The 60,948-nt window shown below is 45.5% G+C and overlaps 1 protein-coding gene and 1 pseudogene across 1 annotated transcript; both read right to left on the reverse strand.

Annotated features, from left to right (window-relative positions):
* Positions 1 to 2,942: 2,942 nt before the first annotated feature.
* Positions 2,943 to 3,866, reverse strand: LOC100968597 (olfactory receptor 7E24-like; annotated as a pseudogene).
* A 13,596-nt stretch (positions 3,867 to 17,462) lies between these two features.
* OTOP1 (otopetrin 1) lies at positions 17,463 to 56,016 on the reverse strand. The gene is made up of 6 exons (XM_063603680.1): positions 55,236 to 56,016; positions 41,574 to 41,710; positions 34,762 to 34,820; positions 31,131 to 31,259; positions 25,837 to 26,776; positions 17,463 to 17,633 (listed from the first exon to the last, which is right to left on the reverse strand). Exons 1-6 carry the CDS (start codon positions 55,636 to 55,638, stop codon positions 17,463 to 17,465), a joined length of 1,839 nt encoding a protein of 612 aa, XP_063459750.1. The 5' UTR covers positions 55,639 to 56,016.
* Between the last annotated feature and the right edge of the window lie 4,932 nt (positions 56,017 to 60,948).

The following is a 60,948-nucleotide window of genomic DNA, read 5'->3' on the forward strand; positions in this document are numbered from 1 at the left end:
AGGAAGATATGACACGCGATATCCCAGGGAGTAGAAACACCCCTGTGATACAGTTCTTAATATTCAGGGAGGAAGAGGATGATACTACATCCAATACAGACGGCTGTACACCCTCTGTACACCGAGGGTGTACACCCATCTGTGAAACAGTTCATAATCTCCAGAGGGGGAGATGATATTACTCACAATACTGTAAACAGGCTGTGAGTCCATCGCGGATCCTAAAAACCAGGGGGGCAAGAGGGGCTGGCTCTTACTCCCCGCATCGCGGGGGGTGCCTCACCCCCCTGCGATTTGCATCGTCATATCCAGGGGGCGAGGTGGGGGTGATATTACTAACCGAGTTTTCCTAGGATCCTTTCTATACTGCCACCCTCGGTTGACACCCTGGGACACTATCTTCCATATTCTAGCAAGATGCAGCTGCTAAAGTCGCAGAGGGTATACACCCTTCAATATTATTCGTAATTTTGTAGGGGATTGTTCAACCTGATGTCACAGGACTCTGTACACTGTGATGTTATTCCCAATATCCTAGCTTTAGCTTAATAATAATGTCATTTTGTGTGTCCACCTGGTGGTGTTATTCTCCTAAGTGGAGGTTGCTTTTATTGTCACACGGGGTATGTTCCTTTTGATATTAGTCATAATGTCCTAGAAGGATTTCACCCCTTATGTCACAGGGTTTGTGCACCTTGTCAAATTACTCATATTATCCTCATAAGATGTCACTCCTCATATCACAGAGGGTGTACACTCTGTGATATTGTCGTCATATTCTAGGGAAATGTTACTTTTAATGTCACAGAGGGTGCACACCTTGTGAAATTATTCGTTATAATTTTGTGGGGTGTTACCCCGAATGTCACACGGCGTGTATACACACTGATGTTACGTGCAATATACTATGGAAATGTTGCTCGTAATTCACAGGTCCTGTACACCCTTTAATATTCTTCTTATTCTTCTAGGAAAACTTTTCTGCTAATGTCACAGGGCTTGTAGACCTTGTCCTAAAATTCCTAATATCCTAGCGGGAGTTCACTGCTAATTTCACAATGCGTGTACACCCTTTGATATTATTCGTATTGTTCTGCATTGATGTCCCAATGCAGGTACATTCTCTGATCTTATTCGTTATATCCTCGGGGGATGTTACTTCCAATGTCACATGAGGTGTACTCCCTGTGTTCTATTTGGTAATATCCTAGGGCAATTTTACTTTTAATGACACAGGGGGTGTACACATTGTGATGTTATTTGTGATATTCTAGAAAGATGTTACTCCTAATGTTACAGGGCTGTACACCCTGTGATAGTATTCATAATTTCCCAGGGGTCTATTCTCCTAATGGAACAGACGATAACAGCCTGTGACATTATTCGTAATATTCTAGCGAGATGATGCTCCTCATGTCATAGGGGGTGTACACTCCATGTTATTATTCTTACCATTCTAGGGGGATGTTACTCCTAATGTCACAGGGATGTACACCCTGTGATATTATTCATAGTGTACCAGAGGGATATTAGCGCTAATGTCACGATGCGTGTACACCTTGTGATATTATCTGTCATATCCTAATGTCACAGGGGGTGTGTTCCATGTGATATTCTTCCTAACATCCTAGACGGATATTGCTCCTAACGTCACAGGGTGTGTACATCTTGTCATATCATTCACAATATCCTAAAACTACGCTATTCCTCAGGTCCCAGGGGGTGCTCACCCTGTGATATTTTTCACCATAGTTTTGTGGGATGTTACTCCTAAAGTCACACAGGGTGTACACAGAGTCACACAGTGATATGAGTTGTAATATTCTATAGACATGTTACTCGTAAATCACAGGGGCTGTACCTCCTGTGATATTATTTATAATATTCTAGGGGAATGTTGCTACTATTGTCACGGGGGTGTACACCCTGTGATATGACTCGTCATATCCCAGCGGGATGTTACTACTGATGCCCCAATGCCTGTACAGCCTGTGATATTATTTGTAATATCCTAAAGAGATGTTACTACTAAGGTCACAATGCATGTGCACCCTCTGATATGATTCGTTCTATCCTCGGGGGATGTTACTCCTAATGTCACACGGGGTGTACTCCCTGTCATATTATTCATAATATCCAAGGGGGATGTTATTTTTAATGTCAGCGGGGGTGACATTATGCGTTAAGAATGCGTATTCAACCCCTGTGATACTATTCCCAATATTCTAGGGGCATGCTCTTCCGAATGTCACATGGGGTGTACACCATGTGTGTACACCTGCTGTGATATTATTCATAATATCCTAGGGGAATGTTACTCCTGATGACGCAGGTGGTGTACACCATGTGTGTACCCCTTCTGTGTTATTATTCATAATATCCTGGGGGATGTTTCTTTTAATGTCACAAAGAGAGTATAAAATGTCACAGGAGGTGTACACGTTGTGATGTTATCTGTAATACCCTAGAAGGATGTTACTCGTAATATGTCACAGGGGTGTACATGCTTTGATGTTATTTATAATCTCATAGAGCGATATGACTTCAAATATCACAGTGGATGTTCACACATAGTGTATACCCTGTGATAGTATTCATAATATACTAGGGAGACACAACTCCTGATATCACAGTGCATGTACCCCGTGTGTGTACACCCTTGATATGAGTCGTAATATCCAGGGTAAATATTACTCCTCATATCACACAGTGTGCACAGCCTGTGATATTTTTCATCCTACTTTAGGGAGATATTGCTTCTAATATCACAGTGGGTGTACCCCACGTGTGTATACTCTGTGACAGTTTATTCTATATCCTAGGGAGGTATTACTCGTAATGTCACAGTGGGTGTTCACGCTGTGATATCATTCTTATTTGACCTTGCTGCCTTTTTTAACCCACCCTACGAAAGGAATAGAACAGATAAGAAGGTCTTGAGATTAGACCGTGCTGCCGTGCGGCTGCCGCAGGACACTTTTAATATCCCTGTTTCTCAGGCTGTAGATGAAGGGGTTCAGCATGGGAGTGACCATCTTGTACATCACTGAGGCCACTGCAGCCTTTCTCAGGGAAGATGACACATCTGAACTGAGGTACCCTCCAACGCCTTTTCCATAAAATCAGCAAAAAACTGACAGGTGAGACCCACAGGTGGAGAAGGTTTATACTTCCCACCTGATGATGAAACCCTCAGAATGGAGGAAACAATTTTACAGTAAGAGAAAAGGGTCCCCGAGATGGGAAGGAAACCAAATAGGGCAGCAGGGAAATACATGATGATGTTATTGGTGAAGGTGTCACAACATGCAAGATGGGGTAGTTGAGAAGGATCACAGAAGAAATTAGGAATTTCCACATCCTTGAAGCAGGTCGTTTGTAAGGCAATCATGTTGTGCAGCTGGGCATCTAAAAGACCGTGAAAAAAAAAAAAAGACAACAAAAGTAGGAAGCCACAGAAACACGGGTTCATGATGGCTGAACGATATAGAGGGTGACAGATGGCTACAAACCGGACATAGGCCATCACATTCAGGAGCATGTGTCTCTTCCATGCCTCCAAAAATGGCAAAGAGAGACATCTGAGTCAGGCAGCCTGCATAGGAGATGACTCTGCTGTGAGATTGGATGTCCACAATCATCTTGGGGACCGTGGTGGAGGTGAAACCGATGTGAGGCAAGGACAGGTTGGAGAGGAAGAAGTACATGGGGGTGTGGAGGTGGGAGTCAGGGCTGACGGCCATGATGATGAGCAGGTTCCCCAGCACCGTGACCAGGCACATGGACAGGAACAGCCCAGCAAGGACTGGCTGCAGTTCTGGATCCTCTGAGAGTTCGAGGAGGAGGAGTCGAGAGACATCCGTTACATTCTGTGGGTCTGTAGAGTTTGGACACCTTTTGCCTAGAAAAGACGGTTGAAAAATCGGAAACAAGTAAACCAACACCCAGCATTGTGTCTGCATTTTGTATAGAAGCAATTCACAAGTCATGTTTTCAGATTTCAGAGCAATCCACTCAGCAATATTTTGCAGTTCTGACAAACTCAATTGTCTTCTCATGCTTTCTTCATTGATTTCTGTGTTATTCACTTGCTGTACACACCTGCCTTAGAGACACTAGATTCAAGAATGTTCCAAGAACCAGATCATCATATCTAACAAATTCGTAATTGCTAGAAAATACAGCCTATCTTTTCCGAAGAAAAATATGTAATGAAACCATTCTCTTCACTTTAAGAAAATGGTTATCCTAATTAAAGGAAATTAAGAACTCAAATATTTTATTTGATTCAAAAAGATTGATACAAATTCCCTTGATGTAGAACATTTGTAAACACTGTATAACAGCTGAGACCATGCCATCTGGAAATGAAATGAAAGTTGATAGTTCCTAAGCAGAAAATAGTTCCACATGCCAGTTAGGTCCTAGTGATTTCGTCATTACGTTTTCTGACTTTTCTCTTTCAAGAGAGTAATTGCTTCCTCCAATCTGTGGGTCTTGTTTTAAAATTCATGGAAGCTCTAACTCCTGTCCTTAGCTTAGGTGGACTTGGAGTTCTCATCAGAAAGTTTGGCCGGACGCCGTGGCTCACGCCTGTGATCCCAGCACTTTGGGAGGCGGAAGAGGGCAGATCACGTGGTCAGGAGATCAAGACCATCCTGGCCAACATGGTGAAACCCTGCCTCTATTAAAAATACCAAAACGTCACCCGGTATGGTGGCGTGCGCCTGTAGTCCCAGCTACTCAGGAGGCTGAGGCAAGAGAATGGCTTGAACCTGGGAGGCAGAGGCTACAGTGAGCCGACATCATACCACTGCACTCCAGCCTGGGCAACAAGAGCAAAACTCCGTCTCAAAAAACAAACAACAAAAAGAATCAAGTAAGTCGAAGTCACACGGATGACAGCCAATTTTTGTGAACCAAGAAAGCGTCAATTCAATAATTCACATCGATTGTTACTTTTGCTATCTCCTATGTGCCAAGCAAGATATCGGCTCTGGGGAATCAGAAACAAAAGAGACTCACTTGTTCCTCACAATACTCAGTACTTACTGAGATAAGGACAAAATAAAATGTCCTGTCTGGAATGCAGGGATACCAGAACTTTGGCTTAGGGGATATTTCTGTTGAATTGTGTGGAGTTGAAGCTTAAAATATTAACTAATGTATCTAAAATTCACTTTGCCTTGACTTTATGCATCCATCACATAGAGATCACGCAGCGGGCACCCACGATCTGTTTAATCATCTCTCGCTTCCATTGGATCAACTAGAAATCAACTCAGATGAGAGTGCTGAGTCCAGGCTGGAGTGCAGTGCAGTGATCTCGGCTCACTGCAACCTCCGCATCCCAGGTTCAAGCTATTCTCTTGCCTCAGCCTGCCCAGTAGCTGAGATTACAGGCGCTCCCCACTACACCCAGCTCATTTTTTTCTGTTTTTAGTAGAGACGGGGTTTCATCATGTTGGCCAGGCTTGTCTTGAACACCTGACCTTGTGATTCGCCTGCCTCAGCCTCCCAAAGTGCTGGGATTACAGGCGTGAGCCACCGCGCCCAGCTTCAAAATGTTTTAAGCAGAGCTCAGAGGTCTTAACCACAGGCACATCGGAGGAGCATTTTTGAACTGGTTTCCAGCTTCCTCAATAGGAATGGAAGCCAAACTCCGAATTGATGACTCCTTTGAGGAAGTCGAGAGCTGTAAGGAAAGCCAGGAACAGGGGCAAGGGAGAGATGCGTCCCGAATGATCCTGTGCCAATTCTTTCTGGAATCTTTGACACAGTGATTGTGGCACCCACTGGTCTAGCTGTGGTCTCCAAGGAACCCCCAAAGGGAAGGGCACAGTGAGCAGGGGCATCGTCCTGAGTGACAAGGATTTGAGAGGGCAGGTTGGATGCAGGGAGAGGACTGGCCAAATGCCATGTGTCTGGCCTTAGACTGCCTGTTTCAAGTTGGATTTCACCCTTTTTGACTTCATGATCTGGTGCAAGTTCTATGAAAATGCGTTGCTCCTTTTCTTGTCTGTAAAATCATCATGAAATGTGCACTCATAACTGGGAGACTATGCAGATGAAATGAAACAAGCTGCATAGAGCACAGAGCTCAGAGCCTGTCCTTTAGGAAGCCCTCAGTTAAGGGTTCATGATGCCATGGTGTCTGTCATGATCCTCTATCCTCATCATCACCTTCATCATCTTTTTGTTGTTCTGAGGGAATAGTTTAGAGGGACTCATTCCCTGCTATCATGGGTGAGATGTCTATGAAAAGGACAACCAGTGGGAGAGGAAAGCAAAATTTTAAAGAAGATTTCTGAGAGAGACCCCCCACCACAACCAAGAACAGAATCTCCACACTCTGCTGAGCTAACAGTTTGCACATTGGTCTCCTCCCATCTGCCCACCACACTCTCCTGTTTGTCCTGAGGATGAGGAAACCAAACAAGGCTCCCGACCATCCCTCAGCACTCACTGAACCGCCCTTCCCCTCGGCTGGGCCATGACCACGGAGAACAGGTCCACTGTCCTCCCTGCGGGTGCACGTTGGAGGCTCAGACTCCATCCTCAAGGCTGGCAAGAAGACAGGGTGAGACAGAAGCCTCCTGATACAGGTGATGGGTGTGGAGCCCACAGTACTGGAACCTCACACTGCAGGGCTGGAGGCACAGACTGACTATTTACTATTCTATGGCCTGGGGGGCTCAAGGCACAGAGCTCCTCATTAGCCAAAGTCACCCATGTTCCCCAAACTCTAAGGATTTCCTCAATATTGCATGAAGAACAAGAGAAAAGTGAGTATCCATAGAAGCTTTGGGGTTCTTCCTCTCATCAGGAGAAAGCTTGTGTGGATTATTCGCTTCCTTCTTTTCTTTTTAAAGATCCAACTGCTTTCATTTTCAGCTTTTATGATGGGAAAATATACCACGTATAAATATTAAAAATTATAAATATATTTTATTTCATATAGAATGGCCAGTATCAACATTGACAATTTCCGCTATTTCTCAGTTTACAGTTTAATCACATTAAGTACATTCACATTGTTTAGCAACCATCGCTGCCATCATCTCCAGAACAGTTTTATCTTTCAAAATGGAAATCACACCCATTAACCAAACTCTCCGTTCCTCTCTCTTGCCCACCCCTGGGGGCCACCATTCTATTTAGCAACTCTGTGAGTTTAACTACTCTAGACCCTTGATATAAGTGGAATTATACTGTGTTTAATTTTTTTGTTGTTGCTGTTGTTTTGGAGACAGAGTCGTTCTCTGTCACCCAGGCTGGAGTGCAGTGGCCTGGTCTCGGCTCACTGCAACCTCCACATTGTGGGTTCAGGTGATTCTTGTGTCTCAGTCTCCCGAGTAGCTGGGATTACAGGCGTGCGCCACCACGCCTAGCTAATTTTTGTATTTTTAATAGAGATGAGCTTTCCCCATATTGGCCAGGCTGGTCTCGAAATCCTGACCTTAAGTGATCCGCCTGCCTCAGCCTCCCAAAGTGCTGGGGTTACAGGTGCGAGCCACTGAGCCTGGCTGTGTTTATCCTTTTGGGATTTATTTATTTCACTGACGATAATGTCTTCAAAGTTCATCCGTGTTGCAGCCTGTGTCAGAAGTGCCTGTCTGGTTTTTCGGGGTTTTTTTTGTTTGTTTGTTTGTTTTATTTTGTTTTGTTTTGTGCTTACATGGATTCTCACTCTGTCGCACAGGCTGGAGTGCAGTGGCACAATCTGGGCTCACTGCAACCTCCGCCTCCCGGGTTCAAGCGATTCTTGTGCCTCAGCCTCCCGAGTAGCGGGGACTATAGGCACACGCCACCACACTCGTCTAATTTTGTGCGTTTTCAGTAGAGACAGGGTTTCACCAAGATGGCCAGGCTGGTCTTGAATTCCTGACCTCAGGTCATCCACACACCTCGGTCTTCCAAGATGCTGGGATTCCAGGCGTGAGCCACCGCACCGGCCAGAAGTGCCTGCCTTTTGAAGGCCGAATAGTCTTCCATTGTATGAATGAACTGCAGTGTGCTTTTTCATTCATCTGTCCACGAACCCTTGGGTTGCTTCCACATTTTGGCTGTCGTGAATAATGCTGCTATGAATATGGCTGTACAGATATCTCTTCCACTCCTGGCTTCTAATTCTTTTTGGTAGGTACCCACAAGTGCATCTGTGAGATCATCTGATAATTCTGTTTCTACTTTTTCCAGTACACGCCATACTCTTTTCCCTGTTCCTTCACGATTTTGCATTCCCTCCAGTCATATTCGAGCATTCCTACTTCCCTCTAGTTTCACCAATGCTTGTTTGTTTATCATATCCTTCCTAACTTGTGGTATCACATTCTTGGTTTGATTTGTGCTCCCTATGATTAGGGATTTTGAACATCATTTTCGATGCTTATTGGCCATTGCTATATCTTCTTTAGGGACACGGCTACTCGAGTCTTCTGACCATGGTTAATGGGATGCTTTGGGTTTCTTGTTGTTTAGCTCTAACTGTTCTTTACATAGAATGGATATCAGCCTCTTTCCAGATAGATGATTTGCAAATACTTTTCCTAATCCGTGGGTTATCTTTTCAATCAATTCACAGTGTTTTTTGATGCACAAAAGTTCCTGTCATTTCGATGTAATCCAAGGAATCTAATTTTCTCTTGTTGCCTATGCTTTTGGTGTCAGATCCCAGAAAGCATTGCCCAATCTGATGTCATGAAAGTGTGGCCAATGTTTTCTTTTAGGCATAGTATACTTTTAGCGCTTGGGGTTAGGTCTTTGATCCAGTTTGTGTTAATTTTTGTACCTGGTGTGACATAGGGTCCACCTTCATTCTTCTGCATGTGGAAATCAAGTTTCTCCAACACCATTTCTTGAAAAGGCTGCTTTTCCACCAATGAACTTTCTTAGCACTCAGGTTAAAAGTCATTTGAACATATAGGTGAGAAGTTATTTCTGGGCTCCAAAACAAGCAAACAACGACAGATGACAGATAAGGATACAGCATGGGCCGGGCATGGTTGCTCACGCCTGTAATCCCAGCACTTTGGGAGGCCGAGGCGGGTGGATCACCTGAGGTCAGGAGTTCAAGACCAGCCTGACCAATAGGGCGAAACCCCCGTCTCTACTAGAAATACAACATTAGCTGGGCGTGCTGGGGCATGCCTGTAATCCCAGCTGCTCGGGAGGTGCAGGCAGGAGAATCGCTTGAACACAGGAGGCAGAGGTTGCGGTGAGCCAAGATTGCACCATTACACTCCAGCCTGGGCAACACGAATGAAACTCCATCTCAAAAAAAAAAAAAAAGAAAAGAAAGCACGATTTCAAGAACAGAAAGAGAATAGCTTACAAACCAGCATAATGAGAAAGTTAGGAAGCTTCTTACCAAAGCATCTGGAAATATGCAAGAAATTCTTGTGAACTAAAATTTTCATACTGTGCTATCAACCACTAGAACTCACTTATTCCATCCTTCTGTATTTTGGGACCCAATTATCCACTTCTCTTCATTCCCCATCCCACCCATTTTCTTCCTAGTGAAAAGCCTTTTCAAGTATAAAGGAAAACCACCTTTATACTTTCCGCCTTCTTGAGATTCCTTTTGTGTGTAGGTGTGTGATGGAGTCTCTTTCTGTTGCCCAGGTGGGAGTATACAGGCACAATCCGGGTTCACTGCAACTTCCACCTTCCGAGTTCAAGCACTTCTTGGGCCTCAGCCCTCTGAGTAGCTGAGACTACAGGCACGCGTCACCACGCCGGGTTAATTGTTTGTGTTTTCAGGAGATACAGGGTTTCATCATGTTGGCCAGGCGGGTCTTGAACTCCTGGCCTCAAGTGATCCGTGTGACTCGGCCTCCCAAAGTGCTGGGATTACAGGCCTGAACCACCACACCTGGCCAAGATTTTCTTGTTTGTTCCTACATATAAGTGAGGACATGAAATATTTGTCATTCTGTGCCTGGCTTGTTTCACTTACAATACACACCTGCAATCTCATCCATTTTGTCTGCAGTGGAGAGGATTTTAATCGTTTTTAGGCTGAATAATACTTCATTGTGTGTGTATACCACAGTTTCTTAATTGAAACCAATTTCTAAAAAGCAAATATTTTTAAAATGTCCCAGAATGTGAAACTTCAGGGATACTGTGCCCATTTTATTCTTTTCTATTTCCCATTTTATGTATATGCAAGTGTAAAACAAAGCAGCAATCAATGTGTGTCTAAATGTATAACTTCGACAAACGTAAAATGAAAATGCTAAGTGGTGGCTGGGCGCGGTCTCTCACGCCTGTAATCCCACCACTTTGGGAGGTGGAAGTGGGCAGATCACCTGAGGTCGGGAGTTCAAGACCAGCCTGACCAATATGGAGAAACACTGTCTCTAGTAAAGACACACACACACAAAAAAATTAGCCGGGCGTGGTAGCCCATGCCTGTAATCCCAGCTACTTGGAAGGCTGACACAGGAGAATCGCTTGAATACGGGAGGCAGAGGTTGCAGTGAGCCGAGATCATGCCATTGCACTCCAGCCTGGGAAACAAGAGTGAAACTCTGCCTCAACACACACAAAAAGAAAAAAGAAAAGAAAAAGAAAAAAATAGGAAATGCTAAATGGTAAGAAAAAACAGCATAATAAACGTTTGTATAGTGTTGATGGACAATGCATTTGAAGATCATATTTGAAGATATATTACTATTAACTTCTGTTCTTACTCATTGGAGCTTGATTCCTCTAAAAACTTCATCACTGGAACCACCTCTGGTGCTTAAAAAAACAAAAAAAAAAAAACAAAAAACAAACAAACAAAAAAAAACCCACATACTCACACACGTGCAAGGAAATCAGAATTTCATGTAATGAGACCCAGGCCTCATCGTTTGTAAGTTCCCCAGGTGATTTCACTCAAAGCCAAGATTGAGGATGGGTGACACGGATCTCTACACACAACCTGCCAAAACAGACTCTCTAGAAGCAGTTTATAAAGAAATTCCACGTGAACTCTGGGAGAGGATATGAATATGATGTACAGTATGTCCTCACTTAACATCTTTGAAAGTCTCTTGGAAACTTCACCTTTCAGCAAAATTCTGTATACTGAAACGTTTTTAGCAGGTGACCTGATTTGATTTACATTTTTTAGACATGTAGCTTCACTATCATGGTTATGGTGGTCCGTGTGTTACTAACATTGCTGAAACCACCATGCCAGAATTACCCTCCCATTTGTGGGTTACAACACTGTGCCCATCTCTCCCTCCCCAGAGTCCTCTTGGTGGCTACTCTTAGGAGGAACTAACATCGCCTACATTCCCCCATCACACCCAGCACAAGTGCCCTCCCAGCCAGCTGCCCCAGCCTCCCCCACCCAACTCAGTCCCACTCACACCCAGCATGCCAGGGACTCTCCCATCAGGGGAACACCCTGTAACCCCCAAGTTCCTCCAAAGCCTATTGAGAGGGACCAGAGTGCCCTGCAGGGAGTGGGTCCTGGTGGGTCCGGTGGAGGGAACGTCCTTGCTGAAACTGGCTGGGTCTTAGCCAGGAAGTGGTGACAGGTATCTCTCACATAACGCTACGGGAACCCAGAGCAGCCAATGGAGTCCAATCAGCACACCTTGCGCCCACCCATTCGTTTGGTACGTTGAGGCCACTGCCCACCTTCCAGGTACCCCGTCTCAAGCTTGCCCTGAAGTTCAGGGAAAGGCGCTGGCGCCCCCTGCTGGTTGCGCTCTCCCATAGCAGGGCTCACATTTTTGGAGAAAGAAACCAGCTGTTAGCAGCTTTCACTCTTCACCATGTTAAGCAAAGTGCAGCATTTTATAACTGGATGAAAAGCCAGATATTCTGTCAGCTGACTAGATTGTTCTGTACGCATATCCCTGAGCTATTGTTTGAAGGATATTTTTACTAAGTTGACTTTCTTCATAAGATGATATGACTAATGAAAAGGCAATGGAGTTTTTAAAACCGGCATCAGGAACCAAATGCTGCCACTGACCAGCTATGTACATGTGATCCAAAGGTTCCCTCTGTTCAAACAAAATAACAGTGCTTACCTAACCAGGTCATCTGTGAGCTGGGACTTCACAGGCAGGCGTGGAGGGAGATGGATGCGAGAAGGGCTTCGTTAGCTGAGAGGGTCGTGCAACTGGAAGGTAATAGCAAGCATTTTCCAGTTGGAACTTTTGGCCGACATTTGTGGTGGGGAGACAAACAGGTCTAATTTGCCCCCCACGCATGGGCAGGTAGGAAGATGCTGGTGGGTTTGGTTCGACAGTTTGGAGAATGTCTTGTGGAAGGGGTGTTTTTTTAATGCACACTCAGGCACCGTGGGAGCCTGTTGTCACCCTGGATATCTGGCTCCGTGCCCGTGCCCTTCCACTCTGCCTCGACAAGAGTCATGGCACCCAAAATAAATGAGTTCAAATCTGAGTTTCACAGGCTCAGGGAAGAACCCAAGCTACCAAATGCACAGGCCCCTCCTGTATACGGTTACAGCAGGTAAGGGAATAACTTACTCAGTGCAAGCTGCTACAACAAAATAGCACAAGCTGAGTGGCTAATCAACAACAGGCATTTATTTCTCACAGGTCTGGAGGCTGGAAGCCCAAGATCAGGGTGCCAGTGCTGGCATGGTCGGGTTCTGGTGAGGGCCCTCTTCCGGGTAACAGACAGCTGTCTTCTCATTTCATCCTCATATGACAGAAAAGAAGTGCACAAGCTCTCTGGCCCCCTCTTACAGGTGCTAATCCCATTCACAAGGGTCCTACCATCATGACCTCATTACCTCCCAAAGACCCCACCTCCAAATACCACCACATTGCCATTAAGCTTCAATATATGAATTTAAGGGGGAAACAAACATCCAGTCCATTGCAGATTGTCCTGATAATATGTGTGCCCGGGGCATTGTCCCCACAGCAAAGAGCGACATTGGAAGGCAAACCAATGTCAGGTTTCCTAATGTGCACAGAGTCATCCCTGGAAGAGTGAGTCCGGTGATCTTACCAGCTAATTGCATTGAGCTACCCCACCTTGGGGATTTACCTGCCAAGGAGAACAAAACACCACTGGCTTTGACACCCATCTCTCAACAATGATGGATGAATGCTGGAAATTTACCTGCTTGGGTAGCTCTGTCTAAGTTCATCTTCCTTGTATGGACTTTTTTTCTTGCTCTCAAATACTTGTATTATGAAATATCTCATTTAAAGTTTCTTTAAAATACATTAAAAGTATATTTAAAGAGTATGTTTTAAGAGTGCAGAGAAAACATAATGAATACCTCTTTGCTTAAGAAAAAATATTTCAGACACAGCATGAAATCAGTTGCTCGTTCCAAGCCCTTTCCCTTCTCACTACACTGAACTTGGCGTGCATTCTTTATTCAGGTGTGTTTGTAATCTTACTACATATGGACATATCCCCCAGCAATATCAGGGATTGTTTTGCTTGTTCCTAGACATCATATTAATGGTATCATACCAATTATATGCCTGCGCTACTTAATGTTTCATTCAACATTGTTTTGGGGGACTATCCATGTTGATACCTGAATTCTCTTGTGTTCATTTTTTCCTTTTGTGAAATAGTCCATCATGGAAATAGTCCCTGGTGTGCCTATCTGCACTCCTAATTGACAGGCATTTAGGCTGTTTTCCATTTTCCTAATTACAAGTGATGCTGAGTGAACATTCCTGAACACAGGTGTGAGGCTGTCTCTGGAGCACATGCCAAGGAACAGAATTCTTAGCTCATAAGGAATGTGTACCTCCAGCCTTAGTCAATATTGCCAATTGCTGTCCAATCTGATTTTATTCATTTACGCTCCCACTAGCAGTATATATGAGTCTTTCTTTCACTTCTTGCCAACTCTTGCCAGTCTAATGAATGGGAAGTGGTAACTCATTATTATTTCAATTTGTATTCCCTGTATTAATCCCTGAGACCTTAACACTTGTGTATTGCACATTCTGGTTCCTCTTTGGCAAATTGCCTTGGCATTAAGATAGTAAATTTTCCTTGCCACCTAGGCTGGTTGAATCACGATGCTTAATTACTTGGAGGTAAAAAGCACCTGGCTGAAATAGCCATCCCTGAGGCTGCCTGTTGAGGATAAGAGATGCTTCATCCATCTTTAGATCCTTTCTTGGAAACGCTGAGCCCAGCCAGCCATGCAGGCTTTTCCAAGCTCTGATGCTGCCATGTGTCCACAATAGCATCCCCACAACCTGGATCCATCATTCCCAGCATAATGATGGCTCCTTTTTTTCTCCTTGGCAGAGCCCAGAACCCACAGGTGAGGCCTCAGGGCTGTTCTAATGTGCTTAGAATGGGGGTAAAGGTAATGCCAACCAAAATGAGGAAACCGGTATTCCCACTCAGTCACTGCTGAGTCAGCATAAATCACTCCAGAGGACAGTTTGTCACTGACCTCAAAGACTCAATTACAAAGATGATCACCATAGCATTGTTTACAGTAGCACCAAAAAAAAGGAACCACCTAAATATCTCTAAATGTCCAACATCACGGTTTGAAAAAATAAGGAATTCTTCATCCTTCCATGGAATGTACTTTAAAGCCACCCAAAATCATACTGCACATGGATATACAATGTCAAGGAAACTTGCTCAGGAGTCCTAGCTTGGGGTCCATGGACTCCCAAGGAGATGCTTATCAAAGGGAATTGGCATCCCCTGAGATATTCATGAAAGTGCAGACTTCCGGGCCCCCCTCCAGACTGAATCTGCACTTCCATATTGGAGGGCAGGAATCCTACCAAGTTCCCCAGATGAGTCTCAGGCACACTAAAGCCAGAGCGTCGATGCCTGGGACCCAAAACAGGGAAGAAGCACTCTGGTGTATCAAGAGGAAAAAAGCAAGTTACATACAAACGCAGTATATAAAAAAACCACCCCCTTCATGTGGGTGTGGGTGTATGCGTACTTTTGAAAAAAAAAAATTATCGGCTGGGTGCAGTGGCTCACGTCTGTAATCCCAGCACTTTGGGAGGCCAAGGTGGGTGGATCACCTGAGGTCAGGAGTTCGAGGCCAGCCTGGCCAACATGGTGAAACCCTGTCTGTACTAAAAATACAAAAATTAGCTGGGCATGGTGGCAGGCATCTGTAATCCCAGTTACTCTGGAGGCTGAGGCAGGAGAATCTCTTGAACCCAGGAGGCAGTGGTTGCAGTGAGCCAAGATCGTGCCATTGCACTCCAGCCTGGGTGACAAGAGTGAAAGTCCTTCTCAAAAAAATAAAAATAAATATATATATATAATTTTTTTTAATTTTTATTTTTTAGAGACAGGGTCCTGCTGTGTCGCCCAAGCTAGAATGCAGTGGCACGATCTTGGCTCACTACCCAATCTCAAACTCCTGGGCTCAAGTGATCCTCTCCACTCAGCCTCATGAGTAGCTGGGACTACAGGCATACTCCACCGCAAATGGGTTTTTTGTTTTGTTTTGTTTTGTTTTGTTTTTTGTACGGACAGGGTCTCACTGTGTTTGTGTTCCCTGGCTGGTCTTAAACTCTTGGCCTCAAGCGATCCTTCCGCGTCAGCCTCCCAAAGTGTTGGGATTACAGGTGTGAGCCACCACGCCCAGCCTGTGTGCATGTACTAATAGCTACCTAGATAACAAAACTTAACAGCAGTTACCTCTAGATTACCTCAGCACCATTGACAATCAGCCCAAAGACTCTTTGTGGTGGGGCTGTCCTGTATGTTGTAGGGTGTTAGCCGTATCCATGGGTGCAGTAGTGTAACAATCAAAAATGTGTTTGGTAGCATGAAAGCGCAACTATAGTTAACAATAATTTATTGTATATTTTAGAGTAACAAACATAGTGAAATTAGGTTGTTCCTAACACAAAAAAAGATATATACTTTAGGGTATGAATATCTCAGTCACCCTGATTTGATTATTACTTATTATATGTTTATATCAAAATATCACATGTACCCTGTATGTATAAATATTATGCATAATTTAGATTTATTTTAATTTTAATAAAAAATAAATATTAAAAAATGTCCTCAGATATTGCTAAATGTCCCCTCAAGGAACAAGGTCCCCAGGTGGAGAACCGATTCTCTAGATGGGACATGTATAGATGATGTTTTCCTTTGTTTTTTAGTATATATGCCTATTTTTTAGTTTTTTCTAAAATAAGTGTACTTTAGTCATATTTTAAAAACTTTGTATTTATTACTGTCCCATTGCCTGCACTGTCTGAAAAAAATACACTCAAATGAAAACATATTCACATTAATACTTACAGTAAGAAAATTAATTTTATTATTATTTTAAAATAGCTATGGAAAAACTATACAAAGTCCTCCCAAATGTCAATATTCCTTAGGCACCTTTGAAATATTTGTAATCTTAATCTTTGGGCTAGGCATCCTAATTGTAATTTCATATCTTAAAGAAGCAATTCTAAATATAGGAAATGCTTCACAAATATGGTTGATTTTTCAGAGTTACTTATAAAAGCAAAAAGTTATAAACACTGTAAAACCAACCATAGGAAACTATGTTAATTAAGGTACATTCACTTGATAGACTATCATACAGCATTAAAATGATATTTATAAAGAATTTATAACAATATGGGGGCAAGGTTTATGCCATATTGTTAAGTGGGAAAATAACTGAATACAAAATCAAATATGTTACGTCATCATTCAAAGGTATAATAATGACAATAAAAAGAATCTCATCAACATGGTTGGAAGAAATACACCAAGATATTAAAAGTAATTGTTAATTGAACAATGGCATCATAGGTGACTTTTTCTCTCTACTTTTCTGAAATATCCAAATTTTTTACAATAAACATGTAAGTATTTACAGTGAAAGAGAGAACAGTGAAATTTCTTTTTAAAAATACTTGAAAATGATCACAAAAATGTGTCAACATTTCAGGTAAGAAATATATTTTTATATTGGTCTGTACACAAATTTCTATCTAGATGATAAAAATAACTTCAAGAAATTAAACCTATTCAGAAACAATATAAACTCATTGTGATTGTGTCTAAATTCATAGGCTTTGAGAAGGATAAATTTTTAAAGTGTAAATTACTATGCAGGTGGTCAGGAAAAGGTTGTATGGAGTCACGTGATAAATGACACAAAGAAAATGCTTTTTATGAAAAACAAACTGGATAGATTTTTTCCCAAGCCAGAATCACATTCTTCTAAATCATTTAGAAGGAAATAAAATAATTTGGGCTTGATTAGCATTTAACTAACCAAGGACAGATTCCAGCCACCTCATGGATTTTGATCTAACTTGTTTACATTCATCAGGGGTGATGGGCAGTTCCAGCCCACAGGAAGCACAATCTTTGCAGACAAAAGGTGGCCCTTCTCATATTTGTCAGGCAATATTTGCCCAACCTGGCCACTCCTAGTTGGCTCCAATGAACTCTTGTTAGCTCACTCCTAGGTCTCTTGTGGACCCAGACTATATCTTACAATAGACCTCAAAGAGGGAGGCAGCTGCGTGCATTCGATAGAAAACAGAAAAAGGCATGGCCAGGTTGACCACAATTATCCAGGGTTCAAAGCCAAAGACAATCTCCTCCAATCCGTTGTCATACTCAGGTCGACAGCCAAAGGCGGGAGGTATCCAAAGCTGCAAGAGAAGAGAAAATGGCATGTGGTGGGGAGCAGCTTCCAAGCCACCACAGAGGCCCAACTCAAGTCCCAGGCCTCATGGGAGCTGACCCTAATGCACAGGGACTGAGTCACCCCTGACAGAACAATAAGAAGACCTCATGGCATTTCCCATCTCCACAGAAACCACCAAATCCATGTCTGCCATGATCCTGCTCACTTCCTCAACCACCCTTCCCTGCAATCCATCCTGAATGAGCGCTTTCTGAACCCATCCAACTCTTTCCATCCCTACAGCCCTCGCCCAGCCTCGGTTTCCTCATTTGAAAGATGGGAATTCTAACACGTGTCTGAGAGGGCTTAGATGAGAATTAAGTTTGCAAAACTGAAAGCAATGACTTTTGTTTGTGTTGCTCACGGAACCTACACACTGTTCCCTGCTTCTCAGACTCTTTTGTGTCCCAGTTCTCTCCCCCTGTGCCACCTCTTGAGTTGTCAGGCTCCTCACTCCCGCTTCAGGCTGCACCCTTCTTCAGCTTCCTCCACTCCCTGGCTGTGGCAGGCAGCCTCTAGGATGACCCTCAATGATCCCCAGCTCCTGCAGTCACCCCCTTGTGGAGTCCCCACCCCTTGAGTGTGGGATGCACCTAACGACTCAATTCCAACTCACAAAATTTGGCAAAAGACAGAGGAAGTCACTTCTGAAATTAGGTTGCAAAAGGACCTGCTATCCCTCTTGCTCATCTTCTCCTGTAAGACAGGTGGCAGAGCTGCCATGCTGTGAAGCACCCTATGCGGCAAGGGGCCCAGGGAGTACTCCCGTCAACAGCCAGCAAGGAACTCAGACCCTCAGTCCAACAAGCCACAGCTGAATCCTGCCAACAGTCACATGAGTAGATTTGGAAACAAATCCTCTGCCACCTCTCGCAAAGTCAAGCCTTGAAATGAATGCAGCCCCAGCCAACAGTTTCAGCCTGGGAATGGCCCTGTGCAGAGACTCTCAGCTAAAACTGTAGTTGGATTCATAAGTCAGAGAAACTATGAAATCATAAATATACGTTGTTTTAAGTTGCTGAGTATTGAGGTGGTCTCTTCCATAGCAATAGGTAACTGAGACACATAGCCTTCATTAGTATCCCATACAGAACACTCCCTGGTATATACAGCCGACCTCTGTATCCAGGGACCTGCGTCTGTGGATTGAACCAACCACAGATCAAAAATATTCAAAAAGTAGGCTGGGCACAGTGGCTCACACCTATAATCCCAGAACTTTGGGAGGCCAAGGCAGGTGGATCACCTGAGGTCAGGAGTTCAAGACCAGCCTGGCCAACATGGTGAAACCCCATCTCTACTAAAAATACAAAAAATTAGCCAGGTATGGCGGCATGTGCCTGTAATCCCAGCTACTCAGGGGGCTGAGGCAGGAGAATCCCTTGAACCCGGGAGGCGAAGCTTGCAGTAAGCCAAGATCATGCCACTGCACTCCAGCCTGGGCAAACAGTGAGGCTCTGTCTCAAAAAATAGAAATAAATAAATTCAAAAAATAAAATGGTTGGTTGTGTCTGTACTGAATATGTACAAACTTTCTTCTTGTCATTATTCTCTAAACAATACAGTATAACAACTATTTACATAGCATTTAAATTGTATTAGGTATTCTAAGTAATCTAGAGATGTCTTAAAGTGTATGGGAGGATGGGTAGGTTCCATGCAAATATTACCCCATTTTATATAGAGGACTTGAGCATCTGTGCATTTGGTATCCACGACGGGGGCCCTGGAACCAAGACCCCTCTCTTTTACTTTGCTTACTGGCTGCTGTGACCCTTAGGGGCTCTCCTAGCTGTTTGGCGGGTCCCTCCCAGTCTCCTTTGCCATTTCATCCTTTGCTGTGCCTCTTAATGTTGGCCAGTGTCCAGGGATCTTTCCTGGGTCCCTTTCTATTCTCTCTACACATGAGCCCTGGGGCTCTCTCCCAGTCCCTGGTTGTAAATGCCAGCTATAGGCCTATGACTTCCCAGTCTCAATCTCCAGCCTGGACCACTTCCAAGAACCCCAGGCTCATAGTTTCCGGTGGCAACTTGAGTGTCTAAAACACACCTCAAACTCAACCCACCTTCCCCATTTCTCCATCTGCTCAGCTACATCGTCCTCCCAGGTGGTCCATCGAGGCTCCAGGTGTCATCCTTATCTCCCTCCTACTCTCATAACCATGCCCCCCGCCAATCCAGTCCCTCAGTGCATCTCCACTCTGCGCCTCCAAAGCAGTATCTTCAGCCCACCTGTGGCTCTCTCTCTCCACCTGTCCAGCCAGACTTTCTCACCTGGACCATGGCGGTGGCCCCCTGCCTGGTCTCCCAGCTCGCACTAGGGCTCCACTCGGCCACCAGATCTACATTTCATGGAAATCAGATCCTGTCCCTACCTTGATCAAACCCCCAAAGTCTTCCCAAAATATTTAAAATAAAATCTACACTCCCGCATGGGGTGATAAAGCGCTCTGTTAGCTGATTTCTAACCACCCACGCTTCTCCCCACTCACCCCACCCACATGGCACGCAGCCCTTCTTCCTGTTTCTCAAAGCAGAACCGCTCACTCCCACCGGGGGTTTTATACCAGCCATTGTTCCCTCTGCCCTGAACATGCGTGGCCAGCCCCTCCTTGTCTCACCTCACCCTTCAGCGAGGCCTTCCCACTAAGCTGGTCCCTCTGATCTACAGTGGCTGCCCAAGAGCTATTTCCCACATCCTCCTTTTCCACTTCTCTGCTTAACACAGGTACACTATAAGGTGTCTTTCTTGCTCAGCTGATGGTTTTGCCTGCTGTTGCCTGGTTTGTAAGCCCCATAAGAGGAAGACCAGAGATCTTGGTCATTGCTGTACCCTCAACATGCATAGCAGTCCCTGAACCTCTGTAGGCACTCAAGGAACACCTTCCAAAAGAAGGGAGAGAGGAAGGGAGAGGGAGACAGGGAGGAAAAATGAGAAGAAAGGAAGGCAGGAAAATGGGACCTCTTTTCTGAAATCCACATCTTTATGTCTGCTGTTCAGTTGGCTATAAATTCTTGTTACTTATCCTATTGAGAAGTGGCCTATGAACTCTTTCCTTGAATCTAGATGGACTCTGTGACTACATGACTAATAAAATATGGCAGAAATGACACCATGCAGTTTCCAAGCCCAGGCCTTAGGAGACAGGCAGCTTCCAGTTCAATCTTTTGGAGGGTTGGCTCTGGGGCCCTGAACCACCAAGTACGGAGTCCGACCACCCTGAGACGTCATGCTGGAGACCCACCTGTGGGTGCCTCAGTCAAGAGTCCCGGCTGAGCCCAGCCTCCCAGCCACCCCCACCCAAGGCACCAGACCAGACCACGGAACTTCTGCCCAAGGCTTCACCAACTTCACCTGATGCTGTGAGGAACAGAACTGCCTATCCAAGCCCTGCCAGAATTTCTAACCCACAAAGCCATGAGTCACAATAAATCCCATGAGATAAAAACAGTCATGCGTGTTGCTTTTGTCATACATTTGGGGTAGTTCATTGCATGGCAATAGAAAACCAAAATATCTGCCTACTGGGTTCGTCCATTTGGATGCCACAGAGGCACCTGAAACAGAACACGTCCATTACTTAACTCTGGTCCTTCCTTCCACACTGACCTCCACACACTGCTCCCAAGTTGCCCCTCCTCCAGGGTCCTCCATCTCCAACATAGTATCACCATCTCCCCAGGAACTCAAGTGTGAAGGCATGGGTCACACTTGGCACCTGTCACCCTTCGCGAGTTGCAACCTGGAGACCCTGGAGGGTGTTATGATGAGTGAAATAACCCAGTCACAAAAGGACTAATACTACACAAATTCACTTATATGAGGAGTCTAGGAGTCAAATTCCTAGAGACTGAAAGAACGGTGGTTGTCAGGGGCTGGGGAGAATGGGGAGTTCATATTTAATGAGGGCAGGGTTTCAGTTTTGCCAGATGAGAATAACCTGGAAATGGATGGTGTGATGTTTGCACAATGTGAACGTACTTTACTTCACTACACACTTGAAAGTGGGAGCAATGGGAAAGTTTATGTGATGTGTTTTTTGCCACAATTAAAAATATAATAAAATAAGCATGTGTCAGATCCCGTCACTCTCAGTGTAGACCCTTCCATGGTTTTCTGTTGCGTTTAGGATCGAGTCTTGGCTCGCAGGCCCTGTGTGGTCTCCCCTCTGCCCTCTGCTCTGTGCTCCCAGGTCATGTCCAGTGAGCCCTGCCTTGCCTTGCATCCATCCCTTCCCCACACCTGCAGCTCTGCCCTGATAGTCTCTCATCCCAGCCCCATCCACACCCTTCCTTAGTAGAGGCCTTCCCTGACCCATCTCCCACAGCACCCTGCCCTTCCCCATCACCACACCCACCCTCTGTTGTCTCCAGTGCCACAGCTCCTGGAAATTCAACTAATATTTCCATGTCCGTCTCTGAAGTGGAGCCCACCCCACCTGGACATGCACATCAGCACCTGCAGCTGGGGCCTCTGGACTGGCTCCCGATGCTGGAGAAGACAGTTCTTGCTCTCTGCCAGATGCCTTTGGCACCACCTGGGGTCAACCACAAGGTTTCAAAGTGCCACCCCATGAGCCAGCATGGGTATCCTAAGACTCCACCCTGCAATGATTTCCATCCTCTGCTTCAATCCCCCAGAACCCAACCAGTGCCTGGGGGCATCACAGGCCAAGCACAGGGAGGAAGAGATGAAGCCCACCCTTCTCCTTGGACTGGGCCCTGGGTCTGGCTTTCGGGTCCTGACAGGCCATCAGTTGCCACTTGATTCTGGTATTTCAGACAGTGCTATCTTTCTTCAAGTGGGTCCAAAAATTTAAGCCAAGTATTTCACCCAGTGGTCAACCAAAAAGGCAACCAGGGAAAAACAACTTTTCAGAACTTAGTTTTAAAAAGATATATTAGGCCAGGAGCGGTGGCTCACACCTGTAATCCCAGCACTTTGGGAGGCCTAGGCAGGCAGCTCACCTGAGGTCAGGAGTTCGAGACCACCCTGACCAACCTAGTGAAACTCTGTCTCTACTAAAAATAGAAAAATTAGCTGGGCATGGTGGTTGCATGTCTGTAGTCCCACCTCCTCGGGAGGCTGAGGCAGGAGAATCACTTGAACCTGGGAGGCAGAGGTTGCAGTGAGCCAAGATCATGCCATTGCACTACAGCCTGGGCAACAGAGCAAGACTCCATCTCAAAATATATGTATATTAATATTAATCACAGGATATGTACAAAAAGCATATGCTTGAGAAAGATTCTAGAACTAGCTCTGACTTTATAAGAATTTGTGTTTTGGAACATGCACCTCAAAAAAATGCAGCCGACTAGTATCTATCTCTCTTGTTAACTCTTTCAATTCTTGGTTCACTGCTGTGCCCCTGACATAGCCCCTGGCATACAGCAGGTGCCTGGCAAATGTCTGTTAGATGGAGAAGAGGGTCTGCCTGCAGCCAAACTCTTCTGAGCCTTCCTCCTTCAGAGCCCCTCCTCGCTGCCTAGCAAACTGAAGGAAGCCGGGTGATCCAAGGTTAGAGTGGACCAGGTTTGCTTGGCAGACACACAGCCATTCTGATTTCAGAAGGGACCTTCCCAACTTTGCATTCTTAGGGTGATATCAAAAGCTGCAGGCCCTGTATGCACCATCTGAAATTCAGGGGAGGAAGCTCAAAAGCTTCTGAGATGCTAGGACAACAGAGAGCAGGCTTGATAACGCAGGCTGGTAGCAGAGAGCTGACTTCACCCAGAGTGATGGGCAGGCACCTCTGTGGACTGGGGCACTCCCCTCCAGCCACCAGTCACCATCACTGCAGAGACTCATGCGGTGGCAAAGGCTGCTTCCCCCTCCTCACCAACCCCCACCATCCTTCCTTTATATGTCTTTAAAAAAATCCCAACTGCACACAATGCTTCTTATTCCTTTTTCTTCTCTCCATCCCTCCATCACTGCCCTGGTTCAAGCTCCTCCCCTTCCTGCCTGGTCTGTTGCAGGGCTTTCTCTCCCAGTCTTTCTGCTTCTGGCCCTATCTGTCTCCATCCTTGCTACACACAGCTACTGGGAGGATCATTCCAAAACACAAATCTGAGAGAGTCCTCCCTTGCCCTCAACATAAAGACTAGACTCTAGCCAGGCCTAGGAAGCCCTGCTCAAGCCAGAGTCCACCTAGCTGGGCCCTCTATCCTATTTCCCATTCTGCTACTCTGCTTAACACATGTGGAATTTATGCCAAACTACTTGGTGCTCCCAAAACATGCCATGGTGTCTTTTGCCTCTGTGTCTTCACATATTGTGTACCACTGCCTGAAATGCTTCTCTCTGCCTTGATAACCTGGTGAACTTCCAATCATTCCTTGCTGATGCGGACAGATAGGTGAGTGACTGTACACCTTCCTCTCCCTGCTACCTTCCATCAGAGAGGCTGGAAAGCAAACCATCCACTTCCCCAGCCTCCCTTGCAGTGAGGGGTGCCCACGTGAGAGACACTGCCTGGCACCAGCCCTTCCCCGCTGCTTTCTGTCTTGAACCCAGATGTGATGCCTGGTGCAGCTGCAGCCATCTCATGACCATGCGGCAACAAGCACCACACCACCCAAGTGACAAGATGAACAGTGCCTGGATGCCTGATGACATGGTTCAGCTGCCAGGCCAACCCCAAGCAGCCAACCTCTGGAATTCTCATGAGATAATTAAACATTGTTAAGACTGAAGACACTGCGAATCAAATTGCCTATCACTTGCAACCAAAAGCACTCCTGATTGACACTGGGCCTCATGTCAAGCACTCACTACTCACTGAAGTCCTTCTGGATCCCTGCTCCTAGTACACATTGCACAAACCCATCTCAGCACTTGTCCTTCTCACTGTATTAGATTTTCTCATTGTCTCCCTCCCCCATTACACTGAGACCTTTTAGAGGAAAGAGACTGAGTCTTTCCACTTTAATCTTTAGTACCCTGCCCAGCCCCTAGCACACAGGAAGTCTTCAGTAGGTAGATTTGTAGAATATAGGTCTATTTTCCAGCCTTATATTGTAATTTTGTACTTACAGTATTTTTATTACAAGCTGCCTCCATTCCTTATTTTAAAAAGGCAAGAGAAACCTAGATGTCCATCAGTAATGGACTGGATAAAGAAAATGTATTATGGCCGGGTACAGTGGTTCACATCTGTAATCCCAGCACTTTGGGAGGCTGAGGCAGGAGGATTGTTTGAGCCCAGGAGTTCAAGACAAGCCTGGGCAGCACAGTGAGAACCTATCTCTACAAAAAAAAAGTTTTGGCCAGGCGTGGGAGCTCACACCTGTAATCCTAGCATTTTGGGAGGCCAAGGTAGGTGGATCACTTGAGGTCAGGAGTTCGAAACCAGCCTGGCCAACATGGTGAAACCCCCATCTCTACTAAAAATATTTTCAAAAATTAGCCAAGTGTGGTGGCAGGTGCCTGTAATCCCAGCTACTCTGGAGGCTGAGGCAGGAGAATCACTTCAACTCGGGAGGCAGAGGTTGCAGTGAGCCAAGATCGCACCATTGCACTGTAGCCTAGGCAACAAGAGTGAAACTCTGTCTCAAAAAAAAAAAGTTTTTTAAATTAGCCAGGTGTGGTGGCACATGCCTGTGGTCCCAGGTACTCAGGAGGCTGAGATGGGAGGATTGCTTGAGCCCAGGAGGTCAAAGCTGCAGTGAGCTGTGATCATGCCACTGCACTCCAGCCTGGGCAACAGGGCACGACCCTGTCTCAAAAAATAAATAAATAGAAAATGTGTAGCTCTACACCAGGAATATTATGCAGCCTTAAAAAAAGAATGAAATCACATTATTTGCAGCAACCTGGATAGAACTGGGGGCCTTATCCTAAGTGAATTAACACACGAACAAAAAACCAAATACCACATGTCCTCTCTTATAAGTTGGAGCTTAACATTGGGTACTCATGAACACAAATATATGAACAACAGACACTACCAGGGACTACTAGGGGGAGAGGTCAGAAGCGGGGTGCAGGTTGGAAAACTACCTATTGGGTACTATGCTCATTACCTGGGTGATGGGATCATTTGTGCACCAAACCTCAGCAACACGCAATTTACCCATGTAACAAATCTGCATGTGTACCCCTTGAACCGAAAATGAAAGTTTAAAGTAAAATTAAAAGAATAAGAATAACTTGGTGCAGATTACCGAAATATTGCAGAGGAACAAGAAGGCTGCAATATTCCTCAGGACTTTTCTCTTGGCGTTGCCCTGTAAGAAACGGGGAAGGCGGACTGGGCTTGGGCTCCCTCCCCAGCTGCTCTCCTCCTGCTTCTCCTCCTCCTTGTCATGGCTTTCTCTCATGCACACATTTCCATTGGCTGCTGGTGGCATGTCCTTGCCCTGGGGAGCCTCATCTCTGGCCACACCTCCACTCTTGGGGCAGGAAGAAGCAAGGGGCATGGTGTTGCCATTGCAGACTGTGACCACCCGAAGGGTTTGGATGTCCTCAGAGAGTTTTTCAGGCTCTCGGTGAATGGATTCAAAGATGAAGAGGTTCTGGATGTACTTCTCCACGATCGCCAGGATGGAGTAGGGCAGGTTGTACCAGGTGTAGCGGGGGTGGTCCTCAGCACAGAGGATGGCCAAGATTGAGCCCCAGGAGATAAGCCAGGAGCCCGAGGCAGTGCCCACCAAGAGGTCCGAGTCCAGTTTGCGGGCCGGATTTTTGGACTCATCCAGTGACTTCTCGTCTATCCTGTAAATCCGGATTCCAGCCAGCCCCGCAGCCCCCATAAGCATCAGCAGGGTGATGGCATACAGGTAGAACATGATGAGTGCCGACTCGCTCTTGGTCTTGGAGCGCCCAATATGAATCAGGTACACCACCACCACAGCAATGGTGGCGGCCAGCACGGTCAGGCCCAGGAGTGCGCCCACCATGACCCCATCAGACTTGAACTGCATCTTCTGGTGCTGATGGCTGTCAACTTTGCGCCCGATGTTCTTCCACAGGACGTAGAGCATTGTGGAGGCCAGGATCTGATACTCTATGTTGAAGGGGTAGAGGTAGTAGATCCCGTGGGAGATGGCAGTGCACAGAGTTGGGGGCGTGCAGTTACACTGCGGCGTGTGGTCATCTAAAACAAGGGGAGACAGGTAGATCACACAGGAGGGCGATTAGCAGGTGCAAGGGGGAACAGAAAAGCACAGAAAACTGTTTCCACCGTGGATTCAGGCTTGGGTCTTCCCACTGGATTATGAGCTTTATCATGTCATAGCTTATTATCATGTTTAATATCATGGCTAAGTTGATAGCCCTGAGTATCCCCAAAGCATATTCATTACCTAAATCACATTTATTTGGTGAGTTGCCAAAGAGGATAGAGAAGATGACTCTATTGTTGTAAAAAATAGATATGTAGATGATAGATAGATAGACGGATACACACACACAGACAGATGGAAAAAATCTGGAAGGACACAAACTAAAATGTCAACAATGGTTACCTCTGGGTGAAAAAATGACAGATGATTTTTGATCTCTTCTAGATTTTGCTTCCCTGTATTTTCTAAGTTTTCTCTGTGAAGATGATTTACATGTGTGATTTTTCAACATTATTTTTAAAAAATACTTTCTGGAGAAAATGCCCCTTTTAATTAGCAAAAGATGTGCCTCTTAAGACTCCAGTGCAAGCAAGCATGCAGGAGACAGGCGCCGTCCGATATCGGTGCGGGGAAAGTAAACGGGCACCACCTTCTGGAAGAGAAGCTGGCTGCGGTATGGAGGGCCCTCTCATCACAGGAGGGCAGATGCTGCAAGTAAATGATGAAACACGTCACCAAAGCCCTAAAGGCGATGCAGTCTCTGACCCATAATTCTGTTCTTTCCATTCTACCCTTCTACTCAAAGGGACAAATAAAAAAATGTAACCAAAGAGTCAGGTAAGGCCAGGAGTGGTGACTCAGCCCTGTAATCCCAGCACTTTGGGAGGCCAAAGCAGGTGGATCACTTGAGGTCAGGAGTTCGAGACCAGCCTGGCCAACATGGCGAAACCTCGTCTCTATTAAAACTACAAAAATTAGCCAGGTGTGGTGGCAAGCCTGTAATACCAGCTGCTTGGGAGGCTGAGGCAGGAGAATCACTTGAACCTAGGAGGCAGAGGTTGCAGTGAGCTGAGATCGTGCCACTGCACTCCAGCCTAGGCGACAGAGCGAGACTCAGTCTCAAAATATAATTTTTTAAAAAGTCAGGTAAAATTGTGTGTGTGTGTGTGTGTGTGTGTATGTGTGAGAGAGACAGAGAGAGAGAGAGAGAGGAACAGCTCAATGTCCAACAATTTAGAAATTGTTAAGTAAATTTTAGTGTATCACAACAATGAGATACTAAACAGCCACTGCACATTATAATTAAGATGTGCTTTATGGTTTTGGGTATTTTGGGGGTTTTTTTGTTTTGTGTTTTGTTTGTTTTGAGACAGAGCCTCCTTCTGTTGCCCAGGTTGGAGTGCTGTGGCAAAATCTTGGCTCACTGCAACCTCAGACTTCTGTGCTCAAGCATCCTCCTACTTCAGCCTGCTGAGTAGCTGGGACCACAGGCCCGTGCCACCATGCCCGGCTAATTTTTACATTTTTTGTAGAGACAGGGTTCCGCCACGTTGGCTAGGCTGGTCTTGAACTCCTGAGCTCATGAGATCCGCCTGCCTCAGCCTCCCAAAGTTCTGGGATTAAAAGCATGAGCCACCGCACCCGGCCAGGATGTGTTTTAATATTAAGAAAGTAATCTCGTTTCAAGGAAAATGGAAAAAAGTAAGAACAAACTGTGTATCTATTTTTTAATGCAAGTCACGACCCAGTACCAGGCTGTAAAATCAGGTAGCAACCAACTTTTTTGTAGCAGAAATAATTTTCAGTGGACTAGAATAGGACAGAATGGAGTGGAGTCAACTACGATAAAATTTGGAAGCGTCTCTGATATAGTAAAACTAAGTATTATTTCATCAAGCATACACACATAGGTATATGCATGTTTGGATTACAATGTAAAATCTGTCTCTTATTGAAGGCTGCAATAAAAAAAGATCAAATATATAGTATAAAATCAACTATAAGTAAATGGCACACTACAAAAAAATAACCAAATGTTCACAGCATTTACTGCATTTCTGGGTAAGTGTTGTGGATTTTTTTGCTTCACACTTTGTCATTGTTTTAGTTTATGATATGTATATATTACTTATAAAATCTGAGAAAAGCAGCTGGGCGTGGTGGCTCACGCCTGTAATCCCAGCACTTTGGAAGGCCGAGGCGGGCGGATCACAAGGTCAGGAGACTGAGACCATCCTGGCTCACACGGTAAAACCCTGTCTCTACTAAAAATACAAAAAATTAGCCGGGCGTGGTGGCAGGTGCCTGTAGTCCCAGCTACTCGGAAGGCTGATGCAGGAGAATAGTGTGACACCCGGGAGGCAGAGCTTGCAGTGATCCGAGACCATGCCACTGCACTCCAGCCTGGGCGACGAGCGAGACTCCGTCTAAAAAAAAAAAAAATCTGAGAAAAACTATATCGTAGCATTAATTTTACTGTCACAGAACACTATGAAAATTTTTCTTTTTTTTTTTTCTTTTTTATATAGGGTCTCCCTCTGTTGCCCAGGCTGGAGTGCAGTGGCACAAACACAGGTCACTGCAGCCTTGACTTCTTGGGCTCAAGTGCTCCTCCTGCGTCAGTCTCCCATGTAGCTATAGCTGGGACCACAAGCCCATGCCAGCATGCCTGGCTTTTTTTTTTTTTTTTTTTTTTTTTTTCAGAGCTGGGGTCTCCCTTTGTTGCCCAGGCTGGTCTCAAATTCCTAGGCTGAAGCAATGCTCCAGCCTCGGAATTACAAAGTGCTCAGATTACAGGCATGAGTCACTGCCCCCGATAATAATCTTCAATTCATGCAGGGCTTCCCTAGCACTTACAATTCAATACGGTGTTATGCAGAAGACAAGGGAAGAAATCAGGAGGAAAAGTTCAGAGTAACAGAATGTTAGAGCTGACAGAGTCCTTTTTTAGAAAATTAATCCAACCTCATCTTTCACAGAGGGCCTTGAAGCCAGATTGTTAGGATTCAAATCATGGCTCGATCACGTGTTCACTGTGTTACCCTGGGCTAACTTCTCCGTGGCTTGATGGCTTCATCCATATAATGAGGTTAATATTGTCTACCTGAGGCCAGGCGCAGTGGCTCATGCCTGTAATCCCAACACTTTGGGAGGCCAAGGCAGGTGGATCACAAGGCCAAGAGTTCGAGACCAGCTTGGCCAACATAGTGAAACCCCGTCTGTACTAAAAATATAAAAATTAGCCAGGTGTGGTGGCACGCGCCTGTAGTCCCAGCTACTCAAGAAGCTGAGGCAGGAGAATCACTTGAACCTGGGAGGCAGAGGTTGCAGTGAGCCGAGGTCACGCCACTGTACTCCAGCTTAGGCAACAGAGTGAGACTCTGTCTCAAAATAAATAAATAAAATAGAATAAATATATATATATATATACACACACACACACACATACACACACACATATATAGCCTACCAGAGAGATTGATACCAAGGAGGACATGAGGCCCAAACACCAAGAGTGGCTGCTGGTTGGGGGTGGTGACTTCGTTGTCTCCACCCCACTGATGATGAAACAGGTTCAAAGTGGCTCTCCAGGACAGCCTGGGTTTACAAAACTGCCACAGACTTCCTGCATGTTAAAGCCGGAAGGGATCTTTGCAAGTGCATGATTTGGATACCCTCACTTTACAAATGAGAAAAGGGAGGCTCAGAGAGATTAAATGTCTTCTAAAGGTCACACAGCTTGTACATGATGGGAACAAACCTGAGACACCCAGTTCCCTGCCCCACATTCCCCTCAGCCTGAATGTTCTCATATAGAAGTGACATATTGTAAATGCTAAAGGATTTTAGATGAAAATATAAAGATTAACCCAACAGGCTTTCAAATAGGAACAAGGTGGAACAGACATGAGCTAGAATTATAAGCCAATACAGTTAAATTAAAACTTTAAATGAACTACAGCCTATTAACCACAACCTACCATTAGACTCCTATGAATTTTTAAAAGCCATACTTTTACTAGAAAGAACTGGTAATAGAGGTTTAATTAAAAACACAAGCAGAGGCAACCATCAATCTTCTGTAGTTGAAAACAAAGACATTTATTTCTGCCGCAAACTGGACCATGAGAAATGGCCATCAGAATAATCACCGTGGGTCTTACAAGTCCCTGAGTCATGGAAGAAACCTTTAATTATGCTCAGTACACGTCACTTATGAGAGATTCAGGTTTTGGAAGATTTTCAACAACAGGGGGCTGTCTGGCTGATGCTGAGTTGGGTGGCCCTGCAGTTCTTTGGAACCTGCACTCCATCTCTGAACACTGTGGACTCTGCAGGTTTCCAAGACATTCCAACATTGCAGAAGGGCCACTCACCTCTCTCACCACTCACCTGTTGTTATGTTCCCAAAACCCAGAGTGATGAGCCGTTCCTTGTGCTCATTGAGTTGGTGCTTTGACTCATTGAGGATGCCGTTGGCCCACAGAAGCAGGTTGGTGAACACCGAGTGGATCACCCCAAACCTGAAAAACACAAGGACTCAGTTCTCAAGCAGCCCTGGGAGAGCCTCAGGCACCATGGGGTGAGACAGACGTGTGCACACAAATACATGGCTCCTTCTCAGCCATGATTCTGGTTTCACCTGGCAGCTCAGGCTCTGGGTGGGCCCCCTGCCTGGCTGGGTGGGGCAGATCCATAGAACCTTCCAAAACCACAGAATCTTGGCATTCAGCCTTAGTCTTGAACTTGCCAGTACTCAACTCAATGCCTATAGGACATCAAAGAAGCTGGGTCTTGGAAGCAGAGCTAGAGGGATGAAAATTTACTAAAAGCAGACAACCCACCCCACCACACCCCAAATCTTTTTCCCAGAAAGGAAGAGGAGAGGAGAGAACAATGAGGGAAAGATGAAAGAGTACCACTGGAAATCTGGAGAGCAGGTCCACCCTTACTGCTGATTGGCCAACCCCAACCATCATCCACACCCTCTGCCATGCCACCTACTTCTAAGGACACTGAAAAAAGCCAGAGACTACTTGGCAGCTAGGCATGGCCATTCTGGCCAGTGAGATATGAGCTTTAGTCTAATGGGCACTACAGAAAAGCTTTTGCTTTCCTGACAAAAGAAACAAGAATAAGAAAAGTCTGCGATGGTCCCTTTCTCCTTTTTATCTAGCCTTGAATGTGGACATGAAGGCTGGAGTTGTGGTGGCCATCTTATGACCATGAGACAGCCATCTTGGGCTACAGCTGCAGCCCACTGAGGATGGCAGAGTGGAAATCTAGAAAAAGCCTGCTCGGTAATGACATTGTTGAGCTGCGGGAGATCCAGATAGACTCAAGAATGAGCCCACGGTCATATATGGAGTAAGCAGCCACATGGGGGTTTGCAGAGTCGGTAAGGAGCAGAGGTCTTCCAGTCTGACTCCAGAGCCCTGCCCTTGGCTCTTTGCCATGCTGCCTCCTAAGGCAGAAGATAGAAAAGAGAACTAAGTGGAAGGTCGACACTGGACTCTGGGTAGCAGGCGAGAGATCCATGGGGAATGCGGTCCCCATAGGGTCACTGATTTCTTCAAATACTCCAAAGTCTTCCTACACCTGCAGGCTTAAGATGTATTCACATTGGTAGCTTTCAGGGTACTTAACAATGTGCCTCACAGGTAGCACGTGCAGCAAACACTGGTGATTTGAGAGAGTTATTCTTTAAAACTTTCTATGGAATTGATCACTCCTAAATTGGAGAGCAGAGGCCCACAGGAAGCATGATTCTGGTTTCACCTGGCAGCTCAGGCTTTGGGTGGGTCCCCTGCCTGGCTGGGTGGGGCAGATCCATGGAACCTTCCAAAACCACAGAATCTTGGCATTCAGCCTTAGTCTTGAACTTGCCAGTACTCAACTCAATACCTATAGGACATCAAAGAAGCTGGGTCTTGGAAGCAGAGCTAGAGGGATGAAAATTTATTAAAAGCAGACAACCAGAGAACCCTCGTCCATGATCTGCCCATGGGGAAAATGGTGCAACCGCATCCTCAACCTTGACCCTGCCTCTCCTCTCGGTTTTAACCTCAGCTGATCTCTCTGGGTCTCTCTCGGGAAACTGCAGGCAAAACCTTGCCTCATTTGAATCCTGGCTTCCTTTGGCATAATGTCCAAGCACAATTGGAGAAGGAAACAGAATCCCAGGGTGTCTGAGTCAGGTGTTTGCCCATCTGTTTGCCCCTTGCGCTTGCCCAGTTGCTGTAGATCATGGCCAGCCTTCCCCGAGGTGTCTGGGAAGCATTATATAGAGCCTTTGACAAACGCAGACAATGCCGTTTGCCTCATACCGGCTGGCTTTTCTTTTACTCATAATGCACACAGCTCCCCTTTCTTCTCTCATTTTTCCTGGTCCAAATGGCACTGTGCAGTCCCAGGCCCACTGAACTCAAGGAGGTAGCACTGTTGCCACGCATGACTCTAAACTGTTCTGCCACGCAAGCTCCCTGCAAGCTGGCAGCCTCCTGTTGGCTTGATGTGGAAATGGTCCACAAACCAAGGGCAGACGTCATTTTCTCATGCCAGGCTGCCTTTCTCATCACTGGATTTGACAATCCCAGACTACAATAAAGGGAAGGCTCTCATGAGCCATTTCTAATCTCAGTGTATGTTTCCTTCATCTGTGTGTGTGTGTGTGTGTGTGTGTGTGTGTGTGTGTGTGTGTGTGTGTGCATGGTGCTTTCTTTCCTTTTTTTTTTTTCTTTTTGAGATGGAATCTCGCTCTGTTGCCCAGGCTGGAGTGCAGTGGCGCGATCTCGGCTCACTGCAACCTCTGCCTCCCAGGTTCAAGGATTCTTCTGCCTGAGCCTCCGGAGTAGCTGGGACTACAGGCGCCCACCACCACACACAGCTAATTTTTTTTTGTATTTTTAGTAGAGACGGGGTTTCACCACATTGGCCAGGCTGGTCTCAAACTCCTGACTTCGTGATCCGCCCACCTGGGCCTCCCAAAGTGCTGGGATTACAGGCGTGAGCCACCGCGCCCAGTCCTACATGGTGCTTTCTTACATGGTAACAACACCTTGCAGTTAGGAGATTCACTCCATTACCCTGTCGATTCTTTCCTTCCATCCTCACCATCCCCTGGGAGGGTGGTGGGTGGACCTAGTAACAGATCCTACACTTGCTGAGTGCCTGTTACACGGTGCTTTACATCAATTCCTTCATTCGGTCCTTGAGGCAGTCTATGTTATTTTCTCTGAAAGAAACAAATAGATTCTTCTCTACAACACTGAAGATTATCAAGTGGCAGAAGGTTAAAAATGCGGGGGACATTGCCTCTCCCTGCGCCTGCCTGAAGGCAGGATGGCGATTCACAAAAACAAAAGATCTTGCTACCTCCCCTTCCTTTCCTGCGTACAGAAAGAGATGTGAGTTTTGTTCTTACTGGGGACAGCTCTGGGCTCTTACCAGCTCAGAAAGGAGGCCAGCAGAGATAAGAAAATCTGGGAGCAAACTTAGCTTTGTTTTGTCTTTATAGGATTTATGGCTCTTTGTTAAAATACTGTCTAAGCAAGGCCCCTAAACCACTGCCTTAAGAGAAATATGTTAGAACTGAAGTCCCTCCCACGTGATGGGCACACAGCAAGTGTCAATAAACTCCTGCTAGTTTTTCTCTTGTTAATCTGACCTTTGTTTTCAGGACAGCACCTCAACTGAGAACTTATGAGGGTTAAAAAAAGAAATTACATTTTCTTCCCTTCATCTCCATTTTATAGATGAGGAAACTGAGGGTCATAAGGGAAAAGTGTCTAAGATGCAGATTCAGCTTCAAAATTCAAGCCCACCCCATGCTACTTCTGGACCTGTCCCATGGAGAAGCCAAAAGCAGTGACCCTCTTCTCTCAGCCACAAGTGAGAGCTTAGCTTTCAGGACTGAGGGGAGAGTTGGTCTGTTTTTATAACCAAAGCAAGATGGCAGTGATGAGTTTTGAAAATTCTAAATGAATGCCAAATTCAACATATAAAGCAATTACCCACAATTTTTACCTTTCCAGTGTTTTGAAAGACTGGATAATATCCTTTGCATGCCCCCAAAGAAAATATACCTAGATGGAAATAAAGAAAGAAAAGAAAAATCGGTGAGACACTCATCTTTACACTTGCAAACTTGAGAAGCTATAAAACTCAAAGAAAATGTATGATAAAATGCTGGGACATCGGTGACCTCCTACTCCATCTTAGGTGGCAGTGCCACTCCTCAATGGGGACAATGATCCAGGAGTACTGTGCAGAAAAATAAAGTGAGGCCTCTTGGTTCAGGAAGAAATGGTGCTGCAATTGATTAAGGATGTCTTCTGTGATATGGGGGTGATTGATTGAGGATGTCTGCTGTGGGACAGGGTATGGAAGTAGTAGCCTGCTTGACATTAATCCTATAACTGGTTTATATCACATGTTAGTTTTCATCTAAGAAATATTCACTGTACAGTTACTCTGTGCCAGTGGCCAGAAAGGAAATGTTGAGAGCTTTAAATAAATAATGAAATTGATTTGGGCTGGTCTTTTGTTTCACTCTATTACATATGCTAGGCAGTCCCCTGGTTATGCAGTCACTAGCAGCATACAGGGAAGGGACTGAAATCATGGGTGCTATATAGTATCAGACCTGTGAAAATCCTGACTTCCTCACTGAATAGCCCACAGCCTTGGGCAAGTCAGGGAACCTTGCTGAATCTGTTTTCCCACAGGAACTTACCCTAGAGGATGTTGTGAGCAATTAAATGAAATGATCCATGTCAATCACTTAGACTAGCACCTGAAGAAGCGTGTATGTTTTCAATAAATATTCTCCACTGTTAACTCACTAATTTACTGAAATTGTCTGAGCTCCTCCTATATACCAGGCATTATTTGGGCTTCTAAAATGTTTTGGGCTTCATTTTAGAGATAAACACATATTGAGCACCTATAGCATGCCAAACACTGGTAGGCATTTTATAAATTTGTCTCATTTAATCTTTATTCTCTAGTTAAGAGTTATAAAAATAAAATCAGACAGTAAAATATAAAATACACTTACACATATCACCTCTTTCACATTCTTTTACCTAAGATTTACTGTCTTACTCAGGAATACACATTCAGAGCATTAACTGTCTTGAAACAACCAATAATAAAAATAGACAGCAGTGACTCCTTGTTAAAGCATTCAGCCCAATAATAGGGAAACAGTTAAGTAAATTAGCAATTATCAATGATTTGAAATTAGACAGCCATTTAATTGATGCTTTTTATAAAAACTACCTACCAACATTGAAAACTTTTTTTAGTGAAAAACTTGTAATAGAAAATTCTACACCCACAAACTTTGAGAAGACTGTACACTTTAAGTACGAGGAATGGAGGAAATACATAAAAACAATAGCAAATGCTGATTTCAGTTGATTTCCTTACAGGTGCATTTTTATTATCTTTCCCATTTTTTCTCAGTAATGTTACATTATATTTTTTAAATAAATGCTTTTTGCTTTTTTTTTCAGAATTATCATACGGTCCAGCAATACCACTTCTGGGTATATATATATATATATATCCAAAAGAAGTGAAAGGAAGTTCTCACAAAGATATTTGTCCACCCATGTTCATAGCAGCATTATTCACAATAGCCAAGAGGTAGAAGCAACTGAAGTGCCCACTGATGGATGAGTGGATGATCAAAATGTAATATAAACCAAAAAGTACCTGATACAGGTCTCAATCAATTTAGAAGTTTATTTTGCCAAGATTAAGGACACGCATCTGGGAGACAGGTCTGTGCCTTTCATTACAGATGATTTTGAGGGCTTCAATATTTTAAAGAGAAAGGGCAAATACTGGGAAACAAGGAAGAAATTTTTTTATAAAGGTATGGGTAGATAAGAGGCAAATGATTGCATTCTTTTGAGTCTTTGATCAGCGGTTCACATGTGAGAGGGGGTAGAGGAATAGTTGCTTATGCATCCGTCTAGCTCAGTGAACCTGCATTCCTACTAAGGTAAAAAAACGTCGGGCACAGGAAGACATCAGGTATGCATTTGTCTCAGGTGAGCAGAGGGATGACTTTGAGCTCTGTCCTTTATCCTGTACCTGTGAGGATCAGCTATCCATTTACATTGCGAGGGTGAAATTCAACACAGCTATTTTAGGGTAAAGATCTTGGAGCCCACAAGGAATTTCCTAGAGGACAAATTGTGAGGGAGGTTTGTAGCTTTTTAAAATCTTTAAAATCTCTGTAGCAATCTTTTTTAGGAATAGAATGGGAGGCAGGTTTGCCTGACACCGTTCCCAGCTTGACTTTTCCCTTTGGCTTAGTGATTTTGGGGCCCCAAGATTTATTTTCGTTTCACAGTGGTATAGACATACAATGGAATTTTACTCAACCTTAAAAAGGAAGAAAATTCTGATACATGCTACATCATGGATGACCCTTGAGAACGTTATGCTGTGAGAAATAAGCCAGACACAAGAAGACCAATACTGTATGATTCAATTTGTATGAGGCATCTAGAATATTCAAACTTATAAAGACAGAAAGTAGAACAGAGTTTGCCAAAAGCCGGAGGAGGAGGAAATAGAGAGTTGTTTAGTGGGCTCAGAGTTTCAGTTTTGCAAGATGAAAAAGGTCCTCAGATTGGTTGTACAACAAGTGAATGTACTTAACATTACTGAAACGTACGCTTAAAATAACTAAGATGGTAAATGTTATGTGATTGTCAACCTAAAAAAAAAGACACTAGAAAAAATTATTGCTAAATATGTTGGATTTACTTGGAAATAGAAATAAGAATTACAATCCAGAACGCACGGAATGGCAAGCCACCAGCGCATTCGGTGAGGGAAGGGTAAGGAGGAGCTCTTATTAGAAAAGAGAAATTTACATAATCCACTGAGAAAAAGAGTTCATCGTTTCTAGAGGCTCAAAGCCAGAGTTGTCATCAGTTCATTGGTGGAGATGCCAGTGCTGGGCAAGTGTACTTCCAAGAGCATCTTACCTGCTTTACTGCCGTCCTAAAGAATGTCTAGTAATGTCTAGCCTCATCAAAGCAGGAGATGCATGAAGGGTTTTTAGAAAGTCCTTGGAAACACTTTGTATCTCAGACACGTAGGCAGGAGTCCCCTCTCCTTGGTGCTTGCCCAGGCCTCTTTTGCCTGGGTCTGACAAAAGCAATTTCATCCTGATATCTACAGGTTTGGCAGTATTTGCCACAATTTTAAAATAAATACTCTGTTTTTTAGAACAGTGCCTAATTGTTATATATATATATATATACACATATATATACTTTTTTCCATTCTCCAGTCATCTAATGTAGCAAAAGCACATGGTAAGTGTCCAACAGGTATAGAATGATTAATTCATTGACTTGCCTGGCCAATAAAATGCCTTAAATTAGAAAGCTAGGATCTCCAACCCACCAACTAAGAGGGATATTTTGAAAATTCACATTTGTCCCAGTCATTCTTCTGCCTAAAGCCTTCAGTGGCTCCCCACTGCCCTCAAGGTGAAGCCCAAGCCCCTAGGTGGTGGTCAGCCTTGACCAAGAATTTGCTGCACACCTAGCCCTCTGCCAAGTGCTTTCCATACATCTGTGCCTTTAATCTCTACAACGAGCCTATGAAATAGGTACTGTGATTGTCCCCACCTTGCAAGTAAGACCCACACGGCCCAGAGAAGTTAAGTAATTTGCCTGAAGTCACACAGCTGTGGTAGGAGCCAGAGTCATGCAATCTGACCAGAGTGCAAGCTTACAAGCCCTACACCAAACAGGGATCCAGCCTGTGCCCACACATCGCCCCCCTACCCTACCCCACTGTGAAGAAAGACTGCACATCCCAAAGACACCCTCTTCCAGTGGTCTCTGACCCACTACACCTGTGCTCCTCCCTCTCTCACAAACGGTTCTGGGACCTTCCCTGGCAGAAATCGACCCTCACCCCAAGCTGCCGAAATGCCCTCCTTTGTGCTGCCTCATTGCTCTGGGACACTCTGGTCAAAGCACTGAGCCCAGCGTTGTCACTGTTTTGGGGACTGTCTCTCACCTAACTGACACCCCTATGGTGTGTGCCACAGACTTTGCAGCCTTGTATTCCCCATGCTGAGAACAATATTCGTCCAGTATTTAAAGATGAACTGCAAGAAAAATGAACGAATGAACGAACGCAGTTCGTTCTGCCCTCATTAAAGCTTTCCACATTGTCACTGTATCACTATAAGGCTCTGTCTTCATGGGATTTGGCTCCCCTGGAATGAGCAGCCAGTTATCTTTGATCAGCTTGGGCTGCCGTAACAAAGGACCACAGATCATCAGCTTCAATCACAGGAATTTCTCTTCTCAGCGTCCTGAGGCTAGAAATCCAAGATCAAGGTGTTGGTTCCTTTTGAGGCCTCTCTCTTTGGCTTGTAGATGGTCAATTTCCTCCAGTGTCTTTACATGGCTGTCTCTCTGTATGTGTCTGTGTCCTTCTCTCCTCTTCTTATAAAGACACCAGGGCCAGACGCAGTGCCTCAGGCCTGTAATCCCAATACTTTGGGAGGCCGAGGCAGGTGGATTGCCTGAGGTCAGGAGTTCGAGACCAGCCTGGCCAACATGGTGAAAACTCATCTTTACTAAAAATACAAAAATTAGCTGGGCATGGTGGCAGGTGCCTGTCATCGGAGCTACTTAGGAGACTGAGGCAGGAGAATTGCTTCAACCCAGGAGACGGAAGTTGCAGTGAGCCGAGATTATGCCATTGCACTGCAGCCTGGGCGACAAGCAAAATTCTGTCTCAAAAAAATAAAAAACAAAGACACCAGGCATATTGAATTTGGGCCACCCTAATGATCTTATTTAACCTCAATTTCCTCTAAACGACCCCATCTCCAAATACAGTCACATGCTCAGGTACTGAGAATGAGGGTTTCGGCAAATGAATTTCACAGGGGATACAACTCAGTCCATAACAGCTTTCAAGTGCAAGGCAGCCCCTCCAAATGAGCCCCTCAGCAAGCTCCCCAGTGATCCCACCACGCCACCGTGGAGCTAAACTGTTTCCAGGCTCACTGGGCATGTTCTGTCTGTTAGCTTCACTGTTTGAGAATGTGTTTGATGTAGAGAAACACTCTAAGGTCATCCAGTGCTGTCTGCTAAGTCAGCTGGGGGTACAAGCTGAAGGTCACTTTGGATAAAAGATGAAGTTTTAAAAATGTCATCCCTGGTTTTCTAGAGGTAGAAAACTTTCCAAAGAACCTTCTCAAACTGGAAATCCAAAAATATTTCCAGCAATGGCAGTATCACTAGAACAAGTTCATGGTCTTCCAGGGTGACTTGTCAGGAAGAAAATAATCATTGTGTCTCCGCAGTGACTCTGAGCAAGTCGCTTGTCTTCTCTGAGCTCCAACTTCTTTGTTAGAAAAAAATGAGGGCAGAGCCTGCCATTTGCAACAACATGGGCAAATCTGGAGGACATTGTGCTCAGTGGAATAAGGCAGACACAGAAAGAAAAATACTGCATAATCTCACTTATATGTGGTATTTAGAAAAACGTTTCTAATCGAATGCACAAAAACAGATGGTAGAAGCTGGGCATGGTGATGTGGGCCTGTAGTCCTACCTACTAGGGAGACTGAGGCAGGAGGATCACTTGAGCTGAATTCAAGGCTGCAGTGATCTGTGATGGCACCACTGCACTCCACCCTGGGCAACAGAGCAAGACCCTGTCTCTAAAATTAAATTAAATTAATAAATAAAAACAAAATAACCTAAAGAGTAGAATGGTGGTTGGAGGGGAAAAATTAGAAGATTTTGGTCAAAGGGTACAAACTTGCAAATACGCAAGATGAATAATTCTAGAGATGTAATGGACAACGTGAAGACTATAGTTAATAATATTGTATTGTATACTGGAAATCTGCTAAGAGAATAGATTTTAGGTGCCTTACCATACCCAAAAAAAGAAAGGCAACTATGTGAGATGACAGACATAAATATGCTTGACTGTAGTAATCACTTCACTATGGATAGGAATATCACAGAATCATGTTGTATACCTTAAACATATACATAAAAAAGAAAAAAAATGAGGCTGACAATTCAACAGTTCAGATCCTGACTCTGATAACATTACCACGGATTTCTGCCAAAGGCGAACACTACCCTGAAGGCCCATCTAACATTCTTTTCAACCATGAGATTTTTCTGACCCTAAGCTGTGTATTTAAATTATATTTATCAAATCCTTACTTCTGAGCCACACCAAGTTTACCAGTGCTGTGGGAAACAATCCTCATACATTTCTAAAAGATTTTAATCCCCAAACGAGAAAACAAAAATGTTTCCATGACCCAGAGGAGGCATTGCAATGGCACAAGGTTTCTATGTAGGAAGAATATTAAATTTTTTAGAAAAATAAAATTGATTTTGGCAATGGTTGCATAACTCTATGAACAGACTAAACCACTGAATTGCACACGTTAAATGGGTGAATTATACGCCACGTGAATTCTCTCAATAAACCTGTCACATACCCAGAAAATAAAATTCCCTCAAGCCTTTACTGTAGACTCTGGCTTGGCAGAATTTCCTGACTCTTCATCATTAGAAGTTCTGCCTCATAGGATCCCTGCAAAAATGGCCATGGGGACACAGAGTTTTATTTTGCAATGGAGGCAGCTGAAGAACTAAGCCTCAAAGACAGATTTCAGTTCACTTCAGTTCACTGCAGTTCACAGCTGTGCACACTGTCTCCACTTGCCACACGTCTTGATGTTACAAGTTTCTACACAACCTGGGATACACTTCACAGGAATGAGACAATATAAATAAACATCAGTGGTTTACCTGCAACAAAGTATGCACTGAATGGGTGACTGGGAAAACTCCTTCAGTGGCTGATAAACATTCTGAAAATCCAATGAAGTATCCAATTTTAAGGCATCCCAGGATGACGGTAATGACTGCAAACAATGTGATACTACCTAAACATGGGATGAAGGGGGAAGTGGAAACACACATATTGCATTAACATACATTGATGTCATTTTAAAATAAATTATATTGTGTATTAAACCCTTATGTATATGGTCAAATGATTTTTCACAAGGGTGCCGAGACCATTCAATGGGAAAAGGGCAGTCTTTTCAACAAATGTGGTAGGAAAACTGGATGTCCACATGCAAACGAATGAATTTGGACCCTCACCTTACACCATATACAAAAATGAACTCAAAACAGATAAAAGATCTAAATATAAAAGTATAAACCTTGTAAAAGAAGACATGGGAGAAAGCTTCATGACATTGGCTTTGGCAATAATTTCTTGGCTATGACACCAAAAATGCAAGCAACAAAAATTAAATAAGATGAACTACATGAAAATGAAAAATTTTTGCACATCACAGGACACTACCAATGAAGCGGAAAGACAGCCCACAGAACTGGAGAAAACATTAGCAAATTATATATCTAATAAGTCATTAATATCCACAATATACAGATTTGTTTACATTAAATACCTCATATAATGAAATCGTACAGTACTGTCCTTTGGTGGTTGAGTTTATTTTACTTCGCATAATGTCGTCATGGCTCATCCGTACTGTATCGTGTGTCAGAATTTCCTTCCTTTTTAAGCCGAGTAATATTTTGTTGTATGTCTATACCTCATTGTATTTATCCATCTATCTGTTGATGGACGCTGGGTCGCTTCCACCCTTTGGATACTGAAAATAATGCTGCTATGAGAGAATTTGTAGAGAATTCTTATATATTAACAACAATGGGTTGGGCACAGTGGCTCATACCTGTAATCCCAGCACTTTGGGAGGCCGAGGAGGGTGAATAACTTGAGGTCAGAAGTTGGAGACCAGCCCGGCCAACGTGGTGAAACCCGTCTCTACTAATAATACAAAAATTAGCCTTGGTATGGTGGTGCATGCCTATAATCCCAGCTACTTGGGATGCTGAGGCAGGAGAATCCCTTGAAACAGGGAGGCAGAGGTTGCAGTGAGCTGAGATCATGCCATTGCACTCCAGCCTGGGCAACAAGAGCGAAACTCTGTCTCCAAAAATCAATCAATCAACAATGACAAAAGCCAGTTTAAAAATTGGCAAAGGACATGAATAAACATATCTCCAAAGAAGACATAAAGATGACCAGCAAGTACATGAAAAGATGCTCACCATCACTAATTATTAGAGAGGTGCAAATCAAAACTACAAAATACCATCGCACTATCAGGATGGCTACTATCAAAAAAAAGAAAGAAAATAATAGAAAATAACAAGCATTGGTGAGGATATAGAGAAATAGTGCTCTGTTGGTAGGAATGTAAAATGGTACAGCTACTATTGAAAACAGTAGGGAGGGCCTTCAAAAAATTCAAAATACTATTATGGCATGATCTGGCATTTTCACTTCTGAGTATATACCCAAAAGAATTGAAAGCAGGGACCCTAGGGGATATCTGTATTCTCCTGTTCATAGCAGCATTATTTTCAGTATCCAAAAGGTGGAAGCGACCCAGCATCCATCAACAGATGGATGGGTAAACACAATGAGGTATAGACATACAACAAAATATTATTCCGTTTAAAAAGGAAGGAAATTCTGACACACGATACAGTATGGATGAGCCATGAGGACATTATGCTAAGTAAAATAAACTCAACCACCAAAGGACAATACTGTAGGATTTCATTATATGAGGTATCAAATGTAAGCAAATTCATAGACAGAAGTAGAATGGTGGTTGCCAGGTGCTAGAGGGAGGAAAGAATGAGGAGTTAGTGTTTAATGAGGACAGAGTTTCAGTTTTGCAAGACGAAAAAGTTCTGGAGGTTGGTTGCAAAGAAGTGTATATGTGCTTAACACCACTGAGCTGTACACTTAAAAACTGGTAAGTTGGTAAATTTTATATATATAAATGCATGTTTTACCACAATTAAAAATATATTAATAAAATAAATTCTAGCCCAGGCATGGTGGCTCATGCCTGTAATCCCAGCACTTTGGGAGTCCAAGGTGGGAGGATCACTTGAGGCCAAGAGCCTAAGCAACCCCATCTCTACCCAAAAATAACATAATAATTATTTCTAAATAAATAAATGAATTCTACTGTTGAGCTGCAAAGGTAAAACTAGAAGGCAGGTGCTGTGTCCTGTTCATCATTGTACTCACCCCATAGCCCAGAGTCTGACAAATGATACACAATCAACAAAGCCTGGTCCAATCAACAGAAGGCTTCTAGAAGCATTTTCAAAAAGGAGCAATTTAAGAATGTCACTGCTCTACTCAAAAATCTCAGTTCTCTAATCCTAAAATCCTGTTCTCTAAAGAATAGGAGTGCAGCTGGCCGGGTGCAGTGGCTCACACCTGTAATCCCAGCACTTTGGGAGGCCGAGGCGGGTAGATCACCTGAGGTTGGGAGTTCAAGAGCAGCCTGACCAACATGGAGAAACCCCATCTCTACTATAAAATACAAAATTAGTGGGCGTGGTGGTACATGCCTGTAATCCTGCTACACGGGAGGCTGAGGCAGGAGAATCACTTGAACCCAGGAGGTGGAGGTTGCAGTGAGCCGAGATCGCATGATTGCACTCCAGCCAGGGCAACAAGAGTGAAACTCTGTCTCAAAAAATATATATATTAATATGAAATAATAAGAAATAAGAGTGCAGAGTGTGCAGGTCATACAGGTATACAGGAATTCTCTGAACTGTCTTTGCAACTTTTCCATAAATCTAAAGCTTTTCTAAAATAGAAAGTTTATTTATTTATTTATTTGAGACAGGGTCTTGTTCTGTCACCCAGGCTGGAGTGCAGTGGCACGATCTTGGCTCACTGCAACTTCCACCTCCTGGGTTCAAGTGATTCTTGTGCCTCAACCTCAATCCCAAGTACCTGGGATTACAGGCGTGCACCACCATGCCCAGCTAATTTTTTGTATTTTTAGTAGAGATAGGTTTTTGCTATGCTGGCCAGGCTGGTCTTAAACTCCTGGCCTCAAGTGGTCCGCCTGCCTCAGCCTCCCAAAGTGCTGGGATTACAGGCATGAGTCACTGAGCCCGGCTGAAAGTATATTTAAAAAAAAAATAGATGGGTAAGGGCTCTATAGTAGTAGCTGAGGAAGGGCCTGTGCTAGGTGTACTGAAGAAAGGAAGCAATCTTTGATAATATAATGAGCATGGTTTTGCCCAAAATATAAAAACAAACTAATAAAAAATTTGCATATAAAAAAGACTGGAAAGGAATATACAAAATACATTAAAAAGACACTTGGTGACAAATGAAGAAATTAGTGACAAAAAGGCAGTGATCATGAGCGCTTGGTCAAGTCAGAGTTCCTCATCTCTCTCCTGGGCTAGCATTGACCGCCATTTATACATTTGCTCCTACCGACAGGAGGAAACTGGATCATGTATGACGTGCATTAAGGCACTGAGCAGAGAGGAGGGCATGAGCCATAACATTGGGCTATAATGTTACATCTCCAGCCTGAGAAGCCTCCTCTGAAAAGTAATGCAATCGCCTGGCACTTTTCCACTGCTCAAAGCCTTATAGAAACAACTCTAACTCACATTTATTTTTTAATCCTGGAAACACCCCAATGAAATCAGAAACTTTGTAAGAGTGGAGATTCGATCCCAGTGCTTTGAAATGTTTTGACAAATACGTGGTTGGTTTTAATTACAAAAAAACATAGCAAGATGAGGCGAGGCAGCGTGGTTGAGTGGCAAGAGCATAGGCCTGAAACTGTAGAGACCTGGACACTCACAGAATACATGAGTCACTTCCTGCTCCCAGCCTCAGGATTCCCATACAGAAAATGAGGATGGTCTACAGCAGTGGTTCTCAAACTGGAGACTGCATGAGAATCAGCTGCAGGGCTTGTTAAAACACAAATTCCTGGGCTCCGCCTCCAGAGTTTCTGATTCAGCAGGTCTGGGCGGGGCCCCCAAATTTGCATCTCTAACAAATTTTCAAGTGGGGCTGCCACTGTTGATCTAGGCCCCACTTTGAAAACTACTGGTCTAGACCATCTCTGTGGTTGACTTGTCAAGGGTTCAGTAATAAATACTTTACATATTTTCTTATACTCTTTAAGTTCTCCCTTTCTTCCTGTGTTCATCCATTCATCCATGGATTCATTCACCCAGTTATTTATACAACAAATATCTTGGGGACTCCTACTATGCATGAGGCATTGTGTCAAGGGCTCAAAGACAGACATATGAGATTGCTGTAGAAACAAAAATATACAAGTATAATATTGCATAAATTGGGGTGTGCACAAAATATCAGAGAGATGAGCTGGCAACAGACTTTTTCTGTGCGGCCTGGGAAACCAGAAGACAGTGGAGGAATGTGCTGCAAGGAAAGGACTGCACCTCAAAAACCTTATTCCCAGCTAAGATGTCGCCCACGTATCAGGGCAAAAGGCAGAATGATGTTTGAAGATACACAAAATGTAATTTTTTCAACAACTATTTATTGAGCAGAAACCATGGGCCAGGCATTGTCCCAGGCATTGAAGATATAAAGGTCAATAAAATAGAGTATCTGCCCTTGAGGAGTTTCACATCTAGTGGGGAAGGCAAAAAATAAACCAGTAAATAGTAAACATATAAAGAATGTCAGGAAGTGCTAAGTGCATGAAGAAAAGTAAAGCAGAAAAGGGGACTGAGGTTGAAGGTACATGGGCAGGAAAGGAGGTGATTGTTGAACAGAGAACAGAGGGTGAGAGAAAACTGTCATCCATATAACTTGTCTGACAAAGGACTTTAATCAAGCAGCTTGTGAACTGGAAGAGAGTCCCCAAAAGAGGGGAAGATGAAGAGGAGAGCAAATTATAGTGACCAATCAACTTTGTGGAAAGCTGGAGGAGGGTGGAGGTATAATGGATGGAGAGACAGATGGAGATAGATAATTAGATTAATAGGAGAGAAAAGAAGAAAAGAACTTAAATTCAAATGGATAAACTGCCTGAGATGTGTAATTTACATGCCCTATAAAGACTTGTCATACAGAATAGACATTCTGAGGTGAAATTCTATTAACTATCTCTACAAAACCCCTAAGTTTGGCCGAGCACAGTGGCTTACACCTGTAATCCCAGAGCTTTGGGAGGCCGAGGCAGATGGATCACCTTAGGTCAGGAGTTCGAGACGAGCCTGGCCAACATGGTGAAACCCCGTCTTTACTAAAAATACAAAAATTAGTCAGGTGTGGTGGCAAGCACCTGTAGTCCCAGCTACTTGGGAGGCTGAGGCAGGAGAATGGTGTGAACCCAGGAGGCAGAGGTTGCAGTGAACTGAGATTGCGCCATTGCACTCCAGCATGGGCGACAGAGCGAGACTCCAACTCAAAAAAAAAAAAAACCCAAGTTGGAAAAGGACTGGATAGGGAACAAAGAAAAACCTTTGAAAGCCCTCATGGTAAATAAATGGAAAAGGAGAGGGAAGAAGGGAAAGGAAGAGGGAGGCAAACGTACCCGAAAGGTCTCATCCCGTTAGGTAGAGAGGAAGTGGGAGCAGCAAACATCTTGGAGTGGGACACAGTGTGGCTCACTGAGGGAAATGTTCAATATTTTGTTTTCAAATAAGAATGCAGTAATAGGAAGCTGAGCGCGGTGACTCACACCTATAATCCCGGCACTTTGGGAGGCCAAGATGGGTGGAACACTTGAGGTCAGGAGTTCGAGACCAGCCGGGCCAACATGGTGAAACCCCGTCTCTACCAAAAACACAAAAAATTTGCCCAGTGTGGTGATGGGCACCTGTAGTCCCATCTACTTAGGAGGCTGAGGCAGGAGAATCGCTTGAACCTGGGAGGCGGAGATTGCAGTGAGCCGAGATAGTGCCACTGCACTCCAGCCTGGGTGACAAAGCGAGACTCCGTCTCAAAAAAAAAGAATGAAGTAATATGCATCTGATTATGAGAGTGAGGGAAGAAAAAAATGGCCATTAATGGAATAAAAAAATCACAATAAATTTTTCAAATGCTCAAAAAAGGCAAACATGTGGAAAAGGAAAAGGAAGAAATAGGAATGTAAAATATATCATCATAAACATCGTAAAGAAAAATGGAAACAAAAAAGCCAACTATATAAATTATTACTATAAATTAGAATGATCTAAATCATCCCACTAAGTAGTAAGCAAGAATAGGAAGATTGAATTAAAAACAAAACCTAGTTACATGATCTTTACACAAATTGCACTTTTAACAAAGTAATAAAGGTTTAAAATAAAGTAGTGGACAAAGAGGAATGCAAACAAAAAGAAAGTCAGAATGGCAATATTAATATCAGACCATATGGGATTTAAAGTTAACGTAATAAGTAGGATAAAGAATCCTTCCTCCTTTATCACTACATATGATAAAAGACAGATTGCTGGGCGTAGTGGCTCACGCCTGTAATCCCAGCACTTTGGGAGGCCAAGGAGGGCGGATCACGAGGTCGGGAGATCAAGACCATCCTGGCTAACACGGTGAAACCCCGTCTCTACTAAAAATACAAAAAAATTAGCCGGGCATGGTGGCGGGTGCCTGTAGTCTCAGCTACTCGGTAGGCTGAAGCAGGAGAATGGCGTGAATCCAGGAGGCAGAGCTTACAGTGAGCCAAGATCGTGCCACGGCCCTCCAGCCTGGGCGACAGAGCGAGACTCTGTCTCAAAAAAAAAAAAAAAGACATACTGTATGAGGAAGATATAACAGCCACATGTGTGCCCAAATAAAACAGTTTTTGCTTTATATATATGCACATATATATGTATAAATATATATACGTGTATATATGTATACATATATGTATATATACATGTATATGTATATACGTATATATGTATACATATATGTATATATACATGTGTATGTATATACGTATATATGTATATATACATGTACATGTATATACATATACATGTATACATATATACAGGTATATATGTATAAATATATGTATATATACACATATATGTATACACATATATATGTATATATACGTATAATGTATACGTATATATACATATATATGTATATACGTGTATATACATATATATGTATATACACGTATATACATATATATGTATATACGTGTATATACATATACACGTATATACACACACATATATATATATATATTTTTTTTTTGAGATGGAGTTTCGCTCTTGTTGGCCAGGCTGGAGTGCAATGGTGCAAGCTCTGCCCACTGCAACCTCCACCTTCCAGATTCAAGGGATTCTCCTGCCTCAGCCTCCCTGCTTTATATATTTAACTGCTGGTAATAAAAAAACAGAACGGAAAATTTCAGAACTAGACAGATCAAGTAGACAAAATATAAGACATAGAAGAATTGAATCATACAATCAATGAACTTGCTTTGATATGTATATAAAATCTTGCATACCTCAAAACAGAGTATACAATGTTGGATGTCCGTGGAATATTGACAAAAAATATGCTCTAAAAGACAGTAGAACATAGAGTGGCAGAGGCCAGCTGCCCATTTCCTACCACTTATTAGTTGATGACCTTGGGCAATCACTTAACTTACCTTTGCCTCAGTTTCCCCATCTCTAAGATGTAATGACAGTAATAACACCTATCTCATAGGGGTGCTGAGGAGATTGAGTGAGTCATTACATGGAAGTCACCTAGAACAGTTTTCCTTACCTAGAAACTTCTATAAGACGGATGTTATTATCATCACTCAATCGCCAAGAAAAAGTTGATGCATTAGAACCAATTAGAAAGTTTACCAGCTACAATACTTGAGAATAATCCAAAGACTACCTAGGGTATCCATCCAGTGATGGCAGAGGGAACCCCCTCCTCTTTGTTAGGCACCCAAATCCCTCCTAGGAGTCTAGAATTTTGAACCCCCCTCTTAGAGGTGGAAAGTCCCACAGAATTAGTCTACATTCTATCCCATGCAAGAATGCTTTCCAATGCATCATGACCGGCAGCCATCTGACCTCTACTTGGACAAGCTCAGGGCTAGGAGGCTCAACATCTCTCAAAGTGTACCCTACCATCACCAGCTGGTACTTACTTTATTTATATATTATTTTATTCTATTTTATTTTATTTTATTTTATTTTATTTTATTTTATTTTATTTTATTTTATTGAGATGGAGTCTCACTCTGTTTTCCAGGCTGGAGTGCAGTGGCATGATCTTGGCTCACTGCAAACTCTGCCTCCCGGGTTCAAGCAATTCTCCTGCCTCAGCCTCCTGAGTAGCTGGGATTACAGGCACTCCACACAGCGAGACCCCTGTCTCTACAAAAATCAATTTTAAAAAAATGAGCCAGGCATAGTAGCACACACCTGTAGTCCCAGCTATTTGGGTGGCCGAGGTGGGAGGAGCACTTGAGCCCCAGAATTTGAGGCTGTAGTGAGCTATAATCACACCACTTCATTCCAGCCTGGGAGACATAGGGAGACCCCGTCCTTATTAAAAAATAAAACTAAAATAAAGAAAGAAAGAAGACTGTGCAGGTGTTGCCTCCTCCCTGAACCTCTCAGCCTTCCTGCAGACCTGGGCTCCTCCCAGGTCCCTGGTTGCAGCCCTGCTCAAGGATGCTGTGCTGATTACTCTGTCCCCACCCCGAAGCTCCTAGAAGTTGAGGGCTAAGTCTCACAGGTCATGCTCCCCAGCTTCCCAGTGAGGGCTCATTAGCTGTTTGTTTATTGCTGTTTCTCTGCCTGAACATCAGCTCCACCTGAGCAGAGCCTTTCATAGCTGAAACCCCAGTGCCCAAAACAGAGAGCAGCAAATGATTCATAATGTGCTGTGTCCCACCACACCCAGCTTTTTGTATTTTTAGTAGAGACGGGGTTTCACCATGTGGGCCAGGCTGGTCTCAAACTCCTGACCCCAGGTGATCTGCCCTCCTCAGCCTCCCAAAGTGCTGGGATTACAGGCGTGAGCCACCACGCCTGGCCTGGTGCTTACTTGAGAATGCTTTTCTTTATATTGAAGTGCAGTTGACTTCCCAGAACCATCATCCTCTTCCCTGGAGCTTCTGTCATCATTCACTTATTCATCCACCCATCTAGTCATCCATCCATCCATCCAATCATTCAATTATTCAGTAGATATGAATTGGCATTTACTACATGTTAGGCACTGTGCCAGGAGCTCGGGATACAATGGTAAGCACAGACAGGGTCTCTGCCTTTAGGGGCTCAGTCTGGCTACCCCAACAGTCACTGAATAGTACAATCTCCTGCTTGATTAGTGCTAGAAAGAAAATGAAGAGTGCTATGAGACCATACAACCTGGGGGCTGCCCCTGGTCTGAAACTATCGGGAGAGGCTTCCCAGAGGAAATGACTCTTACTTGCTGAAAGACAGACGATGGCCTGGAGCTGACAGGCGCAAGGCAGCAGCACTTTCTACCCTGTGACCTCCGCATCCTTCTCTCTTCTGGACTGACCCTCCTTTTGCTCCTCCTGCCGCCGCTCTTTCCAGTGGCCTGTGAAATGCTCAAGGAGGATGAGACCCTCCACACACAGTCTGATTTCCTTTCCAATGAAAGCCAAGCCTGCATCTGATTTTTTGGCAGCCACATTTGCTTGTTTGTGTTGAAATCATGACACTATGTCTATATTTTCCACTGGACCAGAAATATCATCTAAGAAAACAAATATGTAAGAAAATGCATGGAGTTAAGCAAGACCCTCATAGTGGCCCCAGAATGGATCTTGGGGATCACTGCTCTTTTTCCTGAGGGACTTGCCCTCTGCCTATTGATCTAAGATTGTCACCAACACCAGGGCAGAGCTGAGTTCCTGAGTCAAACCTGTCTTTCTAGCTAGAATTCCAGAGGAAACCCCAGTCCCTGTTGGGGCTGAAGGTGCTTCCTTTTGGCACCAGGGCCTCCCAACACTAATAATTAGCTTCTTGCTTCTTTGAGGAACCCACAGGAATGGCCAGGGCTTTGCAAAGTGCTTCTCTCAACATCCCCCAGCTCCTCCCAGAGAGGCAGCTGGGAGTCTTATCTTACTGATGAGGAAAGCAGGACTCAGAAAGGTGACGGTGATAGAGCTTAGACCTCAAGCCAAACCTTCCAGAGCCAACACCATTTCCATGATACACACACCTCATTTGAATTACATTATTATGGGGCAACTCACTGAATGTCTAAACAGCTGTCATCTACTGAACACCTATCACGTGCTCTCTCTACCTTGCCCATTTATTCCCTCTCTACTTGTGTCCCAAAGACACCTCAAACATAGCATGTCCATAGGAGAAATGTAACATGTCATTGGTTTTGTGTCCCCACCCTGCTCTTCCCTTTGGCTTCCCAATCTTGGGAAATGGTGCAACCATTCACCCATAGACTCAGGTGCCAATGCTCGGAGTCAACCTGAAAGGAGGCAGAGAGAGAGGAAGAACAAAAAAACATGGATGGATGGATGGACGGACGGACGGACGGACGGACGGACGGATGGATGGATGGATGGTGGATGAATAAGTGAATGATGATAGAAGCTCTGGGGAAGAGGATGATGGTTCTAGGAAGTTAACTGCACTTCAATATAAAGAAGAGCATTTCTTGGATAAGCACAGACTGAGTAGAAAAAAAGAAGAAGAAGGAGGAGGAGGAGAAGGAGAAGGAGGAACATTCTGAATGCACCAGGCCGGGCGTGGTGGCTCATGCCTGTAATCTCAACACTTTGGGAGGCAAAGGCAGGCAGATAACCTGAGCTCAGGAGTTTGAGACCAACCTGGCCAACATGGTGAAACACTGTCTCTACTAAAAAATACAAAAATTAGCTGGGTGTGGTGGCATGTGCACCTGTAGTCCCAGCTACTCAGGAGGCTGAGGCAGGAGAATCACTTGAACCCAGGAAGTGGAGGTCGCAGTGACCCATGACTCCAGCCTTGGCAACAGAGTGAGATTCCATGTCAAAAACAAAAACAAAAACAAAAACAGCAGGGGAGAGAGGAAGAGAGGAAGGAAGAGAAAGAGAGGAGAGAGAGAGGGAAGAGGGATAGTGGAGAGAAGGATGGAGGAAGGAAGAGAGGAAGGAAGGATGAAGGAGGAGAAGAGAGAAAGATAATGAGGAAAAAAATAAGGAAAGGGAGGCCAGGCATGGTGGCTCACACCTGTAATCCCAGCACTTTGGGAGGCTGAGGCAGGCAGATCACGAGGTCAGGAGTTTGAGACCAGCCTGGCCAACATGATGAAACCCCGTCTCTACTAAAAATACAAAAAATAGCTGGGCATAGTTGCAGGCGCCTATAATCCCAGCTACTTGGCAGGCTGAGGCAGGAGAATCGTTTGAACCCGGGAGGTGGAGGTTGCAGTGAGCCGAGATCGCACCATTGCACTCCAGCCTGGGCGACAGGGCAAGACTCCATCTCAAAAAAAAAAAATAAAGAAGGAAAGGCAGAGAGGAGGGAAGGGGAGGGAATAGGGAGGGAGGGAGGAGGAAGAAAGGAAAGGAGAAGGAGAGAAGGAAGAAGGGAGAAAAAACGATGGAGGAGAAAAAGAAGTGAGGAACAGAAAAGGGGCTTTGACTGTAGGAAAACACAGGTAAAGGCTCATGTGTATAATACTTTTTAGCCTGTGTAAGTCAATATCCTAAAATAACACTTCGTGCCTTGTTTTAAATAGCACCAGATTCACTGTCATTCACAGAGTCACAAAACCATTAACTTCCCTAAAACAACCATTTTCAGAACAGGAATTTGGGCCACGCTGCAATGGTGTCAAATTTCCCCAAAAGCAAGATGAACTAGATCTAGTCCCTGAGCCTAAGAAGTCTAAAATCTCTTCTGGATGATAAGGCTAATATCCAACAGTCATAATACAAGGCAGAAACGGACAAGAACCAAAAGAGCTTTACAGAAGGGGGCCATGGTGGCCCATAGAAGTGAGGAGTCATTCCTGCCAGGCATTTGTAAAGAAGGTGGCATCTGGCCAGGACCTTTGAAAGAAGTGTGGAAAGGAGGCCTAGTGTGTGCTGGGCAGCCACCTCATCAGTCACTGGATCCTATCCAGTGTGAGATCCCCACTCTGCAGATGCTGAAACCAGGGTTCAGGGTAAGGAAGGCAATCAAGTAACTTGCCCGAGGTCATGCATGCAAGGAACACGGAAGCCCCACTCTAATGGAGATTTAAATTCAGGTCTAATATGAGAGTCCAAGTGGCAATGTGTGATGTGCCTGGACCACGTGGTGTGAAATGCACTTGGCCTCTCCTGGGAAGGTTACTCAGACAGAAGCTTTCTTCACAAGCATGCTCCCCATGGCCTCCTCCCTTTCACCTGCACCATGTCTGTCTCCCATTCAAGACTGGCAGCCCCAGCCAGGCACAGTGGCTCATGGCTGTGATCCCAGCATTTTGGGAGGCCAAGGCAGGAGGATCCCTTGAGGCCAGGAGTTTGAGAACAGGAGACAACACAACGAGGCCCTATCTGTAGAAAATATAACAAAACTTAGCTGGGCAAGGCCATGTGTGTCTGCAGTTCCAGCTATTCAGGAGGCTGAAGTGGGAGGATTGCTTGAGCCCAGGAGGAAGAGGCTGTAGTGAGCTGTAATTGTGCCACTGCACTCCAGCCTGGGAGATAGAGCAACATTGTCTCAAAAAAAAAAAAAAAAAAAATGTGGCAGCCCCTTGAGGAAGAAAGAGCTCCTATCTTGACAATTTCAGCCAATGCCTGTGAGTACCAGCAGGAGCCTCTATCCCTCTTTGCCCCACCCTGCATCCACGCATTCATTATTTCATTCATCCCCCCTCATTTTCTCAACACCCACTTCGTGCCAGGCCCTGAGGTGGCTCTAGGACCGAGAGACAGGGATCACAGAGCTCCCCGGTGGAGTGGAGGGCACAGACATGTTGACAAGAACACTGGAGCCCAGTGCGGGTTGGGGGCACGTGGTCAGACCTGCAAAGCCGGGAGGAGAAGGGGGTCGGAGAAGCTTCGCGGGGAGAATGGGGTGAGGCCTGAGCCCTGTCTCGGAAAGCAGAGGGGCAGGTGGGAAAGTGGAAAAGACATTCCTGGAGGAGGGAACCGAAGGTGCCGAATGTGCAGAGGCAGAGATCCTGCGACGGGAGAGAAAGTCCGCGTGAATGACCCCAGAACAGGATGAGAACAAAGGAGGGGATCAAAGGAAACAGGCCCTCGGGGGCCGGGTGCTAGAAGGCTCTGAGTGTCAGGAGAGGGAGCGTGGCCTCCATCATGGGGTCAGTAGGGCCACTGCATGGCTTTAAGTCAGGGAAGGACAAGAGAGGTTTCTGTAACTGTGGCTGTAATGATGGAAGCGTCTGGAAGCGGAGAGGAGGCTCCTGCGGCGACCCAGGCTTCAGAGAGAGAGAGACGAAAAAAGGAAGGGCAGACAGGAAAGCTAGGAAAGATGCACAGAGAGACCAAGGCAGAAAAGGCTGAAGGGAAGACGGCAGCGGTAGGAAGGGCGCAGAGCAGCCTCAGGATGCAGCCAGCGGGCGAGGAGGCGGAGACCCGCTCGCCCGGCGCCTGGACTCACCGCGCAGCCACCCGGCGCCGGCGTGCGTGTCCTTGAGGCGGAAGAGGCGGCGGTGCGCGGAGCTGCGGCCCACGTACCACAGCATCCACAGCAGCTGCAGCAGCATGAGCGCCGTCAGGAAGCACAGCAGGTCGCTCTTGCTCACGCCCGCGGCGTGCACGGCCCAGGCCAGCAGCAGCAGCAGCCCCGCCACGAACACGATCAGCCCATACTGGCTGCTCAGCATCTCGGCCAGTTTCTGTGGGACGCTGGCGCGCACACCGCCCCGCCGGGGGGCCGGGGACTCCGGGGACTTCGGGGCCGAGGACGAGGGAGGCGAGCAGGCCGCTGGCCCCGACGACCCTGCGACCGAGGCGCTTGCAGCTGCCCGGGGCGAGGCGGGCGACCCCAGGCCCTCGAGCATCTTCGAGACACCCGCGCCAAGTCTGGTCCCGGGGGTGGCTGCCGTCGGGCCCCGCCTGCGCTCCTGGCTCCTGTCCTTGCCCCGACGCCTCTGCCCACCAGCACCTCCCTTTTCAACTCCCTTCCGATTCCTACCCCACGCCCCTGCCAACCTGCCCCCTCTCCTGTCACCTCCCGACGCCCGCCCTCCCCTCTTCTGCCCCTTCGTCCTCCGTCAAGGTACCACCCTGTCCACTTACCCAGCGCCCCACCCCGCTGACCTGGGATTCTACGAGCTCCCTTGCCCGCTGCCCCTCACTGGGCAACGCCCGGGGCAGCCATCTGCCCCCTCCGGGACCCACGCGGACAGCTCCCCGCTCCTGATCCCTGGGACACTGGCCAGCCCTGCCACGACACTAGCGCGTCGTCCCGCACCTCCGCCCGCGCGCCCGGCCCCCGCCCGCCGTCTGCAGCCCTCACCCCTGAGCCGACGCCCGCCCACCCAGCCCCTGTCCGGGCGCCCCGGAAACGCTGGGTGACAAGAAGTGCCTCCCGGGGTCCCGGGGTTGCAGGACTGGGGAGAGGGGGTCTCCCGGAGCCAGCCCGAGGGGGGTGTGCGCGGGGGGCGTGGCTGCTGCCAAGTGGGGCGCCCGGGGCTCCACAGGGGCGTGCGATGCTCCGGGCCTTCCCCGAGGGTCTCCGTTGGGGAACCCAGAGGTCCAGGTGATCCTGCCTGGGTCCGTGTCCGAGCGTCCGACGGTCTGTACTCGTCCCTGCGTATTTCTGTATTGTCTTCTCTGTGCGGGTCACTCTGTGTCTGACCGTCTGTTATCGGGTGTGTCTGGTTAGGGGTGGAGGAGCGCCCGTCACTGGCTCTCTGAATTGGGGGAGGGGCCGCCTTCTGTGGGTTTTTCTGTTTGTCCGTCTGGTGTGCCTGTGTGTCGGCTGCGAGATGCCCAGGCGCAGAATAAGACCTGAGCCACTTTCTAAGAAAAGAGACCATCCCGCACCCTCCCCCAAAGGAGCGGCAGCCGTTCTGGACCCAGAGGAGCTGGAATGAGGGACGCCCCGGGGTCTACCCTGTTGCTACCGGCGCCCAAGCGTCTTCACTAGCCCCTTCCAAAGCCCCGGTGCCCGCCTGGCACCCGCCTGCTCCCGGAAGGGGGCTGAGTCTGCCAGGGCGCCCCGCTCGGGTGCCGCTAAGTGGAGGTCTGGGAAGTTTCTGCCCAAGAGCGTTCTACGGGTCTGGCGTGGCTGACAGGAGGCGCCGGACCCCAGCCCCCCAGCCGCAGGTTGGAGAGGGGAGTTGGGAGCGAGCCTGGGGCAAGCCCACATCCCACCGTGCAGCAGCCCAGGGCTGGGCCCGGAAGACACCCTCTCGCTCTTGGTTTAAGGTTCTTGCCGTCTTGAAATTCTTAATTTTTGAACAAGAGGGCCCACGTTTTTGTTTTGCGCTAAGCGCAGCGAATTGCAATCGCAGGTCCTGACTAGTAAAGGAGGGGTGGGGAGTCCTGGGCTAGCAAGGAGTCAACCTGGGGGACCTCACCTTGCCACCATCATTCTTCCAATTCACGCATTCATGCATTTGAGCAACACATATGTATGTGTTGACCTATGAATCATTTGCTGCTCTCTGTTCTACGCGCTGGGTTTTCAGCTATGAAAGGCTCTGCTCAGGTGGAGCTGATGTTCAGGTAGAGAAACAGCAATAAACAAACAGCTAATGAGCCCTCACTGGGAAGCTGGGGATCATGACCTGTGAGACTTAGCCCTCAACTTCTAAGAGCTTGGGAGTGGGGACAGAGTAAGCAGCACAGCACCCTTGAGCAGGGCTACAACCAGGGGCCTGGGAGGAGCCCTGGTCTGCAGGAAGGCTGAGAGGTTCAGGGAGGAGGCAACACCTGCATAGTCTTCTTTCTTTCTTTTATTTTTATCTTTTAATAAGGACAGGGTCTCCCTGTGTCTCCCAGGCTGGAATGAAGTGGTGTGATTATGGCTCACTACAGCCTCGAATTCTGGGGCTCAAGTGCTCCTCCCGCCTCAGCCTCCCGAATAGCTGGGACTATAGGTGTGTGCTACCACGCCTGGCTCATTTTTTTTAAATTGATTTTTGTAGAGACAGGGGTCTCACTATGTTGCTCAGGTTGATCTCAAACTCCTGGGCTCAAGCCATCCTCCTACCTCGGCCTCCCAAAGCACTGGGATTACAGGCTCCAGCTACCACGTCCAGCCTCCTGCACATTCTTTAGGCTTAGGAGTGGATGGTCAGGCGGAAGGGAGCAGGGGTCTGGAAAGGCAATCCAGAGAGAAGATCCAGCAAACCTACTAGGGACCCTCCACCTTCTCCCCTCCTCTTCCTACCAACAGCCAGAGCAACCTGGGAGCCTGAGCTGAAGATGGAAGAGCCTGTCTGCGTGTCTCCCCAGTGACTACTGAGGCGGCTTTTCCTTCCGAAGCTGGACCTTACATCAGTGAGAAATAAACTTCCATTGTCTAAGCCACCAAAGTCTGAAATGTTACAGCAGCTAGCAGTACCTTAACCCGTTGAGTACAAAGATAAATAAAGCTCAGTCACCATCTGAAAATCAAGTGGAATGCCTGTCTCCGGGCTACCTGCACTTTTTTGTTTGTTTGTTTGTTTGGTTGGTTTTTTGAGATGGAGTCTCACTCTGTTACCCAAGCTGGAGTGCAGTGGCACAATCAGCTCACTGCAACCTCTGCCTCCTGAGTTCAAGCGATTCTCCTGCCTCAGCCTCCCGAGTAGCTGGGATTACAGGCGCCTGCCACCATGCCCGGCTAATTTCTGTATTTTTAGTAGAGGTGCGGTTTCACCATGCTGGCTAGCCTGGTCTTAACTCCTCACCTCGTGATCCACCCCTTGGCCTCCCAAAGTGCTGGGATTACCAGCATAAGCCACCCCACCTGGCCTGCATTTTTTTAAGAAGCAATGAAATGAAAGTTTCTGGAGGCTAAAGTCAGCCCCCTTTATTGTAATCTGAAGACAATGTTAAAACTCACTGAGAACCTGTAATCCCAGCACTTTGGGAGGTCGAGGCAGATCACTTGAGGTCAGGAGTTCGAGACTAGCCTGGCCAACATGGTGAAACACCGTCTCTACTAAAAATACAAAAATTAGCCAGCATGGTGGTGCGCACCTGTAATCCCAGCTACTTGAGAGGCTGAAGCAGGAGAATCTCTTGAACCCAGGAGGCAGAGGCAGAGGTTGCAGTGAGCCAAGATTGTGCCACTGGACTCCAGCCTGGATGACAGAGTGAGACTCCATCTCAATAAATACATAAAATAAAACTGAGAGATTTACCCACACTGTGTTCTACCTTCCACCGGTGAGATTTTATTCAAAAGTCTGAGCTACACGGGGCCCCCAATTTCTTACGACTGACCCCTGCTCCGTGGTGGGCAGATACAAGGGGTCAGAAACGATGCTCTGGTGGCATCCAGGCCTGCTGTTTTCACCACATTTGGCGCATCTTACCCCTGCCCACACTGTGTCCTGAGAGTTGTGTGGCATGGCTCAATCAGTGTAAAAGCTGGAAATGTCCTGACCAGGCAGCTGCCTCCCAGTGATGATTCAGTACCACGCAGATGGATGGGGAGGCATGCTGCCCTCGGACATGGGCTCCCTTCCTCTTTTTTTTTTTTTTTTTTTTAATACTTTAAGTTCTGGGGTACATGTGCACAACGTGCAGGTTTGTTACATATGTATACAGGTGCCATGTTGGTGTGCTGCACCCATTAACTCGTCATCTACATTAGGTATTTCTCCTAATGCTATCCCTCCCCATCCCACCCCACGAGAGGCCCCAGTGTGTGATGTTCCCCTTTCTGTGTCCAAGTGTTCTCATTGTTCAGTTCCCACCTATGAGTGAGAACATGCAGTGTTTGGTTTTTTGTCCTTGCGATAGTTTGCTGAGAATGATGGTTTCCAGCTTTATCCATGTCCCTACAAAGGACATGAACTCATCCTTTTTATGGCTGCATAGTATTCCATGGAGTATATGTGCCATATTTTCTTAACCTAGTCTATCACTGATGGACATTTGGGTTGGTTCCAAGTCTTTGCTATTGTGAATAGTGCTGCAATAATCATACATGTGCAGGTGTCTTTATAGTAGCATGATTTATAATCCTTTGGGTATACCCAGTAATGAAACCGCCAGGTCAAATGGTATTTCTAGTTCTAGATGTTTGAGGAATCACCACACTGTCTTCCACAATGGTTGAACTAGTTTACACTCCCACCAACAGGGTAAAAGTGTTCCTATTTCTCCACATCCTCTCCAGCGCCTGTTGTTTCCTTTTTAATGATCGCATGGGCTCCCTTCTTCCAGTGAAGATAATGGGATTTCACAAGGCCAGAGGCCCACTGGCACACTCAACTACTGGAGACAATAGAAGGTCCCAAGGGACAATTAGAACATTTTGCTCCCAGTCACCTTTGGTGGTATCTATGTAATCCCAGTATTTTTAAGAACAAAAGAGTTAGTGTATTCGTTTCTGTTCTTTTCCTTTTTTGAGACAGAGTGTCACTCTATCGCCTAGGCTGGAATGCAGTGGCCTGATCTTGGCTCACTGCAACCTTTGCCTCCCGGGTTCAAGTGATTCTCCCGACTCAGCCTCCCGAGTAGCTGGGATTACAGGTGCACACCAGCATGCCTGGCTAATTTTTTGTATTTTTAGTAGAGATGGGGTTTCACCATGCTGGCCAGGCTGGTCTTGAACTCCTGACCTTCTGATCCACCCACCTCAGCCTCCCAAAGTGCTGGGATTACAGGTGTGAGCCACTGTGCACAGCCAAGTGTATTCATTTCTTAGGATGGGTGTAACAAAGTGCCACTAACTGGGTGGCTTTAAAACGATGAAAATTTATTCTGTCACAGTTTGGGAGGCCAGAAGTCCAAAATCTAGATGTCCGAAGAGCCAAGTTCCCTCTGAAGGCTCCAACGGGGGGTCCTCGCCAGCCTCTTCCAGTTTCTGCTTGTTGCTGGCAACCCTTAGCATTCCTTGGCTTGTGGCTATATCACTCCAATCTTTGCCTCTGTTGTCACTTGACCATCTTTCCTCTGCATCTGTGCCTCTTTTCCTCTTCTTATAAAGACGCCAGTCATAATGGGTTAAGGGCCCAACCTACTCCAGTATGACTTCACTGTAATTTACGTCTTAATTAAATCTACAAACACTGCATTTCCAAATAGGGCCACAATCAGAGGTACCAGGGGTTAGGATTTCAACAGATCTTCTGCTGAGCAAAAATTAAATCCATAACACACAAATGATAGTCAAGATATGGAATTAACCTATGCATCCATCAATG

Source organism: Pan paniscus, chromosome 3 (genome assembly GCF_029289425.2).
Source record: "Pan paniscus chromosome 3, NHGRI_mPanPan1-v2.0_pri, whole genome shotgun sequence".
Classification (NCBI taxonomy): domain Eukaryota; kingdom Metazoa; phylum Chordata; class Mammalia; order Primates; family Hominidae; genus Pan; species Pan paniscus.

Excerpts from the sequence above, each read along its gene's own strand:
- OTOP1 (XM_063603680.1), bottom strand. The coding sequence starts at position 55,638 with ATGCTCGAGGGCCTGGGGTCGCCCGCCTCGCCCCGGGCAGCTGCAAGC. Across the intron at positions 34,821-41,573 it reads CAGTGCATACTTTGTTGCAG|GTATATTTTCTTTGGGGGCA; the intron begins GTAAACCACTGA and ends ATTTCCATCTAG. Across the intron at positions 31,260-34,761 it reads TCTTTCAAAACACTGGAAAG|GTTTGGGGTGATCCACTCGG; the intron begins GTAAAAATTGTG and ends TGTGTTTTTCAG.